Source organism: Pseudorca crassidens, chromosome X, assembly GCF_039906515.1.
Source record: "Pseudorca crassidens isolate mPseCra1 chromosome X, mPseCra1.hap1, whole genome shotgun sequence".
Taxonomy (NCBI): domain Eukaryota; kingdom Metazoa; phylum Chordata; class Mammalia; order Artiodactyla; family Delphinidae; genus Pseudorca; species Pseudorca crassidens.
In genome coordinates, this window is record NC_090317.1 from 51272397 (window position 1) to 51344485 (window position 72089).

A 72089-nucleotide genomic window follows, 5' to 3' on the forward strand; every position below is an offset into this window, starting at 1 on the left:
GCTGGTTTATTGACTAAGTGAACCTTCATGGAGTAAGATTAAAAGACAAGTTCATCTTTCTTGCACTAGTTCTTTCAAACACATTGAATCCAGTATCTCTTACTTGCTTTTTGATGGCAAATTGTAAAGGCACACAATATTTCAGCTTACATTCAGATATTAATAGTCTGTTTTTCAAAGTTTAAAGAAAGTGGAGTACAGTATAAGATCAAAATTTTTATCTTATATATAATTTAGAGTTTACTCACACCAATCCCTCTCACTTGATGCTCAGTGTCAAATTTGTAGGATAGAAGGGCATGTTCTGTTATTTTCTTCATTTTCTTCCCACTCTTCACAACTTCTGCTGCTTCAGCACTGAGAGTGGTGAGTGGTAAAGTAGCAATTATCCTTTGATTTAGCTAATGCTGTTTGTAATTCTTCTTTGCCTATTAAGTGCTCTCTATTATATTAGGTGACCAAATGTTTACTCTCTTTTTCTTGGGTTCCTTTTGTGGGTTCTATGGAGATATCTTTGCCAGAGAACTGCATATTGCACAATTCCTTGATGCATAAGGTGGATAGATTTTGTATCCCTGTATATTTGGTAGATTCTGTATCCTTGTATGAATCCCTTATAATATCTACTATAGCACAGGCATGACAGCAGGTACTATAAACATAGATCAAACAAACTATTCTTAATTTCTTGCCTTATATATGAAAAAGGCACATTTTGTGATGAAATGATTTAATTTATATCTCAACATTCCACATTCATTTGGTGAATTTTTAAACATTTTATTTTACACTTGTCAATGATTATAACTTCTTATAAATACATGATAGCCATGGGCCAATGTGAAAACAGAACTCAGAAGCTTCAATCTCAAAATCAATATTTAGGTGTTACTACTTCTGCTAAAATAGTTAAATTTATACACATACGCATGCAGGTTAACTATGAAACTGGTTTAAGAATGTTGAAAATACCAACTCTCATAAGATAAACTAATGAGTCATTAATCAGAAGAAGAAGAGAACAATTTAAATGATATAAAACAAGGGTCAGTAAACTAGCCTGAAGGCCAAATCCAGCCCACTGCTTATTTTTGTTAATAAAGTTTAATTGGAACATAATCAAATCCATGTGTTTGTTTATTGCCTTTGACTGCTTTTGTGCTATGACACCAGAGTTAAGAGATTGTGACAGAGAGATAATAGTCTGCAAAGCATAAAATATTTGCAATCTGGCATTTTACAGAAAAAGTTTACTGAACTCTGATCTAGAAGAATAGATAAATGTTTCACTTCCTAAGATATATGCATTACTGGACAGAAATATTTAGACATTAGAATGTAATATAAGGTTAGTGCTGCCAGCAATCCCATGACTGACAGCAGAGAGAAGCTCCTGAGTTATCAGAAAGTATTCTTGCTCTAACGTTTCAAAAGTCAGTAAGTCCTGGTTTACATGGAAGTATCATTACACTAATACTGAGGGTGAAGTCATTGATGGTATTAATATCAATGCTAAAAGTATACCTAAAACAATTACGTTTCCAGTATTACAAAGTATACTATTAATTACTTGCATGCCAAGAAATCCCAAATCAATGGGTAGGATAGTCAATGTCATTAACATGACAAATACTGAAGTGTTATGAAAGTTATCAGTAGAATAAATTATAGTGGCACACATGACAACTGTGGGAATTAGCAGAGTAACACAGAACTTCTTATTCTGATTCACAGCTGTATATAAGAATATTTTCCTCTGGGGGTACCTTCAAGATGGCAGAGGAGTAAGACGTGGAGATCACCTTCCTCCCCACAAATACAGCAAAATACATCTACATGTGGAACAACTCCTACAGAACACCTACTGAACACTGGCAGAAGACCTCAGACTTCCCAAAAGGCAAGAAACTCCCCACGTACTTGGGTAGGGCAAAAGAAAACAGGAAATCAGAGACAAAAGAATAGGGATGGAACCTACACCTTGGGGAGGGAGCTGTGAAGGAGGAAAAGTTTCCACACACTAGGAAGCCACTTCACTGGTGGGGACAGGTGGTGGGCAGGGGGGAAGCTTCAGAGCCATAGAGGAGAACACAGCAACAGGGGTGCAGAGGGCAAAGCAGAGAGATTCCCACACAGAGGATCATTGCCGACCAGCACTCACCAGCCTGAGAGGCTTGTCTGCTCACCTGCTGCGACAGGTCGGGGCTGGGAGATGAAGCTCGGACTTTCGAGGTCAGATCCCTGGGAGAGGACTGGGGTTGGCTGCATGAAGACAGCTGGAGGGGGCTAGTGCACCACAGCTAGCCAGGAGGGAGTCCAGGAAAAACTCTGGATCTGCCTAAGAGGCCAGAGACAATTGTTTCTGGGTGAGCAAAGAGAGGGAATTCGAGCACCACGTAAAGGAGCTCTAGAGAAAGGCGCGAGCCGTGGCTATCAGCGCGGACACCAGAGACGGGCATAAACCACTAAGGCTGCTGCTACAGCCACCAAGAAGCCTGTGTGCAAGCATGGGTCACTAACCACACCTACCCTCCTGGGAGCCTTTGCAGCCCAAAACTGCCAGGGTCCCCCTCACCAGGGAGAACACATAGCATGCTTCAGGCTGTTGCAATGTCACACCAGCCTCTGCTGCCACAGGCTCAACCCGCATTCCATACCCCTCCCTCTCCCCAGCCTGAGTTAGCCAGAGCCCCCTAAGCAGCTGCTACTTTAACTCCGTCCTGTCCAATCTGAGCAGAGAACAGATGCCCTCAGGCAACCTACATGCAGAGGCAGCACCAAATCCAAAGCTGAGCCCCAGAAACTGTTCAAACAAAAAAGAGAAAGGGAAATCTCTCCCAGCAGCCTCAGAAGCAGCAGATTAAAGCTCCACAATCAACTTGATGTACCCTGCATCTGTGCAATACCAGAATAGACAACGAATCAACCCAAAATTGAGGCAGTGGACTCTGGGAGCAACTGTAGACTTGGGGTTTGTTTTCTGCATCTAATCTGTTTCTGGGTTTATGTTTATCATAGTTGAGTATTTAGAGCTTATTATCATTGGTAGATTTGTTTATTGACTTGGTGGCTCTCTTCCTTTTTTATATTTTATACATATATATATAAGTATTTTTTTTCCATTTTCTCTTTGTGTTAGTATGTGTATGCTTCTTTCTATAATTTTGTCTGTCTAGCTTTGCTTTTGCCGTTTGTCCTAGGGTTCTGACTGTCCTTTTTTGTTTTTGTTTTTTTTTAGTATAGTTTTTAGCACTTGTTATCATTGGTGAATTTGGTTTTTGGTTTGGTTGCTCTCTTTTTTTTTAAATTACTTTGCTATTCTTTTATTTTTACTAAATCTTTTCTATTTTAATAACTTTATTTAATTAATTAATTTATTTATCTTTCTTCCTTTCTTTCTTTTTTTCTCCCTTTTCCTCTGAGCCATGTGGCTGACAGAGTCTTGGGGGTTCTGGCTGGGTGTCAGGCCTGAGCCTCTGAGGTGGGAGAGCTGAGTTCAGAACATTGGTCCACCAGAGACCTCCCAGCCCCATGTAACATCAAATGGCGAAAGCTCTCCCAGAGCTCTCCATCTCAATGCTAAGACCCATCTCCACTACATGACCAGCAAGCTACAGTGCTGGACACTCTATGCCAAACAACTAGCAAGACAAGGACACAACCTCACCCATTAGCAGAGAGGCTGCCTAAAATCATAATAAGGTCACAGACACCACAAAACACAGCACCGGATGTGGTTCTGCCCACCAGAAAGACAAGATCCAGGCTCATCCACCAGAACACAAGCACCAGTTCCCTCCACCAGGAAGCCTACACAACGCACTAAACTAAACTTACTCACTGGAGGCAGACACCAGAAACAATGGGAACTATGTATCTGCAGCCTGCAGAAAAGAGACCTCAAACACAGTAAGTTAAGCAAAATGAGTAGACAGAGAAACACACAACAGATGAAGGAGCAAGGTAAAAACCCACCAGACCAAACAAATGAAGAGGAAATAGACAGTCTGCCTGAAAAATAATTCAGAGTAATGATAGTAAAGATGTTCCAAAATCTTGGAAATAGAATGGATAAAATACAAGAAATGTTTAACAAGGACTTAGAAGAACTAAAGAGCAAACGAACAGTGATGAACAACAAAATATATGAAATTAAAAATTCTCTAGAAGGAATCAGTAGCAGGATAACTGAGGCAGAAGAAAGGATAAGTGACCTGGAAGACAAAATAGTGGAAATAACTATCGCAGAGCAGTAAAAAAAAAAAAAGAATGGGGCTCCCCTGGTGGTACAGTGGTTGGGAGTCCGCCTGCCGATGCAGGGGACACGGGTTCGTGCCCCGGTCCGGGAAGATTCCACATGCCAAAGAGCGGCTGGGCCCGTGAGCCATGGCCGCTGAGCCTGTGTGTCCGGAGCCTGTGCCCCACAATGGGAGAGGCCACAGCAGTGAGAGGCCAACGTACCACAAAAACAAACAAACAAACAAACAAAGAACGAAAAGAATTTAGGGCAATCTCAGAGACCACTGGGACAACATTAAATGCACCAACATTCAAATTATAGGGGTCCCAGAAGAAGAAGAGAAAAAAAATAGACTGAGAAAATATTTGAATAGATTACAGTTGAAAACTTCTCTAATATGGGTAAGGAAATAGTGAAACAAGTCCAAGAAGTGCAGAGAGTCCCATACAGGATAAATGAAAGGAGAAACATGCCAAGACACATATTAATCTAACTATTCAAAATTAAATATAAAGAAAAAATATTAAATGCAGCAAGGGAAAAACAATAACATACAAGGGAATCCCCATAAAGTTAACAGCTGATCTTTCAGCAGAAAGTCTGCAAGCCAGAAGGGAGTGGCAAGACATATTTAAAGTGATGAAAGGGAGGAAACTATAACCAAGTTTACTCTAGCCAGCAAGGATCTCATTCAGATTTGATGGAGAAATTAAAACCCTGACAGACAAGCAAAAGCTAAGAGAATTCAGTACCACCAGACAAGATTTTCAACAAATGTTAAAGGAACTTTTCTAGGCAGGAAACACAAGAAGAGGAAAATACCTACAATAACAAACCCAAAATAATTAAGAAAATGGGAATAGGAACATACATATTGATAACTATCTTAAATGTAAATGGATTAAATGCTTCAACCAAAAGACATAGACTGGCTGAATGGATACACAAACAAGACCCATATATATGCTGTATACAAGAGACTCACTTCAGACCTAAGGACACATACAGACTGAAAGTGAGGGGATGGAAAAAGATATTCCATGCAAATGGAAATCAAAAGAAAGCTGGAGTAGCAATTCTCATATCAGACAAAATAGAATTTAAAATAAATACTATTATAAGAGACAAAGAGGGACACTACATAATGATCAAGGGATCAATCCAAGAAGAAGATATAACAATTGTGAATATTTTTGCACCCGACATAGGAGCACCTCAATATATAAGGCAAATGCTAACAGCCATAAAAGGGGAAAACGACAGTAACACAAAAATAGTAGGGGACTTTAAAACCCCACTTTCTCCAATGGATAGATCAAACAAAATGAAAATAAATAAGGAAACACAAGCTTTAAATGACACATTAAACAAGATGGACTTAATTGATATTTATAGGACATTCCATACAAAAACAAGCGAATACACTTTCTTCTCAAGTGCTCATGAAACATTCTCCAGGATAGATCATATCTTGAGTCACAAATCAAGCCTTGGTAAATTTAAGAAAATTGAAATCATATCAAGTATCTTTTCTGACCACAACTCTATAAGACTAGATATCAATTACAGGAAAGAAACTGTAAAAAATGCAAAGACATGGAGGCTAAACATACACTCCTAAATAACAAAGAGATCACTGAAGAAATCAAAGAGGACATAAAAAAATACCTAGAAACAAATAACAATGAAACCACAACACAAAAGCTATGGGATGCAGCAAAAGCAGTTCTAAGAGGGAAGTTTAAAGCAATGCAATCCTACCTTCAAGGAACAAGAAACATCTCAAATAAACAAACAAACCTTATACCTAAAGCAATCAGAGAAAGAAGAACAAAAACCCCCAAAGTTAGCAGAAGGAAAGAAATCATAAAGATCAGATCAGAAATAAATTAAAGAGGAATGAAAGAAATGATATCAAAGATCAATAAAACTAAAAGGTGGTTCTTTGAGAAGATAAACAAAATTGATATTCCATTAGCCAGCCTCATCTAAAAAAAAGTGAGAAGACTCAAATCAATAGAATTAGAAATGAAAAAGGAGAAGTAACAACTGACAATGCTGAAATACAAAGGATCATGAGAGATTACTACAAGCAACTCTATGCCAATAAAATGGACAACATGGAAGAAATGGACAAATTCTTAGGAAAGCACTACCTTCCAAGACGGAACCAGGAAGAAATAGAAAATATGAACAGACCAATCACAAGCACTGAAATTGAAACTGTGATTAAAAATCTTCCAACAAACAAAAGCCCAGGGCCAGATGGCTTCACAGGTGAATTCTATGAAACATTTAGAGATGAGCAAGCACCTGTCCTTCTCAAACCCTTCCAAAATATAGCAGAGCAACGAACACTCCCAAACGCATTCTATGAGACCGCCATCACCCTGATACCAAAACCAGACAATTACATCACAAAGAAAGAAAACTACAGGCCAATATCACTAATGAACATAGATGCAAAAATCCTCAACAAAATACTAGCAAACAGTATCCAACAGCACATTAAAATGATCACACACTATGATCAAGTGGGGTTTATCCCAGAGCTATTTTCCTCCAACTTGCATATAGTTCAGTTATATAGGCACCTTCCCTGGGCTTACAGCTATGTTTTAAGATTAAAATTAGATAAGTTAATAAAGGTGATATTTGATGCCAGTTGAATTTAAGATTCAGGTGATGATTTTGTTGGATTTATCAGAGCCTGAAACATTTAAAATTCTTTCTACCTTGCCTAATTATGTACTACAGGAGGAAGTTCTAGGCACCCCACTCTTGTTTGTTTGGAAGGATCAAAAAACTGAGCCAGACTTGTTTCACATTAAACCTCAAGCCAGGTGCATATCACCTGCTTTTGGTGTTTTTCCTTTTCTTCAAAAACACACAAAACTGTGGATTGATTATGCTCTCTGCTTGTGATTGCAATTGCAAGGAGGATATTGGGTACAATTTGATCCAATTGGGACAACAATATAAAGGACTATAAATCTGTTTCAATGTGAAACAAACATGCTCAGAAATCTGTTTCCTTTTAATAAATATTTCCTTCCATGTTATTTTTTTTCATGGATTTGGAGGTTATATGCTAATAAAATCTAAGGCAGAGTGGGATCTAATTCTTACAGACAAAGGCTACTTGCCCAGGACAATTTGTTTCATCATGGAAAACCTATAGTTTTGAAACAGAGCTCTAAATATATATAGGGAAGTTATGAAAATGATTTGAGGACTGAGATATTCTTGTTTATGCTTCTATGTGCTAATTAATTCTCTTCTTTAACAAAAGTTTTAAGTCTGTTTAATCTGATTAAATTAATAGGTAATGATGCACACATACACACACACACACACACACACACTTTTCAGAATAAGAACAAAATACACTATGAAAGCTACATACATTTAGAAGTTTAGATCATTGATTCATTCAGCAATTATTTCATGAGCCCATATCAGTCCAGCCTAAGTCTACCTCTCATTAGCTGTGTGTACTGAGCTAAGTAATCTTGTCTCTCTAATTCTTGGTTTCCTCATCCATTAATTGGGGAAAAATAGTAATTAATCAAACAAATTTTATAGGAACTCCAATGAGATAACATGGCACATAGTAGGAACTATCAGTTTAGTGGGTAAGGAATGTATCTAAATACATAATTATAATGTAAAATAGCTATCATTTCTTGATGGTATTGATACGATATTTGTATACAGGTCCTAACATCTTGGTATACAGGTCCTGACAACTTCATAGATAGTCTTAGTGATCATTTGGATAGCTCTCACAAGAACCTTGCTTCACAATTGCTTTATATCTTAAATTATATTCCACTTCAGCCTTTCATACTCATGGCCCCACTTCAGACCTCTTAACACTCAAAATCATTCTGCTTTTAAAATATTAAATTTTAATATTCAAACATATGATAGCAAATTCATCTTTTTCTAGGTCTTTCATCTTGCTTCTGTTACACACCTTTTTTTTATTTACCTCATTGACACTTCCTTGGACACTGGAGCTCTCCTCCAGTGAATATATTATCTCATTCTTTTCTTTGAAGATTGAACTTTGGAAACATGCAGACTTGTACCAGGAGCAGGGTAAGCTGTGTTAAGGTGGTGGAAGTGGTCTATCCTGGGTGCACACAATAATAAAGTTCACTGAAAGTGTGTTTGCTTTTTGTTATCACCATGCACCCAGCAATTCCAAGCAATATCAGTGATAAAATAATCTTTGAACAAATTTGTGTTGATGTAATTTCCAAACTATGGTGGCAGTTGCTACTGAGTTTTGATAACAAATATGTAAGTGCTGCTTCAAAAAATAAATCCCTCTACAGGAAGATCTCCAGTGTCAAAATCTAAATAACACCAAGAAAACAGGGATAAAACCTGAGGAAGCTTTGGGCCATTGGTATTTTAAATTGAAATAGAGTTTCATTTGAAGATTTCCTGAGTTCCCTTTTTTCTCAGGGACAAAAATATCCCAACATCCTTTGAGAGACTTGCCTTTAAGCAGGACCTGTTGATCTCCAAACTCTCTGTCATATAGAGTAGGTGTCATATGAACTCCAGTGTTTTTAGTTTTATTTGACATACTGCCTCAGATACTCCACTGGAAAATAGTTTAATGAGTGTACAAAGGAAGACTAATAAGACAGCTCAACTCCATCATTCACTATTTGTGTGGTGCTCACTACTCATTACTTTTTCTTCCTTTCCATCTATTCACTCTTATATCCACATCAATCGCTTTTCTGCTTCAATAGCTCCACTGAATCTGACTTTTCCACAGTCATCAATGAATGGTCTCTTAGTTGATAAATTATTAGAGTCTATTATCAGAGGTCGATGGCAATTACTATTTACAATTTTCCTTTATTTCTTAAGTGTAGGATGATTCTCTTTCCAATGTCCTGATCTTTTACAATGTCACAAATGTTTTGAGATGAATAGGGAATGGTTGGGGATTGATAAGAATATGTGGACTTTGAGTTGCTTCTAGAGCCATGTTTCTGGTTTGGTAAAGACTCAAATTGAATAAGACAAAAAAAGTTGTTTTTAATTTCTGAAAGAATTAGATTTCAGCCTGAATGATATTCAGGGGTTGATCTCTGCATTCACACACATTATTTTCAGTTTACTTGTTTATGTCAGAGAGAAGATTTCCAGCTAAGATGGAAATCAAAAGATTCCTATGTTCTAGATTTAGAGCTGCATATCTTTGGAATACCTTAATAAATCTTTCCACAAACGTGTCAGTATGTTTTCTTTCCCTCTTATTACCTAGCTACATTTTAGCTTAGGAGAGAAGGTAACAAAAAAATTCCTATCAGGCTCTGAATATCAGCTTACAATTTGTCCAACTTCTGATCATAAAGCTCTCTTAAAAAAACATTTCAAGTATTTAAATGAAAGTTATACCTATCAAATGAGTCAAAACCAAAAGCAAAACTTAACCATGGATGCAAGAAGCATCCCCGAAGAGGACACAAAATGTGCAGCCCTCCCAAGTTCCAGAAACACCCCCAAAGATAGGTAAAAGAAAGAGAATTAGGCCATTCTACTTGAAAGCTGGCAGTGATTGGTAGGATATTAATTGAAATGGGACACCATACATATTTCTGTGTAGCTACATTTTGGGGGCTACCAGTATAACAATTGGCCACCTGCACACACAATCACTGATAAACTGTGCACGTTGACAGGTGGAAACCTAAGTCCTCAAAACACAAAACAAGAAATAATCAGGAAAGAAAGAGCTGTCCTGGAAGAGACAATAACCAAATAAGCATGTCCCCAAAACAAATTTTAACCAGAGTCACTGTCCAAAGAACTTATTTTATGAAATGTTTTTCATTTGGTAAACTGAATTTGGAAAGAAAAACATTCTTAATACCTTTGCTCAATTGGACTCCACAGGCAGAGATCCAAGAGACTGATGTGATACAAATTGTCCAGTTTGGCAGAGTGGGAGGAGAGGGTAAGTGTGAAAAATAGCTAAATCCTCATATTTTATAATTAGAAATTAATAGCTAAGTCCTACATCTGAAACATAAAGTGGTAGCAATAAAAATGTGTTATTTAAATAAATTATATGAAATAGTCAAAGTATGAAAAATAGGTGCTCTGAGTAGTAGGAAATGGAGTTGTGAATGAAGAAACTTGTTTTTCTTAATATGCTCGGTGAATCTCTTGAATTTTAAAACTATGTGCTTGTAGGTTTTTTGATGATGGCCATTCTGACTGGTGTGAGATGATATCTCATTGTAGTTTTGATTTGTATTTCTCTAATGATTAATGATGCTGAGCATTCTTTCATGTGTTTGTTGGCAATCTGTATATCTTCTTTGGAGAAATGTCTATTTAGGTCTTCTGTCCATTTTTGGATTGGGTTGTTTGTTTTTTTGATATTGAGGTGCATGAGCTGCTTGTACAAACAATAAATGCTGGAGAGGATGTGGAGAAAAGGGAACCCTCTTGCACTGTTGGTGGGAATGTAAATTGTTACAGCCACTATGGAGAACTACCGTACAACCCAGCAATCCTGCTACTGGGCATATACGCTGAGAAAACCATAATTCAAAAAGAGTCACGTACCACAATGTTCATTGCAGCTCTATTTACAATAGCCAGGACATGGAAGCAACTTAAGTGTCCATCAACAGATGAATGGATAAAGAAGATGTGGAACATATATACAATGGAATATTACTCAGCCATAAAAAGAAACGAAATTGAGTTATTTGTAGTGAGGTGGATGGACCTAGCGTCTGTCATACAGAGTGAATGAAGTAAGTCAGGAAGAGAAAAACAAACACCGTATGCTAACACATATATAGGGAATCTAAAATAAAACAATGGTCATGAAGAACCTAGGGGAAAGACGGGAATAAAGACGCAGACCTACTAGAGAATGGACTTGAGGACATGGGGAGGGGGAAGGGTAAGCTGGGACAAAGTGAGAGAGTGGCATGGACATATATACACTACAAAACGTAAAATAGATAGCTAGTGGGAAGCAGAGGCATAGCACAGGGAGATCAGCTCTGTGGTTTGTAACCACCTAGAGGGGTGGGATAGGGAGGGATGGGAGGGAGGGAGACGCAAGAGGGAAGATATATGGGGACATGTGTATATGTATAACTGATTCACTTTGTTATAAAGCAGAAACTAACACACCATTGTAAGCAATTATGCTCCAATAAAGATGTTAAAAAATTAAATAAAAAATACAAAAACAAAACTATGTGCACCTATAACTTTTATTGAAGCAAACCCCAATCATTTAAACTATAAATGAAATAGTTTAAATTGCAAACTGATATACACTTATAATAATAACTAAATATAGAAAGCACTTTCATCACTTAGAAATTATCCAGGCATCTTTTTATGCATATATGCAGTTTAAAAACACTTAGACACCTAAATAGAAATAGTTTTAAATTTTCATTATTATGAAGCTAATTTTTTCGAAAATGATTTTATCTATTTTTATTAAAAACAACAATATCAGAAACCACATAAAATGAAGTGAAACTGAATAATTCAACTAATGTCATGTTATCATATCATATACTACTTCTTAAGATGACATCTAAATTCAAGGTAAATTATGAATTAATAAAATTATGTAATTGTTATTTTTCTTTTTAATTATTTATTTTAATTTTAGGAACGACAGACAATCAACTCTGAAAGGGTAAAAATTATCTAAAACGCAGTATATTTTTTCGCAGTTGTATTCCTAAACTCTTTTTTGATTGATTGAGGCTCTTGAAAATAAGAGTCTAATGTTAGGAAACTTTCTTCTTTGCCCTGAAGCAAGCACGGACATTCTTGGCTCTACAAGGACTTTCAACTGCATTTGATATAAAAATAATCCATTTTAGAGATCAGTAAATAACACTGAAATTCTTTGAATGACAGTGCTGGAAGAGGAACAAGATGCAGGGCCACTCTATTTTATTAAAGATCCTTTAGTCTTCCTTTTCCATAAGATCTCCATTGATAAGCTCTTGTGAATGAGATTTTAAATATCCAACATTTTTAGGATAAGTTCTGCCTGACATCTCTGTGTTGCCTCTCAAACTGGCATAATTTTTCTATCACTCTCAGTGTGGTCTTAGCTACAGTAATCATGATCTTAAAAAAGTGACATGTAGAGCTGTTCAGAGTTGCTTCTGCTTATTTAGAAAGAAAGTTCTTATGTTAGGTGACACCTTGACTTATAGTGAATTTCTTTTCCCTTGTATACATTTTTTCCCCATGCATTACTGAATTCTTAAAAGGGAATTGGGGGAAGAGATAATGGAGTATATCTGTTGATGGGACAGCATCTAGTTTTTTGAGCATGATGAAAATATTCTGCTATTAGATAGTAGTGATTGTTGCACAATATTGTGAACATACTATAAACCACTCAACTGTACACTTTAAAAGGATTATAAATGAAACCAACTAGTCATGGAAGAACAGTTACTACATGATTACACTAGTACAAAGTATCTAAAACAGTCAAACTGCTAGAAGCAGAGAGTATAATGGTAGTTGGCGGGGCTGGGGGAGGGGGAAATGAAGGGTTGCTATAGAACAGTTATAAAACCTCAGTTATGCAAGATGAATAAGTTCTAGAGGTCTGCTGCACAACATCATGCCTATAGTTAACATACTGTATTATACATTTAAAATGTGTTAAGGAAGTAGATCTCATGTTAAAAATTCTTACCACGATAAAATAAGTAATGTTATGGTATGAAATATATATATATTAATTCAGGAAAAATGTTTGAGAATTTTAGCCTAATATAATAACTTTACAGTATGTTTTGCAGGTGCATTAGTCTAGTTACTTAAATTTAGAAAGATAATGGGAAGTTCAAAAACTTCTCTTAAGAATTTCATCAGATATATCTGCATATATATATGATGAAAACACACACATATATATATATGTTTGAAATTTTGGATATTATTCATATACACTAGTGGTCAAGAAGAAATTGATGACTTTCATTCGATAAAACAATGTATATTTTTCTTTCTTTTGGGGGATTAACTTTTTACCAAATTTATTAGTACTATTCATACATATTTTTTGCCATATTTATTAGTACTACATATAGATAAATTACCCCAACTTTTAGGAAAGCTCATTGTCCCCATCCCCTGTCAAGCCATCTCAAATGAGAAATGTTTTGACATACATCAAAGGCAAAATGAAACACAAAATGATATACTGTAATACTGTGCAGAGGGTTTTGCATGAGGAGCAAGAGTCAGAATTTTGCATTATGGGTTACCTCATCTCTCTTCAATTTCACTCTAGTAGATATTTTCCCAGTTTAATACCAGGGAATAAAACAAGGGATGAAAACAGAGCCAAAGAGAGCCACCTCCAATATCTAAAGGCTTTACATGATCCTCTGATAGGGTTTCTGCTGACAAAATAAGTTGAGTCCTTGGGCATCAAGTTTAGCTCACTGGGATAATGGACAGCATGCAATTGGGTCTGAAGCTCATGGATCATTGGCCTGGAGTATCATCTATGGTTATATTATTTGAAAACCTTCTGAAGTGAGCAGAAGATATTTAAGCAGCTGCTCAGAATTTGCATATCTTAAATGCATTTAATATGGTTAACATTACTGGCTACATAAAAATAGATTCCTTCTCTCTCACCATAGATCCCATAGGACAGTAACACAGTGTTTTCTTACTGAGTTTGAAAATTTTTCTTTTCAGAAAAACACGATGAATTTTACTACATTTGTAACAACATTAAAATATATAATGAATTTTAAGTTGTATATGTGTATGTGTGTGTCTATATCTGTGTGTCTGTATTAAGAGTTGGGAGATTCCTATTCTTCCAATACTCAAACATGATCTCTTGTGGAGAAATCAGAATAAGAAGTAGCACTTCACTTTTATCTTTGGTACAGGCAACTTTTCTAAAGTTTGGAGCTTAATTTTACTTTAATTTTGTCAAGTATATTAGATATTCTTGATGGTATTTTATCTCAATAGCAAATCATTACCAAACAAAAGAGGTAAGACACAAATATGCATTACCAGTTAAGCAATCTAAATATATTTTTATCCAAGTGATTTCAATTTTAAATCACTTCCAAAAAGAGGGAGAGACTAATACAAAAGTGTTGAGGCTAGAAATAGCTATAGATAGAGGTCCCAGAGGAAACTGAACACAAGACCAGAAAGATGAGAAGGAGAAAACTGTCAGGAAGTTTTAGTGCACAAATGGATTGATGCAGAACAGGGAAAGCTTTGGACAACTAAAGAAATTAGACTCAAAGGCAGTAATGAAGGGAATATCAAACACGGAAGACAATTTTTTTTTTTTTACTGGAGTTCTTCTTGGCTTACAGATTTACCTGTGTTTAATTATTGAATATTCTAAGCATACTTTCTAGAGAATGTGAAGAATGACATTTAGAATATTAGTAGCAGTTTTCAAAATCAGTATACTCACTTGTTTTACGAGGGTTGTTTTGTTCTAGTCCTGATTTTAACATCCTTCATAAGTATGAGCTGCACTTTTACAGAGGTTTTTGCCTGTGAAAATATACAGTAATTTCTATATTTGATAGCAGACATTTTTCTTTCCATTTCATTACCACATCATCCATAACCTGCAATATGTTTTATTTTTGTTGGCATAGTTCTTTTCACTGCCAATCACTTTATATTCATAAACAACAGGAAACAAGTAAATATGTAAATTTGCTATGAAATATAGGAAAAAATGTTAGAATGTAACAAAGTAGAAGAAACATATTATGATTGCATTTGAAGAGTATAACTCTATGAAAGGAAAGCCATGGCTAAGGCAGCAGGACAATTAACCTAATTGCAATCATAATAGCAAGATTTTTTTTCTAAATTATTTTTTTACTGATGAAAAATGAAGAATATATAATTCCATTGATTTCATCACATTATGCATTATATTAGGACAGTTGCCTATTTAAGTATTCATAGTTTTTAAAAATGTACTTTGAAAGACATCTAAACCCTTCCAAAATCTAATTCTATCCATTTCTAGAGTAAATATGAAGCTTAAGCTTAATTTTCTGATGTTTAAAATATTTCATTAGATTTCAAGAATACATGCATAATGAATTTTACAAGTGCCATTGATTATAAACCAACAACAATCTTAATGCAGCACCTTATGTATAATACTATTTTTATTGCTAAATATTAAAAAACATTCTACACATATTTTCACCAATTTATATAATAATGAAGTCATTTATGGAAATCAAAAGAAAAATATAAACAAATAGTAAAGTAATGCTTTAAAATTTTTTCACTGAAGTTCTTTCTTGTGGGTAAGAAAATAATAGAACTCCTGTATTTCCAAGAGCCCCGTACTGCCTTTCTAGTGAAATTACATGATTTCATGGATATACACTTCATGATGAGCAAAAGGAGAGACCGAGGCTTTTATTAAGAATGTACCATTAGCAGCCTGATTTATGTCAATGGGTCCAAAAATAAAACATTGGGGAAAAGGGAAAGAACAAAGGAAAGAGAGGAATGAATACAGATGAATAGAATATCACAGGGCAAGGCAGAATCATGCAAGTGAAACATTGATCACATTACTCCTCATCAAAGACTTTTTAAAGTTGTTGCTTTTCTAAAAATGAACAAAACCCAATTTTTTTCCACTTAATTTGAATGCTTATCCTCCAAAAAAATAGTATTAGACAGCCTTAAGTTTCAAGTAAAAACAAGACATTTAATCCTTTGAAAATTGCAATTTTTATATTTTAATTCAGGACTAAACAATATAAGATCAATAAATAGATTACATGGAAATTTCTGCTCCTTAGGAGGTAACAGAATATTTTTTTAATGTACATCTAGCTATGTATTTGGGAAAACACCACTCAGATGTGAATGTACCAGTCGATTCTTCCATAAACTCTGAAGCTGTTCTTGAATAGATGACATAATTATCTTCATATTCTAATATCTAGAAAGACTATAACTCTTAAAAGGCATGTAGTTTTTTTCAGAATGATAGTTACACTAAGAACATGACTACTTCCATTTTGTATTTAGAAAATAAACCTAGAAAGATAAACAAATGTTTTAGAAAGATTCCTGCAGTTTATAGTATACAGTGTTGAGATTTCAAATTAAGTAGTTATTAGAGACCAATAGAAAACTTCTTAAAACATTATGCACACAAAATTCTATAGTAATATATTTGTGTGTATGTTTGTGTGTGTGTGTAAAATCATAGAGGTGAATCACACTATGTACTCCATAATATTGGATTTTACTACTTTAGCACTTACTCGTTATGATTATTTTAGGGACTTTCTATAACATATGCAACTTATTAGAGAAAGAGTGAATAATTCAAGGAAACTAAATATCTCTCTCTGCCTCAAATTTTACCATGCAGATGTCAGTTTAATAAATTTTATTATAAATATACATACTGAATATACTGGATACACATATTCCACTAATAAAATAATCATGAAGTTAATTACTGAATGTGTAAAAACACAAAGATTTATTTTTTTATGACTAAGTGTATTCTTCCTCTAATATTTTCTTACTTGCTTAAACCTGTAACCTAGGAGTAGTATTGCTGAACCATAGGGTATGTGTGTGTTCAGCTTTACTAACGCCAAAATACTGTATAAAATAGTTGACCAATTTACACTCCCACTAGCAGTGTTCGAGAATTCCCTTTTATCCACATTCTTTCCAAAGCTTTGTATTGTAAAATTTCTTTATTATTGTGAAATTAAATTATATAAAACATTATATCATTATAGTCTTATTTTGCTTCCTTTTCTGAGATTGAGTTTCTTATGTTCATTGGCAATTCATATTTTTCTTCTATAAAATGCTTGTTTATGCCCTTTTTATGTTAAATCAAGTGTCTTTTGATTGATTTTTCAGCAGGATTTTTAATTTGTTTTCTCTGTATTCTGGATACTAATACTACTTTTTTACACAGTTATAAATATCTTCTCTTTATATGCTGGTCATCTTTTCATATTTTTAGATTGTCTTTTGACTGTCAAAATATCTTAATTATGTAGCATCCAAATTTATTTCTCATTTCTTTTATAGTTAGTACTTTTTATTTGCTTAAGAAATTCTTCCCTATCCTGATAGCTTAAAAATATTCCTTTATATTTTATTTTAAGGGGCTTAAAATTTTGTTTCTTTTTAAACTTAGATCTTTAATGTTTCTGGAATTGATATTGTGAATTAGAGATGCATACCTTTTCCATATAGATAGCCAATAATCTTAGCATAATCTTTCGACTAGTTCCTTCTTTACCCACTATTATTTAATGTAACTTCTGTAATATATGAATCCATAAATTTGTTGTTTCTTTTCGTTCTCCATATCCTTTTTGATTTTTAAGTGTGTCTATCCTTACACAAGTAATATTCTGATTTAATTGGTATAGGTTTATAATAAGCCTTGACATTTGGTAGGATACATATCTCTATATAATTATTCTATTTCAGTAGTTTCACAGCAACTTTTGGCCCTTTGCACTTCCATGTACTTTGCATGATCAACTTATGAAATTCTAGAAAATTACTGCAGTGATTTTATTGAGGTATAATTGTTATACAGAAATGTATATAATTAATGAATAGAATTTGATGAGTTTGTACATTTGTAAACATTCATATTACCATCACCGGTAAGAAGGATAATAAACATATCCTTCATCCTCAAAAGTAGAAGGGTTCCAATTTCTCCACAACATTGCCAACACTTGCCATCTTTAGTGTTTTTTGGGGTTTTTTTAATAAAAATCATCCTAGCAAGTGGGACGTGACATCTTATTGTGGTTTTGATTTGCATTTCTCCAATAATTAGTGATGTTGAGCAACTTATTCATATAACTGTAGGCCACTTGTATGTCTTCTTTGGAGAAATGTTTATTCAGGTCCTTTGCTCATGTGTTAATTGGGTTATTTTTTATTTTTCTGTTAAGAAGTTCCTTACATATTTTGGAAATTAACCCCTTATCAGGTATGTTGTTTACAAATATTTTTTTCCCATTCTGTAGGTTACCGTTTCACTTTGTTCATTTCCTTTTCTGTGAGGAAGCTTTTTAGTTTGCTGTAATCCCACTTATATATTTTTGCTTTTGTTGCTTGTTCTTATGATGTTGTATCCAAGAAATCACTGCCAAGGTCAATGTCAAAAAGCTTTTCCCCTATATTTTCTTATAGGAGTTTACAGTTTCAGATACTGTGTTCAAATCTTTAATATATTTAAAATTATTTTGTATATAATAGAATATAACAATTCAATTTCATTCTTTTGCATGTAAATATCCACTTTTTCGAACACTATTTGTTGATGAGACTATTCTTTCTCCATTGTGTATTCTTGGCACCTTTGCAAAAGACCAAGTGTTCATGGGTTTATTTTCATGCCAGTAATATATTGTTTTGGTAACTGTAGCTTTGTAATACATTTTGAAACCAGAAAGTGTGATGCCTCCAGCTTTGTTCTTCTTGCTTAAAATTGCTTTGGTTATTTGGTGTCTTTTGGAGTCCATATTAATTTTAGAATTATTTATTATATTTCTTTAAAAATGTCTTTGGAATTTTGATAGGGATTGTACTGAATCTGTAGATCACTTTGAGTAGTATGAACATTTTCACAATATTAAGTCTTCCAATCCATGAGCACAGGATATCTTTCCATTTATTTGTGTCTTTTAATTTCTTTCATCAATGTTTTATAGTTTTCAATGTATAAGATTTTTACCTCTTGGATCAGGCTTATTCTTCAGAATTTTATTCTTTTTGATGCTACTGTAAATGAGAGTGTTTTCTTAAATTTCTTTCTGGATAGTTTGTTGCTGGTGTATAGAAATGCAACTGATTTGGGCATGTTGATTTTGTATCCTGCAACTCTACTGGATTTGTTTATTCTAACATGTTTTTCTCTGGAGTCTTTAGGGTTTTCTAGATGTAAGATCATGTCATCCGCAAACAGAGATTATTTTAATTATTCCTTTCTTATTTGGCTGCCTTTCATTTCTTTTTCTTGCCCCATTACTTTAGCTAGGAATTTCAATACTATGTTGAATAGAAGTGGTGGGGTAGGCATCCTTGCCTTGCTCCAGATTATAGAGAAAAGCCTTTAAGTGTTTAAATATTGAGTAATATATTAGCTGAAGGTTTATTTTAGATTTTATTTTATTTATTTATTTATTTTTTTGTGGTACACGGGCCTCTCACTGTTGTGGCCTCTCCCATTGCAGAGCACAGGCTCCGGACGCACAGGCCTAGCGGCCATGGCTCACAGGCTCAGCTGCTCCGCGGCATGTGGGATCTTCCCGGACCAGGGCATGAACCCGTGTCCCCTGCATCAGCAGGCTGACTCTCAACCACTGTGCCACCAGGGAAGCCCTAGATTTTATTTTTTACAGCAGTTTTAGGTTTATAACAAAATTGAGAGGCAGGTACAGAGATTTCCCATATACTACCCTGCTTCCACATGTGCAAAGCCTCCCATATTTCACATCACCCACCAAAATGGTACATTATTTAGAAGGAGAAACTATTGACATGTCATAATCACTCATAGTTTCCCTTAAAGTTCACTCTTGTGTTATACATTCTATAAGTTTGACAAATATATAGTGACATTTATCCATCATAACATAATACAGAGTATTTTCACTGCCCTAAAAATCCTCTCTTCTCTCCCCATTCATCTCTCCCCTCACATATACCCCTGGCAGCCTTTGATCATTTTATTTTCTCCATAGTTTACCTTTTCCAGAATGTCACATGGTTAGAAATATACAATATGTAGCCTTTTCAGATTGACTTTTTTCACTTAGTAATACACATTTAAAATCCCTCCTCATTTTTCATAGCTTGAGAGTTCATTTATTCTTAGTGCTGAATAATATGCCGTTGTCTGGTTATACCACAGTTTATCCATTCACCTATTGAAATACTTACTGGTTGCCTCCAAGTTTTGACAATTATGAATAAAGCTGGCATTCAAGAAGAGTTGCTGATTTTTTGGTCTGTTCAGCTTTTTATTTATTGTTAGAATGAAGTGGTGACTTTCAAGCTCCTCTTGTGTGGAACCAGAAACCAAAGTTCTCACTGTGCACTTTTCCTATATGGCCTTTATTGTGTTTTGGTAAGCTCCTTGTATGATTAATCTGTTGAGAGTTTTTATCATGGATGTGTTTTAAATTTTGTCAAATGCTTTCTCTGCATCTATTGACATGATCATGCCATATTTTTCCTTCATTCCATTAATGCAGTGTATCACATTGATTGATTTATGTATATTGAACCAGCCTTGCATCTTAGGGATAAATTTCACTTGGTCATGGTGTTTGATCCTCTTAATTGGTTGTTGAATTCTGCTTGCTTATATTTTATTAAGAAATTTTGCATCCATATTTATAGATATACTATTTTGTAGTTTTATTTTCTTGTGGTGTCTTTGTATTTAGAATCAGGGTGATGATGGTCTCAATGAATGAGTTTGGATGTATTCCTTTTTCTTCTGTTTTTTGGAAGAATTTAAAATTAGAATACTCTAAATGTTTTGTACAATTCACTTGTAAAGCCTTCTGTTCCTGGGCTGTACTTGGAAGGTTTTTGATTAATGATTAAATATCCTTGCTATTCATCTGTTCAGACTTTCTATTTCTTCTTGATTCAGTCTTGGTAGGTTTATATTTCTAGAAAATTAATTTCTACTAAGTTTTGAATTTGTTGCTGTATAATTGTTCATAATAGTTTCTTATGGCCTTTTTAATTTCTGTGGCAGCAGTTTTAATGTCTTCTCTTTCATTACTGATTTTATTTATTTATTTATTTGTTTATTTATTTATTCTCTTTTCTCTTGGTTTGTCTAGCTAAAGGTTTGTCAATTTTGTCTGTCTTTTTAAAAAAACTTTAGTTGTCAATATTTTTCTATCATTTTATATTCATTTTTAATTTTTTACACAATTTTAAAGATTATACTCCATTTATAGTTATTATGAAATACTAGCTATATTCTCCATATTGTACAATACATACATGTAGCCTATCTTACACCCAACTGTTTGTACATCCCACTCTCCCACCCCTATATTGCCCCTCCCTCCTTACCTCTCCTCACTGGTAACCACTAGTTTGTTCTCTATATCTGAGAGTCTGCTTCTTTGTTGTTATATTCACTAGTTTGTTGTATTTTTTAGAGTCCACATACAAGTTATATCACACAGTATTTGTCTTTCTCTCTCTGACTTATTTCACTTAATAGATCAATTCATGTTGCTGCAAATGGCAAAATTTCCTTCTTTTTTATGGCTGAATAGTATTCTATTATATATATCCATTCATTTGTTGATGGACACTTAGGTTGCTTCCATATCTTGACAACTGTAAATAATGCTGATATGAACATTGTGGGGCATGTATCTTTTCGGATTAGTGTCCTTGTTATTTTGGACATATACCCAGGAGTGGAATTGCTGGGTCATACTGTAGTTTTATTTTTAGTTTTTTAAGAATCCTCCATATTATTTTCCACAGTGGCTGCACCAATTTACATTCCCACCAACATTGTACAAGTGTTTCCTGTTCTCCACATCTGTGCCAACATTTGTTATTTGTGTTCTTTTTGATGATAGCCATTCTGACTAGTGTGAGGTGATATCTCATTGTGGTTTTGATTTGCATTTCTCTGATGATTAGTGATGTTGAACATCTTTTTATGTGCCTATTGACCATCTGAATTTCCTTTTGGAAAAATGACTATTCAGTTCTTCTGCCCATTTTCAAATTCTTTATTTCATTTCTATTCTTTATTTCATTTCTTCCTGTTCTTATATTAATTATTTGTATCTATTGCAGGATTTTTCATTGTATTTACCAAGATGTTTCCTTTGAAATACTCATTGTTATAATAGTCTATTTTAATCTGGTAAGAACTTAACTTCAATAACATGTGAAAACTCTGTAATTTACTCCCCCTCACACACTTTATATTATTAATTTCTGAATTTATTTTTATATTGTCTATTGTCAAGTATTTTGTGATAATAGTTATTCTTAATACTTTTTACTTTTTTTTTTTTTTTTTTTGCGATACATGGGCCTCTCACTGTTGTGGCCTCTCTCATTGTGGAGCACAGGCTCTGGACATGCAGGCTCAGCAGCGATGGCTCATGGGCCCAGCTGCTCCACAGCATGTGGAATCTTCCCGGACCGGGGCATGAACCCATGTCCCCTGCATTGGCAGGTGGACTCTCAATCACTGTGCCACCAGGGAAACCTGACTTTTAACTTTTATATTAGGGTTAAAATGATTTATGTGCTACCATTAGAGTATTACAATATTCTGTGTTTGTATATTTACAGGAATACTTTGTTTTACTGTGTCTCACTTTATTGAGATTTGCAGATACTGCATTTTTAATGAATAAAGGCTTTTGGCAACCTTGTGTTGTCAAATGATGGTTGGCATTTTTAGCAATAAGCTTTAAAAAATCAATATGTATACATTGTTTTATAGACATAATGCTATTGCATACTTAATAGACTACAGTATTGTGTAAGCAGAAATTTTATATGCATTGGGGAACCAAAAGTTTCTGTGACTTGCTTTCTTGTGATATTTGCTTTATTACAGTGGTCTGAAACCAAACCTGTAATATCTCTGAGGTATGACTGTACCTTTCTTAGTGAGACTTGTTTTTCATATGCTTTCATGTTGCTGCTTAATATTTATTCATTTCAACTCAAATAACTCCCTTTAGCACTTCTTTTAAAGAAGATCAAGTGATGACAAACTCCCAGAATTTTTGTTTATTTTGGAAAGTCTTCAGGTCTCCCTTTCATAGGAAGGACAATTTTTTTCTGAAATAGTTTCTCAGTTGGCAAGTTTTGGTTTTCACTATTGTGAATACATCACTTCACTCTCTCCTAGCCTACATGGTTTTAGCTGAGAAATCTGCTCAGAATCTTATTGTAATTACCTTGTATGCAACTAGTTATTTTTCTCTTGCAGCATTCAAACGTCTCTTTTCCTTTGATTTTGACAATTTAATTGTAATACATCTTAGTTTAACTCTCTTCTGTTTCAACATATTTGTGGTCCTTTGGACTTCATGAATCTGGATGCCCATTTCCCTCCCCAAATTTGGGATTATTCAACTATCATTTCTTTAAATATGGTTTCTGCCTCTCTCTCTCTCTTTTCCCCTTCTAGGACTCCCATAATGTATATATTGCTCCTTTTGATGTTGTCCCATAAGTCCCACAGACTTTCTTTACTCATCTTCATTCATTTTCTCTTTGTTCCTCTGACTGGAAATTTCAAATGACCTTTCTTTGAGTTCACTAATTCTTTCTTCTGCTTGGCTGATGATGCTGAAGCTCTTTATTGAAAAAAAAATAATTTAATTGGATTCTTGTTTTAAAAAAATACATGTTATTTACTTTACTACCTGGTTTTTGGAAGGAGTTAGACAAAAGAAAATAATCATGAGGGAAATAAGAGAGCAAATTTTGACTACTCATGAAGATGACTTCACCTTCTATTTTACAAATAGAAATGAATCATCTCAAACTCCTATTATAGACACAAACAACCTACCTTCATGCCCTCAATTCTTGCCGCCCATATATATGAATCGGACTTCATCCTCTTGTTGAAAATGAATCCTTTTATGTTCTGGTTCCAAATAATTTTCATCTGAAAGGAATTCTTTAATTATTTTCCTATTTATTTTATCTCTGTCTTCTCCTTCTGGTGACATTTCCCCCCTTGTACACAAAAATTCTCAAGTCTAATTGCCTAAGGGGGGAAAAATCCTCTTCATTTACTGTGTCCCTTTTTTTTTTTAACAGCTTTATTGGCGTATAATTGCTTTACAATGGTGTGTTAGTTTCTGTGTTATAACAAAGTGAATCAGTTATACATATATATGTATGTATATATATATATATATATATATATATATATATATATATATATATATATATCTCCCCGCATCTCTTCCCTCTTCCATCTCCCTCCCTCCCACCCTCCCTATCCCACCCCTCTAGGTGGTCACAAAGCACCGAGCTGATTGCTCTGTGCTATGTGGCTGCTTCCCACTAGCAATATAATTTACGTTTGGTAGTGTATACTTGTCCATGCCACTCTCTCACTTTGCTCCAACTTACCCTTCCCCCTCCCCATATCCTCAAGTCCATTCTCTAGTAGGTCTCTGTCTTTATTCCCACCTTGCCTGTAGGTTCTTCATGACCATTTTATTTTTTTTTGATTCCATATATATGTGTTAGCATATGGTATTTGTTTTTCTCTTTCTGACTTACTTCACTCTATGACAGACTCTAGGTCCATCCACCTCACTACAAATAACTCAATTGTGTTTCTTTTTATGGCTGAGTAATATTCCATTGTATACATGTGCCACATCTTCTTTATCCATTCATCTATTGATGGACACTTAGGTTGCTTCCATGTCCTGGCTATTGTAAATAGAACTGCAATGACCATTGTGGTACATGACTCTTTTTGAACTACGGTTTTCTCAGGGTATATGCCCAGGGGTGGGGTTGCTGGGTAGTATGGTAGTTCTATTTTTATTTTTTTGAGGAACCTCTGTATTGTCCACCATAGTGGCTGTATCAAATTACATTCCCACCAACAGAGCAAGAGAGTTCCCTTTTCTCCACACCCTATCCAGCCTTTATTGTTTCTAGATTTTTGGATGATGTCCATTCTGACTGGTGTGAGATGATATCTCATTGTAGTTTTGATTTGCATTTCTCTAATGATTAACGAGTTTGAGCATTCTTTCATCTGTTTGTTGGTAATCTGTATATCTTCTTTGGAGAAATGTCTATTTAGGTCTTCTGCCCATTTTTGAATTGGGTTGTTTGTTTTTTTGATATTGAGCTTCATGACCTGCTTATAAATTTTGGAGATTAATCCTTTGTCAGTTGCTTCATTTGCAAATATTTTCTCCCATTCTGAGGGTTGTCTTTTGGTCTTGTTTATGGTTTCCTTTGCTGTGCAAAAACTTTTAAGTTTCATAAGGTCCCATTTGTTTATTTTTGTTTTTATTTCCATTTCTCTAGGATGTGAGTCAAAAATGATCTTGCTGTGATTTATGTCATAGAGTGTTCTGCCTATGCTTTCCTCTAAGAGTTTGATAGTGTCTGGCCTTACATTTAGGTCTTTAATCCCTTTTGAGTTTATTTTTGTGTATGGTGTTAGGGAGTGAACTAATTTTATACTTTTACATGTACCTGTCCAGTTTTCCCAGCACCACTTATTGAAGAGGCTGTCCTTTCTCCACTGTACATTCCTGACTCCTTTATTAAAGATAAGGTGACCATATGTGCGTGGGTTTATCTCTGGGCTTTCTATCCTGTTCCATTGATTTATATTTCGGTTTTTGTGCCAGTACCATACTTTCTTGATTACTGTAGCTTTGTAGTATAGTCTGAAGTCAGGGAGACTGATTCCTCCAGCTTCATGTTACGTTCTCAAGATTTCTTTGGCTATTCAGGATCTTTTGTATTTTCATACAAATTGTGAAATTTTTTGCTCTAGTTCTGTGAAAAATGCCAGTGGTAGTTTGATAGGGATTGCATTGAATCTGTAGATTGCTTTGGGTAGTAGAGTCATTTTCACAAAGTTGATTCTTCCAATCCAAGAACAAGGTATATCTCTCCATCTATTTGGATCATCTTTAATTTCTTTCATCAGTGTCTTATAATTTTCTGTATAGAGGTTTTTGTCTCCTTAGGTAGGTTTATTCCTAGATATTTTATTCTTTTTGTTGCAGTGGTCAATGGGAGTGTTTTCTTGATTTCCCTTTCAGATTTTTCATCATTAGTATATAGGAATGCCAGAGATTTCTGTGCATTAATTTTGTATCCTGCAACTTTACCAAATTCATTGATTAGCTCTAGCAGTTTTCTGGTAGCATCTTTAGGATTCTCTGTGTATAGTATTATGCCATCTGAAAAGAGTGACAGCTTTACTTCTACATTTCCAATTTGGATTCCTTTTATTTCTTTTTCTTCTCTGATTGCTGTGGCTAAAGCTTCCAAATCTATGTTGAATAAGAGTGGTGAGAGTGGGCAACCTTGTCTTGCTCCTGATCTTAGTGGAAATGTTTTCAGTTTCTCACCATTGAGGACATGTTGGCTGTGGGTTTGGCATATATTGCCTTTATTATGTTGAGAATGGCCACATTATGCCTACTTTCTATAGGATATTTATCATAAATGGGTGCTGAATTTTGTTGAAAGCTTTTTCTGACTCTATTGAGTTGATCATATGGTTTTCCTACTTCAGTTTGTTATTATGGTGTATCACATTGATTAATATGCATATACTGAAGAATCCTTGCATTCCTGGGATAAACCCCACTTGATCATAGTGTACGATGCTTTTAATGTGCTGTTGGATTCTGTTTGCTTGTATTTTGTTGAGTATTTTTGCATCTATGTTAATTTATGATATTGGCCTGTAGTTTTCTTTCTTTGTGACATCTTTGTCTGGTTTTGGTATCAGGGTGATGGTGGCCTCGTAAAACTAGTTTGGGTGTGTTCCTCCCTCTGCTATATTTTGGAAGAGTTTAAGAAGGATCGGTGTTAGCTCTTCTCTAAATGTTTGATACAATTCACCTGTGAAGCCATCTGGTCCTGGGCTTTTGTTTGTTGGAAGATTTTTAATCACAGTTTCAATTTCAGTGCTTGTGTTTGGCCTGTTCATATTTTCTATTTCTTCCTGTTTCATTCTTGGCAGGTTGTGAATTTCTAAGAATTTGTCCATTTCTTCCAGGTTGTCCATTTTATTGGCATAGAGTGGCTTGTAATCTCTCATGATCTTTTGTATTTCTGCAGTGTCAGTTGTTACTTCTCCTTTTTCATTTCTAATTCTATTGTTTTGAGTCTTCTCCCTTTTTTTCTTGATGAGTCTGGCTAATGGTTTATCAATTTTGTTTATTTTCTCAAAGAACCAGCTTTTAGTTTTATTGATCTTTGCTATAGTTTACTTCATTTCTTTTTCATTTGTTTCTGATCTCATTTTATGCTTTCTTTCCTTCTGCTAACTTTGGGGTGTTTCTGTTCTTCTTTCTCTAATTGCTTTAGGTGTAATTTTAGGTTGTTTATTTCAGATGTTTCTTGTTTCTTGAGATAGGATTGTACTACCATTAAATTCCCTCATAGAACTGCTTTTGGTGCATCCCATCGGTTTTGGATCATCATGTTTTCATTGTCATTTTTTTCTACATATTTTTTGATTTCCTCTTTGATTTCTTCAGTGATCTCTTGGGTATTAAGTAGTGTATTGTTTAGCCTCCATGTGTTGGTATTTTTTACAAACATTTTCCCATAATTGATATCTAGTCTCATAGCACTGCGGTCAGAAAAGATACTTGATAAGATCAATTTTCTTAAATTTAATCAGGCTTGATTTGTGACCCAAGATATGATCTATCCTGGAGATTTTCCAGGAGCACTTGAGAATAACGTGTATTCTGTTGTTTTTAGATGGAATGTCCTATAAATATCAATTAAGTCCATCTTGTTTAATGTATCATTTAAAGCTTGCATTTTATTATTCATTTTCATTTGGATGATCTGTCCATTCGTGAAAGTGGGGTATTAAAGTCCCCTACTACTATTGTGTTACTGTCAATTTCCCCTTTTATGGCTTTTAGTGTTTGCCTTATGTATTGAGGTGCTCCTATGTTGGGTGCATAAGTATTTACAATTGTTGTATCTTCTTGGATTGATCCCTTGATCATTATGTAGTGCCCTACTTTGTCTTTTGTCATAGTCTTTGTTTTAAAGTCTATTTTGTCTGATATGATAATTGCTACTCCAGCTTTCTTTTGATTTCTATTTTCATGGAATATCTTTTTCCATCCCCTCACTTTCAGTCTGTGTGTGTCCCTAGGTCTGAAGTGTGTCTCCTGTAAATAGCATATATACGGATCTTGTTTTTGTATCCATTCAGCCAGTCTGTGTCTTTTGTTGGGAGCATTTAATCCATTTACATTTAAGGTAATTATCGATATGTATGTTCCTATTCCCATTTTCTTAATTGTTTTGAGTTTTTTATTGTAGTTCTTTTCCTTCTCTCTTGTTTCCTGCCTATAGAAGTTCCTTTAGCATTTTTTGTAAAGTTGGTTTGGTTGTACTGAATTCTGTTAGTTTTTATTTGCCTGTAAAGTTTTAATTTCTCTGTCAAATCTGAATGAAATCTTTGCTGGGTAGAGTAATCTTGGTTGCAGGTTTTTCCCTTTCATCACTTTAAATATGTCCCCTGCTCCCTTCTCACTTGCAGAGTTTCTGCTGAAATACCAGCTGTTAACCTTATGGGGATTCCACTGTATGTTATTTGTTGTTTTTCCCTTGCTGCTTTTAATATTTTTTCTTTGTATTTAATTTTTGATAGTTTGTTTAATATGTGTCTTGGCATGTTTCTCCTTGGATTTATCTTGTATGGGACTCTCTGTGCTTCCTTGACTTGATTAACTATTTCCTTTCCCATATTTAGGAAGTTTTCATGTATAATCTCTTCAAATATGTCCTCAGTCCCTTTCATTTTCTCTTCTTCTTCTGGGATCCCTAAAATTCAAATGTTGGTTCATTTAATGTTGTCCCAGAGGTCTCTGAGACTGCCCTGAATTCTTTTCATTTTTTTTTCTTTATTCTGCTCTGCAGTAGTTATTTCTACTGTTTTATCTTCCAGGTCACTTATCCGTTCTTCTGCCTCAGTTATTCTGCTGTTGATCCCTGCTAGAGAGTTTTTAATTTCATTTATTTTGCTGTTCATTACTGTTTGTTTGCTGTTTGGTTCTTCTAGGCCCTTGTGAAATGTTTCTTGCATTTTCTCCATTCTATTTCCAAATTTTGGATCATCTTTACTATCATTATTCTGAATTCTTTTTCAGGTAGACTGCTTATTTCCTCTTCATTTGTTAGTTCTGGTGGGTTTTTACCTTGCTCCTTATCTTCTGTGTGTTTCTGTGTCTTCTCATTTTGCCTAACTTAGTGTGTTTGGGCTCTACTTTTCCCAGGGTGCTCTTACATAGTTCCCATTGTTTTTGGTGTAGGTCCCCAGTGGCTAAGTTGGTTCAGTGGGTTGTGTAGGCTTCCTGCTGGAGGGGAAAAGTGCCTGTGTTCTGGTTGATGAGGCTGGATCTTGTCTTTCTTGTAGGCAGTCCACGTCTGGTGGTGTGTTTTAAGGTGTCTGTAGCCTTATTATGATTTTAAGCAGCCTCTCTGCCAATTGGTGGTGTTGTGTTCCTGTCTTGCTAGTTGTTTGGCTTAGGGTGGCCAGCATTGGAGCTTGTTGGTCTGAGCGGAGCTGGGTCTTGGTGTTGAGATGGAGATCTCTGCAGACTTTCCCCGTTTGATGTTACATGGAGCTGGGAGGTCTCTGGTGGACCAATATCCTGAACTTGGCTTTCCCACCTCAGAGACACAGCCCTGATGCCTGGCTGGAGCATGAAGAGACTGTCATCTGCACAGCTTAGAATAAAAGGGAGAAAATGAAATAAAGAAACAAAGAAGAAGATAAAATAAAATAAAATAAGGGCTTCCCTGGTGGTGCAGTGGTTGAGAATCTGCCTGCTAATGCAGGGGACACGGGTTCAAGCCCTGGTCTGGGAGAATCCCACATGCTGCAGAGCAACTAGGCCCGTGAGCCACAACTCCTGAGCCTGCGTGTCTGGAGCCTGTGCTCCACAACAAGAGAGGCTGCGGTAGTGAGAGGCCCACGCACCACGATGAAGAGTGGTCCCCGCTTGCCACAACTAGAAGAAGCTCTCACACAGAAATGAAGACCAAACACAGCAAAAATATATAAATAAATTAACTCCTACCCCCATCTTCTAAAAATAAATAATAAATAAAATAATTTTTAAAATAAAAAATAGGAAATAATTATTTTTTTAAAAAAATAAAGTAATAAAAAAGAAAGAAAGAGGAGAGCAACCAAAGCAGAAAACAAATGTACCAATGATAACAAGAGCCAAAAACCATACAAAAAAAAAAAAAGAAAGAAAAAGAATAAAAAAGAAAAACGGGCAAACAGAACCCTAAGACAAATGGTAAAAGCAAAGCTGTACAGACAAAAATCACACAGAAGTATACACATACACACTCACAAATAGAGAAAAAGGGGGGAAAATATATTTATATTGTTGCTTCCAAAATTCACCTCCTCATTTTGGGATGATATGTTGTCTATTCAGGTATTCCACAGATGCAGGGTACATCACGTTGATTGTAGAGATTTAATCTGCTGCTCCTGAGGCTGCTGGGAGAGATTTCCCTTTCTCTTCTTTGTTAGCAGAGCTCCTGGGGTTACGCTTTGGATTTGGTCCCGCTGCTGTGTGTATGTCGCCTGAGGACGTCTGTTCTTCGCTCAGAGAGGATGGGGTTAAAGGAGCAGCTGATTTGTGGGCTCTGGATCAGTCAGGCTGGGGAGAGGGTAGGTTATGGAGTTCTGCATGAGTCTGTGGTGGCAGAGGCTGGCGTGATGTTGCACCAGTCTGAGACGCACCATGTGTTCTCCTGGGGAAGTTGTGTCTGGATCACGGGACCCTGGCACTGGCGGGCTGCACAGGCTCCCAGGACGGGAGGTATGGATAGTGATCTGTGCTTGCACACAGGCTTCTTCATGGATGCAGCAGCAGCCTTAGCGTCTCAAGCCTGTCTCTGCGGTCCATGCTGATAGCCATGGTTCGCGCCCATCTCTGGAGCTCCTTTAAGCAGCACTCTTAATCTCCTCTCCTCACACACCAGGAAACAAAGAGGCAAGAAAAAGTCTCTTGCCTCTTCGGTAGCTCCTGACTTTTTCCCGGACTCCCTCCTGGTTAGCTGTGGTGCACTAACCCCCTTCAGGCTGTTTTCACGCAGTCAACCCCAGTCCTCTCCCTGGATCTGACCTCCAAAGCCTGAGCCTCAGCTCCCAGGCCCCACTCGTCCCAGCGGGTGAGCAGACAATCGCCTCAGGCTGGTGAGTGCTGGTTGGTGCCGACCCTCTGTTTGGGAATCTCTCCACTTTGTCCTCCACAACCCTGTTGCTGTGCTCTCCTTCGTGGCTCTGAAGTTTCCCCCTCTGTCACCCGCAGTCTCTGCCCGTGAAGGGGTTTCCTAGTGTGTGGAAACCTTTCCTCCTTCACAGCTCCCTCCCACTGGTGCTGGTCCCATCCATATTCTTTTGTCTCTGTTTTTTCCTTTTTCTTTTGTGCTACCCATGTACGTGTGGAGTTTCTTGCCTTTTGGGAAGTCTGAGGTCTTCTGCCAGTGTTCAGTAGGTGTTCTGTAGGAGTTGTTCCTCATGTAGATGTATTTCTGATGTATTTGTGGGGAGGATGGCAATCTCCATGTCTTACTCTTCCACCGTCTTGAAGCTCCTCCTCTACTTGCATTCTTAAGCTCCAGTATTTTTGTTTTTTGTTTTGTTTTGTTTTTCTTCTTGTAATGCTTTCTATTTCTTTGTTGAACTTCTTATTTTGTTAATATATTGCTTACTGATTTTGTTTAGCTGTCAATCTATGTTCTCTTGTAGCTCATTGGGCTTCATTAAGACAATTATTATGAATTTTTGTCACCCAATTCTTAGATCTCTATTTCTTTAAAGTCAACTTCTGGAACTTTATTAGTTTCTTTTCATGTTGTCATGTTTCCCCAATTCTTCATTATTTTCATAACCTTGTATCATTTGCTTGTACATTTGAGGAAGATATCACCTCTTCCATTCTCTAGAAATTGTCTTCAGTAAAGAAATAACTTCACCAGTCAGCCCAACCTGGGGTTCTGTGCAAGCCAGCTGGTAGCATCTGCATGTTGGTAGAACCCAATGCCAGTGGTCTTCTGTCAGTCATTTCTGGCTGGCTGTGCTCTGCATTCTGGTAGGGCTGGATGGATGATATCTGCAGTCAGTTGGGGCATCTGGAAGTCTCCACAGCTTGGTAGGGCCAACTGGCTGGGCTTCATGATCTGGTAGGGTCATAGGCTCTGCTGCTGGTTGGGACTGCTAGCAAGGTTAACTGGTTGAGCAAGACTGTTGACTAAGCTTTCTGGTCAGACAGGGCTACTGGCTAGACTCACTAGTCAGTGGGACCACTGATGAGGTTCCCTGCTTGGGAAGGGCCTGTCACTTGCCTCATGTTAGGTGGTGATTTTGACTGATCTCTGGAGTAGGACAGAACTCCTGACTATGTTCCTTGGTTAGGTAAGCCTACTGACTGAAATCCCTGGTCAGATGGGGCTCCTGAGTAAGCTCTCTGGTCAGATGGGTCCATTAGTTGGGCTCCTTGGTGAGGAAGGGATACTGATTGGACTCCCCAGTATTGTGGGACTAATTGGAGGAGTTCTGCAGCCAGGTTGGCTGTTTGGGACGGCTCCTCAGTTGGGTAAAGTCATTGCTAAGGTCTTGATCGGAGTGGCAGCTCCTGGGGACATAGAGCGATGGGCCTAATATCAAGATATGTGCATCAGTTACTGAGATCTCCCTTTTACTTTGTTCCAGGTGGTCTAACCATACCAATTCCCCCCATATTCTTTGTGAGGGAAATCAGAAAGAGGCCTCTCAGGCAGCACCCTGGAACAGTGGAGAATCTGAATATTCACCTGAGTGTCTCTTTCCTCCACTGGAGAAATCACAGGCCAAGGGGACTGCACTCAACAGGGTACTGAGACAACCTGGGAGACTGGCATATGAATAAACTGAAACCATTCCTATTATTCTTTCCAATGCACTTTTTCTTGTTTTCTTTTTTTGTGTGTGTGGTTTACTCTCTCAAAGACATTCTCATCTGTGGATAGTTGCTAATTCAGTGGTTCTGGGAGGGAAACAGGACTGGGGACCCTGTACTGTGCCATCTTTCTGATATCACTACTTTTGGGCAGTAATTTTAATTGAAATTGCATTGACACTTCAAATCAAGTTGGGGAGATTCAGTATCTATAGTATTGAATCTTCCTTTCAATGAAAATGGCATTTGCCTTTATTTATTTAGGTAGTATTAGTGTCTTCCAAAAACTTATTAATTACATATATAGATGTGTGTGTGTGTGTGTGTGTGTGTATGAATCAGTCATAGCAAAACTTTTGTTACATTTTTTAAATGATTCATAATTTAAAATTAGATTCTATAGCTCTTGCTAGTTTGTGCAACTAAATCTTGTATATTAATATTTATCTTCTAGTCTTTCATACTGATACATTTTTTAATTATTTATTTTATTTTCAAATCCTTCTACATTTAGTGTATTTTCCTAGTCTTACCACACTGACTAGCACTTTTAGAGCTATGTTGAATAACTGTAGTATAGTAGATATCATGTTTTTTAACTGATTTTAAAAAGGATATTTCACCATTTCATTACTAAGAATACTGTTTACTAAATTCTGTTAAATAATCTGTTATGATAAGAAGTGTTTTCTATACTTTCTTTTCTGACAGTGTTAACATTAATGGTGTTACATTAAATATCTTTTCTGCTTTTACTGAGATGGTTTATTGATTTTTTTGATTTATTAGAAGAATGAAATGCATTTACACACTTTTATCAATATATAATTGACGTATGATAAAATTTAACATTTTGAAGTATATAATTCTGTGGGCTTTAGAAACCCCATACCCAAATTCTTCAATACTGTCAGGCTCAAGCCCTAGATACCACAAATTTACTTTCAATCTGTATTGATTTTCCTATTGTTGGCATTGCATATAAATTAAATCATAAAATATGTGGCCTTTTGGGACTGACTTCTGTCATGTGATATTTCTTCTTTCATTCTTTTCTATTATAGCCATCCTAGTGAGTATAAAGTGTTATATCATTGTGTTTTTTATTTGCATCTCCCTAAAGACTAATGATACTGAGCATCTTTTCATTTGCTTATGGCCCATTTGTATATCTTTTTTTAGAGATGTATTGTATGGTTTAACCTTGAAAATATTCAATGTGAACTTCAGAAAAATGTGTATTCTGATTTTGGTAAGTAGAGTATTTCACAGGAATCATATTTTCTCCCCTCTGAGTATTTGTTATTTTGTTGTAGTTGTTATTCTCTGTTTAGTGATTTTTTTCTGAACTAATTCTGTAATGTCTGTATTCTTTCTCATATGTGACCACTGTAATCTTTCCTTAGCTTAATTGTCAACAAATATTTGGACAGAAATTTCTTAACTTCCTAGGAACAATAAGTCCCCAATCTTTGCCAAGAATCTCTGTGCATGTTGGGACAAAACTTCACACTCATATAAACTTATAAATAAGTTTATAGCTACTCTCGAAAATAGTCAAAGGTCTAGAGAAACCAAGTGAATTCCCAATTAACAAAAAGCCACATTCAGAGCAGTAGGAAATTTCATGGGGTATTTATTTACCCTTGCTCCAACTCCTCCTTTCCATGATACAGCATGGTCAGGAGGAAGCAATGGCCTAATTCCCAATGGCCTCCCTTGAACCACTGGGTAATGAGAAAATCTTATTTGTAATGTTTACCTGTCTGGGGAATACCTGAGGAACTGTTTTATTTTCGTTTCTGCCTCACTCAGGGCTCAGATAGGAAAAGCAGCACAGCTCAGTTCTTAAGTTATAAAAAGCTGCTGTAAATAGTAAGGGATTACCCATAAAAGTTGAGGGGGGATATAGAGCTTCAGATGCCTGTGACAAGAAATTACATGTAGAGGAATATGATAGAACATTTAAGCCACTGAGAAATAGCTAAGGTCATACTCTTCAGTTAATTAAGACATTCAAAAGCAGGCATGTATAAGAAAAAGAGAACATACACACAGAAAAGACAGACAAGATACGTGAACATAAAAGACCTGAGAATACCTTAAGCTTTCACCATGGGCTGATCCCAAGTCTCATAATATTTCTTGATAATTAATGAAGGCATTTCACGGCAAGGAGCCAGTCTGCAAAGACAGGAAGAGGTGGCTGTTTTCTCAAATGCCCAATTTTCAACAAAACATCACAAGACATTCAAAGATAAAGGAAAATATGGTAAATTAAAAGGAAGAATATAAAATGACAGAAAGCATTCACGAGGAAACAAAGGCATCAGACATACTACACAAAGACTTAAAAACATGTATCTTAGATATATTCAAAGAGCTGAAGAAAAACATAGACAAAGAACTAAAGTAAAATAAATAGAGAAATTATACATGAACAAAATTAGAATGTTTACAAAGAGATAGGAATGATAAAAAGAATCAAACATAAATTGTGGAGATATAAATTAAATAACTGAATTAAAAAAAATCATTAGAAGGGTTCAAAAAGTCAGTGTTTTCTGACTTGAGCAGGCAGAAACAGATTAAGTTAACTTAAAGATGTGACATTTGAAATTTTCAAGTCTGAGGAAAAGAAAGAAAAAAATGAAGAAAAGTAAGCAGAACCTAAGTACTTACAGGCCACAATCAAGTGGATTGATATATACTCTATGGAAGTCCCGAGAATAAAAAGGAAAGGAAAGGTGCAGAGATTATTTGCAGAAATAATTGGCCAAAAATTTTTTAAAAATCTGAGTAAAAGACATACAAATCCAAGTTGCTCCAAAAACTTCACATAAGAAGCACCCAAAGAGACCCACAACCAGACACATTACTATCAAACTGTCAAACTCTAACACCAGACAGAATCCTGAAAATAGCAAGAGACTTATCATGTACAAGGGATCTCTAGTAAGATTATTAAAGTATTCTTCAGCAGAAACCTTGTAAGCCAGAAGCATTGGGATCATATATTAAAATGCTGAAAGAAAAAAAGAAAACTGTCAATCAAAAATTCTGTATCTGGCAAAAATATACTTCAAAAATGAGAGAGAAATTAAATCATTCTCAGAAAAACACAAGCTGAGGGTGTACATTACCACTAGACTTATTCTACTAGAAATGTTAATCAGAATAGTTCAAGCTGAAATGAAAGGACACAAGACAGTAACTCATAGCCATTGAAAATATAAATATCCTCAGTAAAGGTAAATGTATAGACAAGTATGAAAATGTGATTATTGGTTAGCCAACTACATTTTAAAATTTTTCTACAGGATTTAAAAAACATGTAGAGAAAAATAATTATAAATCTAGCTACTGTGTACAAAATACATAAATATGTTATAAAGTGGGGGTGATGAGCTATAAAGGAGTAGAACTTTGTATGCTATTGAAGTTAAGTTAGTATCAATTTAAAACAGATTATTATATTTTAGGATATTATATGAAATTCACATGGTAATCACAAAAATAATATCTATAGAGTATACTCAGAAAGAAATGAGAAGGGAATTAAAAGGTGTCACTACAAAAAATGGCTGAAAAATTAAGAAAGCAGTGATGGAGTAAATGAGGGGAAAATGCTGTAAGAGCTACAGAAAATAACAAAACGGCAAAAGTAAGTCCTTCCCTTTCAGTACTTATTTTAAATGTAAATGGATTAAATTCCCATATCAAAATGTAAAAATAAGTAGAATGGATATAAAACAGGATCCACTATGGGCTACCAGAACCCAATTTAGATCTACAAACACATATAGGTTGAAAGTGAAAGTATGGAAAAAGGAGATTCCATGCAAATATTAGCAAAAAGAGATCTGGAGTGATTATACTAATATCAGAAAAATTATACTTTGTCAAAAATTAATACAAGGGACAAAGAACTTTATATATTGATACAAGAGTCAACTCTCCAACAATATATAGCAATTATAAACATATAGTCAGCCCTTCGTATCTGCAGGTTTTGCATCTGTGGATTCAACTAACCATATATAGAAAATATTTTAAAAATAAAAATTTCAGAAAGTTGTAAAAAATAAAACTTGAATTGACAGCATGCCAGACTATTTACATAACATTTACATTTTATTAGATATTATAAGTAATCTAGAGATGATTTAAAGTATATGGGAGAATGTGTGTAAGTTATGTGCAAATACTACACCATTTTGTATGAGAGACTTGAGCATCCACAGATTTCGGTATCCATAGGGGATCCTAGAACCAATCCCACATGAATAGGAGGGAAGACTGTATATACATGAAAGATCAGAGCTCCATCAAAAAGTAGTGCTAAGAGGAAATTTTATAGCTATAAATTTCAACTATTAAAAAGAAGGAAGATATCAAATCAACACCCTAACTTTACATCTTAAGAACTCGGACAAAGGAGACCATCTTTTAAAGGATTCAGACAGCCGTGGGAGACAGGCTTGCAGGAAATGCTTCATTACCTATAGTGCACTGGCACTGACTAACAGGACTTGAACTGGCTGTCACTAGGAAGTATGGTCCAGTTGCCAACAGCCAACACAGTGGAAGGGTGACATATTTCACTATGAGTATGCTAAGGACACCTCTAAACTTCCTCCATGTCAGGCAGATGAAGTTACTACTTTATTTCACCACCTTGCAGGTAACTGAAATTGTATTATCCCTGCAGCTCACTCAGTTCTATCTCTCTGCATTTAGATAGCTCCAGTGACTCTCAGAACTCCCCCGTCTGTTCTTTTTGTTCTACTCTAGAGGTGAGCCTGGCAGAGCCAGCAAACTGCGTCTTCTTTCCATAATTCACTTAACTGAACAATTCAGCTCTATTTGAAGACCTTCTGCCTTGGTCTCTGGAGCCCCCATGCTTAGGATTGTAATGAGGAACGGGCCTGAAGCAGTCCCATACCTTGGAGTTTATTTGAATATGGTTAACTCTCTCATTTTAGGGCTCTGTAAAAGATATAGTGAAATTTCTCTTGAAATGAATTACTGTAGGAGAAAAATTGCATACATATATATTTTAAAATAAAATACCTCTATATAGGCCTACTTGAACAATTATGTAAATGAAATTTGTTTTTTTTAAAGTAATAACAAACTGGAACTTTTTTCTAGAAAAGGCAAAGCAACAACAAAAAGAGGCGCAGGGTGGACCTGATGCCCACCCTCCAGACACGTGTCCCAGAAAGGGGTATATTGGTTCCTTTGGAGCCAAACAGCCTCTCACTACTTCTCCCCCAGATTGCTTGGTAGTTTGTCAGTGGGTGATACTTGTTGCTGTCCCCTTGCATCATCCAGCCCTGCAGAGCCCTACAAATCCCAGTCATGTGTGAATCCATCTCCATCTAATTTGGCTGGACTGGAGTCCAGTTTGGTAATGACTGCTGAGATCTCTACCTCCTGAAAAATAGTGTCCAGCCCAGTGACCAGATGTCACATGACAAGATCATTAGGGGAGGAGATGACTCTTTTAACACTCTCTTCATTGAGATGGATGCTGGCAAACATGGGATCAGGGTAGTGTTTCTAGAGCTGGAACTCATGGCCATCATGAAGTTCACACTGGCACCTACCACCAGCTCTTCCATCCTGAGCGGCTCATCATGGGCAAAGAAGATTCTAACAATAACTATGCCCATGGGTACTACACCATTGACAAAGAGATCACTGACCTTGTCTTGGACCAAATTTGAAAGTGGCTGAACAGTACATAAGTCTTCAGGGCTTCTTGGTTTTCCACAACTTTGGTGGGAGAACTGGTTTTTGGTTCACCTTCCTCCTGATGGAATGGTCTCTCTGTTGATGATGGCATGATGTCCAAGGTGGAGTTCTCCATTTATCCACCACCTAGATTTCCACAGCTATAGTTGAACCCTACAATTCCATTCTCACCACCCTGGAACACTGTGATTGTGCCTTGATGATAGACAATGAGGTCATCTATGACACCAGTTGTAGAAATCTTGATATTGAGCACTCAACTAAACTAACTAGTTGAGTTAGCACTCAACTAACCTTAACCATCCTATACATAATCTTATTAGCCCGATTGTGTCCTCCATCACTGGTTCCCTTAGATTTGATGGAGCACTGAATGTTGATCTGACAGAATTACAGACCATCCTGGTTCCCTATCTCCACATGCACTTAACTCTAGCTACATTTGCCCCCATCATCTCTGCTGAGAAAGCCTACCAAAAACATCTTACTATAACAGAGACCACCAATGCATGGCTTGAGCCAGCCAACCAGATGGTGAAATGTAACCTTCACCATGGCATATACATGGCTTACTGCCTGTTGTACTGTGGTGATGTGGTTTCCAAAGATGTCAATGCTTCCATTGCCACTATCAAGACCAAGTACACCATCCAATTTGTGGATTAGTGCCCCACTGGCTTCAATGTTGACCCTAATTACCAGCATCCCATTGCAGTATCTAGTGGAAACCTGGCCAAAGTACCACGAGCTGTGAGCAACACAATAGCCATTACTGAGGCCTGGATTTGCCTAGACAACAAGTTTGACCTGATGTATGCCAAGTGTGTCTTTGTTCACTGGTATATTGGTGAGGGTATGGAGGAAAGAGAGTTTTCTGAGGCCTAGGAGGACATGGTTGCACTTGAGAAAGATTATGAGAAGGTTGGAGTGGATAGTGCTGAGGGATAGGATGAGGGTGAAAAGTATTAACCTTCTGTTGCAAATTTACACTACATTTTCTTGAGACTGTCTTATTTATGTTGCTCTGTGAAGCTGTCTATTGTGGCCCTAACTTGTCAACAAAAGTGATGTTTCCATTAACAAAAGGAATAAGAACAATCTAAACCCAAGACTTAAAGAAGGAAAAAAATAATAAAGGTTGGAGTGGATATAAATAAAGTAGCAAGTAGAAAAATAAGAGAGAAAATCAATGAAACCGAGATTGGTTCTTCAAAATGATCAACAAAATTTACACATCTTTACTTAAATTGACTAAGAAAAAGAAGCCACAAGTAGCCAAAAATCAGAAATGAAAGTGGAAATATGACTACTGATTTTGCAAAAATATATAGGATTATAAGAGTTGTGAACAATTGTTAAGTCAACAAATTAAATAACTTGAATGGACAACTTCCTAGAAAAACATAAGATTGAATCATAAAGAGATAAAAAAAATCCTGAATATACTTATACTTAGTGAAAAGACTGAATTGTCAAAGAGAAAGATAGGCATGTGTTAAAGTTGGCAAGACACATTTTACTCAGGCTACTGTAGGATGGAAGAGAGATGTTAGTATTAACTGAATTCAACTCCACTGAAACAAAAACTGAGGCTTTTTAAATGCTGAGATGTACCAAAGGAAAACTACTGAAGGACATGGAAGGGGGTTTGAGTTGAAGAGGGGGATATTGGTCAATATGATTAGGCCCTCTGTGTTTGCTAATTGGCGCTTATTGAAGTGAGGCTCCTACCCTGTACAGAGACTGCGAGATAGGAACCCTATTTTTCTTAATGATTCCATTTCAAAAGGATGGCTCCTATATCCTTGAAGAAAGCATTTCTGGATTATAGTAGATTTACATCTTAAAGGGAAAGAGAAAGAATTTACAATTGCAAGTTTTCTAAAGTAAATGCTTTAATAAAGGGGAAGTCAGGGGCCTATAGTCATGTTCCAGTTGGAAAAACAGTAAATTATTTTTGCAGCATTGAGCTCTCTCAGGCAGACTTTTTAAGGGACCTAGAGTCAAGCTAGGGACATGAGCTTGGGCTGATATAAGCCATTTTACAATTTGGTCAAGTCTTTCAGTGTGTGAGGGGTAGAATGAGGGTTGGATGGAGCTGTTTCTGCCAAGAGTTTTGCAGTACTCATAGGCAAAGTGTTAGGCTTAGTAAAGAAAAGGTCTCAGAGGAACCTGACTAAAATTTGGTCAAGGAGAGAGTCTTTTTTTCTGAATAAGTATTCAAAAATTTCTCAACAACAACAAAAATCCAGGAACAGAAAGCTTCACTATTGAATTCTACTAAACATTTAAAGAAGAATTAACAACCATATTTCCTATAGTCATCCAAAAAATCAAAGGAGAAAAAAGAACACTTCCTAACTCATTCTATTAAGTCAGAATTACCCTGATACCAAATCCAGACAAATAAATGAAAGAAAAGAAAATAACAGATCAATATCCCTTATAAATATTCATGCAAAAACCCTGAACAAAATACAAGCCAAATTCCAAAGCATGTTAAAAAGATTATATACCATAATCAAATGGGATTTAGTTCCAGAAGGCAAGAATGTTTCAACGTATGAAAATCAAAGTAATACACCACATTCACAGAATGAAAGAAAACAACCACATGATCATCTCAATTGAAGCAGAAGAAATATTTTTACAAAATTCAACACTCTTTCATGATAAAAACACTCAACAAACTAAGAATAGAAAGTAACTATATCAACATAATAAAAAGTCATATGTAAAAAACCCACAGCAGGCTTCCCTGGTGGTACAGTGGTTGGGAATCTGCCTGCCAATGCAGGGAACATGGGTTCGAGCCCTGACCCAGGAAGATCCCACATGCCGTAGAGTAACTAAGCCTGTGCACCCCAACTGTTGAGCCTGCAAGCCACAACTACTGAAGCCTCCTCACCTAGAGCCCGTGCTCCGCAACAAGAGAAGCTACCACAGTGAGAAGCCTGTGCAGTGCAATGAAGAGTAGCCCTCACTTGCTGCAACTAGAGAAAGCCCGAACGCAGTAACAAAGACTCAACAGAGCCAAAAATTAATTAATTATGCAAAAATAAGATTAAAAACCCACAGCTAACATCATACTCAATGGCAAAAGACTGAAAGCTTTCCCTCTAAAAACAAGACAAGGATGATGTTTTTACCTTTTCTATTCAACATAACAGAATTTGTAGCAAGAACAATTGGGCAAGAAAAAGAAATAAAACTCCCCCAAATTGAAATGGAAGGAATAAAAGTATTTCCATTCAGAGATGACGTGAATTTATATGTACAAAACACTAGTGATTCCATAAATTAAATGGTTAGACATAATGGAGGAACTAAGTAAAACTGCAAGAACTTTAACACAAAAAGATCAGTTGCATTTCTATATACTAAAAATGAACAATTCAAAATGAAATGAAGAAAACAATTCCATTTAATATCATCAAAAATAATAATATATTTGGGAATAAACTTAACCAAAGAGGTGAAACTTGTACAATGAAAACTAAAAAAAATATTGCTGAAAGAAATTAAAGAAGACACAAATAGAAAGACATTCCATGTTCCTGAATGGAAGTTTTAATACCTACAGATATTAATCTATAGGAATCAACAGACTCAATTCCAATCAAAACACCAATGATATGTTTTACACAAATAGAAAAAATCAACCTAAAATTCATATGGAACCTCAAGGGACTCTGAACTGCCTAAACAAGTTTGAAAATGAAGAATAAAGTTGGACATCTCACACTTCCTGATATCAAAATTTACTACAAAGCCACAGTAACCAACATAGTGTTTTACTTGCATAAATATACACTTATAAACCAATGGAGTAGAATAGAAAGCCCAGAAATAAACACAGATACAGGGTCAAATGATTTTTGACAATGGTGCCATGAACACTCAACAGGTAAACGGCGTGTTTTTAAGAAATTGTGTTGGGAAAAATGGATATCCACAAGCAAAAGAATGATGTCAGACCCTTACCTTACACCATATAACAAGATTGACTCAAATGGATCAAAGACATAAACATATGACCAAAACTATAACACTCAGAAGAAAACATTGGGGAAGAGCTTCTTGACATTGATTTGGCAATGATTTATTGGATATGACACAAAAAGTACAGGCATCAAAGAAAAATAGATCAAAATTTAAAACTTTTGTGCTTTAGGAAACACTAATAACAGAATAAAAGGGCAGCCCATGGAATGAGAAAAATATTTGCAAATCATATATCTGCTAAAGGATTAATAACCAGAATATAGAAAATAACTTTTAAAACTCAACTCAGCTCAGTGCTTTGTGACCACCTAGAGGAGTGGGATAGGGAGGGTGGGAGGGAGGGAGACTCAAGAGGGAAGAGATATGGGGACATATGTATATGTATAACTGATTCACTTTGTTATAAAGCAGAAACTAACACACCATTGTAAAGCAATTATACTCCAATAAAGATGTTTAAAAAAAGACCAAAACAAAAAAAAAACCTCAACAACAAAAATCAAACAACCTTATTAAAAAGTGAACAAAGAATTTGAATAGACATTCCAAAGAAGATATACAAATAATAAGCTCATGAAAAGATTCCCAACATCACTAATCATCAGAAGAAATCAGGGAAATAGAAATCAAAAAGTCAGCGAGGTACCAGTTTATTCCAGTTAGAACGGCTATTATATGAAAAAACAAACAAAAAACCCAGAACATCACAGGCATTGGTGAGAATGTGGAGAAATTAGAATCTTTGAGCATTGTTAGTTGTAATATAAAATGGCACAGTTGCTGTGGAAAATATTAATGGCAGTTCCTCAAATAATTAAGCATAGAATTACCACATGACCCAATCCTTTCACTTCTGGTTATACACACCCAAAAATTGAAAGCAGGGACTTGAAGAGATAGGTGTACATGCATATTCATAGCAGCATTATTTGCAATAGCACAAAACTTGAAACCACCCAAATGTCCATTGATGGATGAATAGATAAATAAAATGTGATACATACATACAATGGAATATTATTCAGCTTTAAAATAGAAATAAATTTTGACATATGCTGCAACATGGATGAAACTTGAAGGCACTATGCTAAGTGAAATAAGACAGACACAAAACAATATTTTATGATTCCATTTATATGAGGTACCTAGAATAGTCAAATCATAGAGACAGAGACTAGAGTGGTGGTTGTCAATGTCTGGAGAGAGGAGAATTGAGAGTTATTTTCCAAAAGGTACAGAGTTTCAATTTGGGAAGATGAAAATGTTCTGGAGTTGGATGGTGGTAATTTTTGCACAAAAATGCGAATATATTAATGCCACTGCCCCGAACATATAAGATGATTAAAATGGTAAATTTTATGTTATGTATGTTTTAACACACACACTCACACACACACACACACACACACACACACACACACCAGAATTGGAAAAGAAATACACACATATTTCTCCATATCAAAAGTGTACCAGATCCATATTCCAGGTAAAAGAAGGTATTTTTTTTAAATGGCTGCTCCAATTAACAGTCTTGCAGCAATTATTGGAAATACGCTTCTTATATCCTCAACAACTGTAATATAATTTGAAACAGAAAAATGCTAAACACTTTTCACAACTTGAAGAGTAAAAATATTATATTTTCTGTGATTTTCATGTTTTTGAGTTACACTTTTCAATGTGTATTTTCAGAATGATACAGGCACATTTGTGGGTCATTTGAATTTTTTCTTTTACTAATTTTCTAGTAATACAATTTAACCACTTATTTGGGGATGAATTCATACTTCTGTTTAATTTTTAAAATATATCATAAATATTATCTCTTTGACATGTTATTAATTTTCCCCTTGCTATTTTTTTCATTTAATTTCTCTATGGTTTGCCTTTTCCATCATAGTTTTGCCTATAGTATAATGATCCAAATATTCTTCCTTTACCCTAATATTATAGACCTGTGTTCCTCATTCTTCATCTAGGTGTTTTATGAGTTCAATTTAGTTTTTAAATTCACATCACTAAACATTCCAGAAATTAATTTGGTGAATGCAAGCATAATTAAACATTAAAACAATTAAACAATAATGCATAGGAACTGATCAATCAGAACTGCCCCTGACTGCTGTTTCAGCTGAATGTAAATCCTAGGTGTATAGGGTGAAATAGGAAATTAATTGTATGTTTTTCTTAATGGTTAAGCCAGCTAACCTAACGCTTTGTGTTGAAAACATTCTTTCTCCATTAGTTTTGAGTGCCAGGTTTCATATATTTAAATTAGCAGACATATGTTGGTCTGCTTCTGTATTTTCCAATCCATTTCATGTTATTATATTTTAATGTTGGATAGGGATACCCTTCTTATATATCTTCTGTCTTCTCTTTTTCCGATTTTATTTTTGGTCCTGAGTGATTCTTACAGATTGACTTCAGAGTCATTTTCTTGAGTTCTAAAATCTTATCAAGGCTCTTATTGGACTTATTCTAAATTTATAGATTTATTTTCAGAGAATTTGTCATCTTCGCAATATCAGGTCTTTGCAACTATAAATGTGGTATACCTCTCCAATTATTAAACTCTTTTTTGACGTTCCTCAGTAAAAATATATTGCTGTTATTATGCACAAGATATGTACATTCTTTCTTAAAATATTCATGAAAAAATTCACATTGTATTATTATGAATTGCATCACTTATAATTAAAATGTGCAATTTGTTATTGCTGAAAAGTAGTTTTAACTAATTTGTTCATTCACTAATTTATTTTTTGTTCTCCCCATTTAATTTAACAAGAGATATGATATATTATATATATATATATATAACAAGAGAGGTATTAATTTATATATCTGAATCAATCTATCTAAATTCATTTTACATACAATATTAATTACTTGATATCTTTGATGTGACCTATTTAGTTGCTCTTTTCCAGCAGTAGAATTTTTTCTCATTTAAATTCTAATATTCTTACAGGATATGCCTAATGACGGATCTCTTTATTATTTAGACCCAGAATATGATAACTTGTGATAATCTACAGTCTAGGACATTTTTTTAGCTCATACAAATTTTCTTTTATTATAACTTCAATATTATTTCTGATCCATTCTTCCCAATTCTGCATATGTTGGATTTACATTCTTCCAGAATATCTATCTTCTTCTCTTTGGATATTTGTGCTTTCATGTTCAATCGAATTTAGAGAATGTTCATGTTTATTCTCTACATTAATATTTCTTTTCTTGACAGTTTATTTCTGCTCTTTTCTTCTTCTAATGTTGCTTTTATTTTTGCTTTGTAATTTTATTTTCCTGATCATCTTTCTTCATGTCATTACCATCATTCTCTCACTTATTACTTGGCTAGCTCACTATTTATCAAAATCTATTGCTTTATCTTTTATTTTACCATTATATCCTACAGTGTATATTCCTATACTTTCTTGAAATTCATAATGAATGCAAACTAAATGTTTTATAACTCTCAGAAAATATGTCATGAATTATATTTATATCAAAATGTTTCAATAGTATGCTCTCCCTCTCTAATATGCTATAGTCTCCTGTTTTAAAATTTTGCTCCTCGATTTATGTACATGCCTTATATAGATTATTTTCTGTTTAATTTATCTTGAGTGAGCAAAATTCACTTTTCAAATCTTAAGTTGGAGGCATAGAGTATATTTAAATGAAATATTGCATTGTTTTCACTCTTTTATTTAGCATAAATGGGCTCTAGTGAGAAAAAGTCTCACAGTCTTTTCTCCTACTCAAGTAATTATGAATAATAGAATTGTTCAGAAACAATATCAAGGCTTTTGTAGTTCTTATCCTATCAAAAAACATAAATGAACAGATAAAACAGTCGGAGTGCATCTTTACTATAATTGTTAAAGATTAAGTTATTGACTACTGTCAAAATCACATCTCCAGGGATAAAGTGTAACCTACTTTTCCTCTTTCCCTAGGTAAACTAAAGTGAAAGGTGATAACTAAAGATGAATGATAACTAAACTAAAGGTGAATGATGATAGCCTGGGACACCTTATAAATTTGGATCTTGTAATGGGAGAGTGTCTTCCCTCCTACTACCAAGAAAATGTCTCTATCTCTGAGATAGTTATGCAGTTGGAATGTGTTTATGGGCATGCACTATTTTTCCCCCATGTGATCCTATCACTAATTCCACTCTATGATTCTAGTCTCTAGATTTTCTTAAACTTTGGTAGACAATAAATTATTTCAATTATTATCATAACATTGGTCAATGTTCCTTATTTCTAGAGCTACTGTTGCACTGTGTCTTTTCCTTTTTATATGTATTTTTAGATTTGACAATGATAGTCTGCTCCAATTATCATCCACATGTTCATATTTTCCTATTTTCAAAAAAATTGGTATAATTTCCAGAAAAGTTGCAATAATACAAAAAACTGTCATGAGCACTTTATCCAGATTCATGATCTTTTTTTTTTTTTTGCGGTACACGGACCTCTCACTGTTGCTGCCTCTCCCGTTGTGGAGCACAGGCTCCTGACGTGCAGGCTCAGCGGCCATGGCTCACGACGGGCCCAGCCGCTCCGCGGTATCCTCCCGGACCAGGGCACGAACCTGTGTCCCCTGCATCGGCAGGCGGACTCCCAACCACTGCGCCACCAGGGAAGCCCATTCATGATCTTTTAAAATATTTTGTCCCATTTTCTTTACCATTATTATTCCCCTCTCCTCCTTCTCTCTCTCTTTTAGAATCATTTGAGAGTAAGTTGTAATCACCATGCTTCTTTAGCTTTAAGTAAATCATAAGTATCTTAAGCGAAAAGATATAGTCACAGTAAAATTATAAATATCAAGGAATTTAATTTTTATATAATAATATTATCTATTCACATCCCATATTCAAATGTCATCAATTTTTGCAATAATGTCCTTTACATCTGTTTTTCTTTCATTCTGAGATCCAATCTAAAATCGTACCTCATGTTTAATTGTGATGTCCGCTTTGTACTCTACAATCTGGAATAGTTATTTAGCCTTTTTTAGTGTTTCTTGACCTCAAAATTAAATACACAGGGTAGTCATTTTGTAGAATATTCCTCAATTTGGTGTTGTCTGATGTTTTTTCATTGTAGGATTCATATTATTCATTTTAGGGCAAGAATGGCCCAGAAATGATGTGTTCTCTTTAGTGCATTTTATCAAGATGCATGTATTATGGATGCTGGTGATGTTAACTTTGATCACCTAGCTAAGTGGTCCTGTCAGATTTCTCCACTGTAAAGATACTATGTTTCTCTTTGTAAGTAATAAGTAATATTTGGGGGATACTTAGAGACTATGTAAATATCTTTTCCACATGAATGTTTCTACCCACTATTTTTAACATTCTTTTATAATTTTCTAACTCCGTCATTCCTTCTACATTTATTAGTTAGCATTCAAATGTAAAGAAGAGCTTTCTGTCCTCCCCATATAGTTATTTAACTATTTATTCATTTATATCAGTATAAACTCATGGATTCTATAATATTCAAATGATTATTATCCATTATTATAATAATTTAATTTGATCTTAAGTTGCCTCAATTTTGGCCAGTGGGAATTCATTAAAACTACCTCTTGTGTCCCTTAGACATGTCCTCATCATCTGTTTGAGTATTTCCTATCTTTCTGGCACAAAAAGCTATTCCATGATCATCTTGTATTCTTCCTGATCCAGACTTGGAATTGCCCATTCCTCCAACGATTTCTGGAGTCTTTTAGTGGAGAATGGTATACGTAAGTGAAAATCTGATTGTTGGTTTTGTTCATTCCTACTGGGGAGTCATTGATTCTAAGTACCCTCAGTAAAAGTTTATACTGACATGTCCAAAACCAACCTGATATTACACAATTAAAATTACACAATTAAATTACACAATTAAAATTTGCATTGGGCTTCCCTGGTGGCGCAGTGGTTGAGAGTCCGCCTGCCGATGCAGGGGACGCGGGTTCGTGCCCGGGTTCGGGAGGATCCCACATGCCGCGGAGTGGCTGGGCCCGTGAGCCATGGCCGCTGAGCCTGCGCGTCCGGAGCCTGTGCTCCGCAACGGGAGAGGCCACAACAGTGAGAGGCCCACGTACCGCAAAAAAAAAAAAAAAAAAAAAAAATTTGCATTCTAGTTTTCACTCTTTCAATATTTGTTATTCTCATCTCTAAAAGTGAGAAAAAGTGACTTCAACTATACAGCCCTTGATGTAAGCAATGATGTTAGTAATGGGGAGTGCCTTAGGCACATAAATGATAAAAAGGTAGAAAAAAATATGCCTGTTTCTCTTTAGTTTTATGTTTTTTGATGCTCTACAGAAGTATGAAGCCAGCTCAACTATTCCATGTGTTTAGCTTATATATTTTTCATCAGTTATATTTTCTAAAAACTTGAAATTGTATTTATAATCTGAAAACATTTCCAGTGTATGTCTAGATGTAGATCTCATTTTTTTAATATCGAGACTGTCAATCTGCACATACATGATTGTTTTCAACTTAAGGGAAAAAACTCTTCCGTTTAACTTTGAATATTTATTGTCAATTGTTATGATTTGTTGTTAAGAAATACCTATAATTGTTAAACTGAATATCCACTTTCTGATCTCCATATAAATTGCTCACTGTTTTCATTTTCATTTCTTTGCAGTTTAAGAACGTTAATCTTACCTTTATGGGTTTCTGTTGCTGTTTCATGGAGAACATGTTTTCTAACATATCACTGGTAATGCCAATCAGATTTATTTTTATTCAGTCTCCTTCTGTGTATGAAATAATTTTTGGAGGATATATTTTCTGAGCCTTCAGGAGTAGGTTTTATTTCCCTAGATCTACAATACATTTCAGAGAGTTTCTGTAAGACTTTTTTATTCTGGTTAAACATGCTGAGATGGTAAGAGAGATGTAAACATATTTGCTATGAGACAGAATGTGGTTTGGATAGGCCCCAGTAAGTCTTATAATTTCAATAGAAATAGAAAAATCATCATTTTTATATGATATAATTGTTTGCATTGAGAAGGAATATTTGTTTACATGTTTTCATGGCACATACATTTTTTTCCTGCATGCAGTGCTTAAATACTTGGCTGTTCAGTTAAAAATATAGACAGCTTACTCTCTGACACAGACTACATCATTTTTACCCCAAACAACAGATAGAGAAGATTGATGTATCTAGATCACATTCTAATTTTTACTATGTCAAAATTATTTATCTACTACAACTACTTAAACATTCTATAATACTCTAAACCTATAAACTACCTGGAAAAACTTAATTCCCAGCATACACTCCAGATGTTCCATTGGCCAGTACCTGCACACCAACACACAATTCTTTTTGTTTATTTATTTAACTGCACTTTTTTTGTGCAGTATACTTCTGTATCCACCCAGATACAGAAGCTTCAACTCCTTTTTGGAGGTAGAGGAGGGATGCTTATAGTCCTTGAACGTAAATGAAAAGTAGTCCAAGGGCAAGTAATACTCTGGCACTTTCACAAAAATAATATCCATGCCAATGAGGGCTGGCTGGTCAGTTTTTTGGATAATAACACCCTTAATATCTATCTGACTGGCACAATTGCTCTATGTCTTGCACATTGTAGAACTTATATCACCTCTGTTTCTCTTTTTATGACTGGACATTCCCTTCCAATTCTGACAATAGGCAGTACATTAGCCTTATTTTGGAGGAGAGTTATTATTTTTAATCTATAATTGTGTCCATAAAAATTATAAGGTAGTTGAGCAAGGCCTTGCAAGAAACCATTATTAAAACTCAGAAAATCATGATTGGTTATTGAATAAAATATCACATCTCCTTTTTCCCCCTTCTTTTTACAACAATTATAGCATTTTTTCTTTAAATCTTCACTAGTAGCTTTATTGGAAATCTTAATGTTTTCATTTTTTTGAAATGTACCATAAGAGTCTAAGTCATTTTTCTATTTTCTGAAACCTGTCACACATTTGCTATATTTTTTCAAGTTAAATTGATGTAAATATATCCTAATGTTTTGAAGGAAAATGGATTCAGGAGATGAGTCTTAAAAAGTGGGGTGTCTATAGAAAGTTCCTTACTTTGACTTAAAAGTTTACTTCCCTGATATGTTTCTTTCCTAAGAACATAAATATTCTCATCAGTTAATCATATCTTTATTGAACCCTTAAGATATGCTAAGAATCATTCCAGGCACTATTATGGAATAGAAGATTAGTACAGAATACTTATCAGTTAGGGGCCCTATGATCTTATTGATACTGTTTTAATTTTTTCACTTCATCTGAAGTATGTGATTTTATAGACTATATTAGCTTAACTGAATTTATGAGAAAGTAAGCTAATGTGCTTCTCTTATGTATTTGTCATCAATCATTATTCATTAATGTAATAGTTCTTTACATGAATGCCATTATGGTAGCACTTCAAAAGCCAATGTGGTAGGAATCCAAAGAAGAATAATGCCTTTCTCTGACTTGGCTAGGAGGCTCACATACTAGTGGAGGAGATAGAAACAAATACCGATTATGAATCTAAAAAAGAGTAGATATATGTATATGTATAACTGATTTACTTTGCTGTACAGCAGAATCTAACACAACATTGTAAAGCAACTGTACTTCAATAAAAAATTAATTTAAAAAAGAAAACCAGATATCTCAAGTTAAGGAAAAAAAACACCAATGATGGTTATATCCATTATTAACATGAACAAAACCTTATGGGAATAAAAAAGAAGTGGTTAATTTCATCTTATATACATACTCCTTGTATTTCTTTTCACGGAGAATACCCAGTGAACAAGTGCCTGTCATATGGTAAGTGCTCAATAAATGTTTGTTGAATAAATTAATAAGATTAAAGGAGTATTCAAAGAAAGCTTTATAGAAGAAGTGATATTTGGGTGAGTCTTATGAGATAGAGGGTATATTTCCAGGAGAAAAGGGAGAGGAAACACTTTCCAGGCAGAAAGAAAAACATGAGCAAAATGACACAGAGACAAAGATGAATGACTTGTGTGAGGAGCAGCAATTAGCCAATTTTTGTAAAATAATGTCATGCATATTAAAGGTTTATTCTAGAAAAGTTCTTTAGGTCAAGAATATGAATGGCAATGGATGCAAAACAAAGAAAATTGGATTTTATTCCACAGGTAATCAGAAATCACTGATGACTTCTAAGCAACAGAATGAGAACCTGAGTTATTTGTAATAATGGAGAGGAAAAAAATAGAAAAGTCAGTCTCAGACTTTTGTAATTTTTTTTAAAGTATTGTAAAATAAAAAATTAAAAAGTCATCTCCATACATTGTAAGAAAAATTTCACCAAACTAAAGTGTGTTGTTTTCACACAGGTGATTTTCTCATAAAATTGGCATCTTATATATGCTGCCTAATAACCAGATGATCTCTTTGTTGCTGTACTTTTTCACCTCATGAAATCTTGTCATGTATCAATTCTGTATCAGATTCTTTCTTTTACAGGAGGTTTTGGGAATATGGACAGACATTGTATTTTAACAACTGTAGTACAGGTTAGCCACTACCAACTTAGTAGAATCAAGACTTCTCTTTCACAATTGCATGAATTTTAGGTTTAAATACTACTTCTTTATGAGTGTTCTAGGACTTCTGGATAAGAATGCTTGTCATTGGCCTACCATTAAAGAAAGCAACCAATATCCATTACCTGATGCCTAATATATTTGCTGCAAACCTAATGGCTAGTGTAGGCAATTATAAGTTGTCTTTTCTCATTTAGGTGATCTTGAGACATTTTATTAACAGTAGCAAGTTGGATATTTTCCATGAGAATAGGAATTGTCTCTAACAAATGGTTTCTGAAAGTTTTCAAATAATTAGTCAATGAGGTTAAAAAAAAAACCTATAAACTAATTATATAGAATGTGAGACTGATGCTATTGGCCTAGCCATGCTTCTTCCTCCACTGTTGCCATTGTAGTTTTAAAACATTCAGATTGAAAATTTTACATTACCTGACGATATGCATGTAGTTTTAAGATGGGCTTTGTGACAGCTGCTTTACAATTTTTTTTCAAAAGAACATATTACAAAAGAGCATGCCCTTGTAACCTTTCCATGTATACTTTTCAACTGCCCATTATGTCTGTTGTAGTCCACAATGTTGTTGTATGTCTCTTCAGTATAATAATTGGAAGGTCATGCAGAATTCTAATGATCATGCAGAATTAAGAATGTAGACTCAAAAGATAAACTGTGTAGATGACAAAACGAATGTTATTTTGTTGACTTTAAGACTCATTTCACTTAGTTTGTGAATTATATTAACTTTTATAATCTCTCAAAACATTTAATGTACTTATTTTCAGGCCAAAAAAAAATCACTGGTCAGAGCCAAGGTAATTGTACTAATATTTAAAGTGCGCAAGGTACTGTATTTCAGTCACTGATGTGATCATTTATAAGTAACCTATTACAATTTGTTAGCGCAGAAATGACCTTTTTCTTGTAAGCAAAGGGCACATTTTACAGCTTTCTGCACATGTCTACTCTACTTAGAAAGTTTTAGAGAAAAGTAAGATGTGGTGACATTTAGTTTTATTCTGGTTCACTGCCATTAACTTCCTGCTGCTTCAGATAGTTGTATATCCTTTATCAAGAAAGAAGAAAAATGAAAATCCTTCTCTGTATGCCAGTGAAACTTGTGAAAGTACGAAGATAATAACAAAAGAATTGAAGAGTTTAATAACTTCTGTTAGTGATCCAGTGAAACTCTTAAAGATCCGTAAGAAATATACAAACAATCAAGGGAGGGATGCTTGAGAAGGTTTCCATCAAACAGGTCTTTACTAAAGCATAATCACTCTAACAGCTGGAATTGCCTTTGAGCAGCAATCACTTACAAGCTCCATTTCTACATACTTAAATTCACATGAACAGTAGAAAGATCACAGAATAGAAGATGATTCTGATTTTGAGCTTCTTCCTAATGTTGTGATTTCATACAGAATGCAATTTCATTCCCGATTATGCCGGGCCGTTTAGTACACTCACTGCCTTGCTTTGCACCCTGGGGATCAATTCAGCTATGAAATTAACAAAGTAAGGAAGTTTTCTATGAACATATATATTCAACCATGCATTTGCTATACTTTTCTCTGCAGTGTGTTCAATGGATTTGGACATAAAACCTAAGGCGTTTCACAGGTTGTTTGGTATGTATGGGAAATCACAGTTCAGAATGAGGTTTTCATTTCAGTTAATTTAATGTTTGGAGTCTGTCAGATATACTGAGAGATGGATAGTATTACTATGTGTGCACCAAAAGAATCAAATCTTCCTCTCCTCCTCCCCTATGGTTAGCTTTCCTTGAATGTGTTCATCAAACTGATAAATGATTTCCAACAGAAAACAGAAATTCTCCAAACTTTGTAGAACAAAAAGAAGAGAAAAAGTGAAATTAAAGTTCAAATTTCATATAGAAACTTTTAGTACAAACTGGAACCTACCTCAGTTTTATTTTTCTTTTTTTTTAAATACATCTTTATTGGAGTATAATTGCTTCACAATGCTGTCTTAGTTTCTGTTGTACAACAAAGTGAATCAGCCATATGCATACATATATTTCCATAACCCCTCCCTCTTGAGCCTCCCTCCCACCCTCCCTATCCCACCCCTCTAGGTGTTCACAAAGCACCAAGCTGATCTCCCTGTGCTATGCTGTTGCTTCCCACTAGCTATTTTACATTTGGTGGGGTACTCTCACTTCGCCCCAGCTTCCCCTTCCCCAGCCCCGTGTCCTCAAGTCCGTTCTCTATGTCTGCGTCTTTATTCCTGCCCTGCCACTAGGTTCATCAGTACCATTTTTTTTTTAGATTCCTTACACGGAACTAGCGTCTGTCATACAGAGTGAAGTAAGTCTGAAAGGGAAAAACAAATACCATATGCTACCTCAGTCTTGATAATTATTATTTTGATATTATAATTTTCTTTTCACTGTTGGTTATGATTATACCTCATATTTCAAATAAAAATTATTCCAAACCCCTGTACTAATTACAAATAGCAAAATAAAAAGAAGTTGAACCCAAATGTGGTGATAAAAATCAACTCTCATCTATATTACTGTTAACATAATGTTCTACCTTTCCCAGTTATCAAAGCATGGGAAGTGGATTGTAGAATAGAAATCACATTTTGAGGAAACATCTCATTTTATTAGATTAATTTAGAGGAAAAAATTTATCTAAGAAATATCTTTGTGTTCAAAAAGGATTATTCTTTAATTATGATTTGGGTGCTTTATTAAAATAGCTTTTGCCAAATTTCTTGGGCTTTAATTCACCAAATTAATTTTTCATTTCCACCAAGGGATAAAGTTAAACTTTTATTCCTTTATCCAGAAAACATCTGCTTTTTCATTTGGCTTTCCTTTGCTTGACATAATTTTATCTATCTATTCTCATTTTAAAAATGAGATAGGTGGGTTTCATTCAAATATGTATGCAAATTATGAATTTTTATCTAAAATTTATTACAGAATTATTGCATTTTAAATGAAGAAACAGTAATTTGATTATAAAGTTATTCAAATTTATAAATGCAAATGTGTATGGAGGGAAAATAATAATTTCAAGCTATTGCAAATTGTAACATTTTCCCTCTAGCACATTTGATTAGTAATTACTGCATTTAAATCACTTCATAAGCTTGTTCTTTTAGAAATAAAATTAGAAACTGTGAGAGTCCAATATCAAACATTAAATCCTATTAAACAAGTCTCATCAGTTCATGTTACATTGAGAGTGTATAACACTTTCAGATCAGAAAATAACACTTATTGTCTGTTTCAGTGAGCTAAATGCAGCCGTATGTCAGAAAATAGTCTTACATGTATATAATCATAGTGGTCCTTTTTAAGAAATATAATCTATAATCTAGATATGTGGTAATTACATGTACTCTGCACCAGGAAGCTGGCTAAGACAGATTTAAATCAAACTCAGAATTTAAAAAAATACTATGATCAAGGAAACTATGATATTTTCTGATTCAGGATATAAATTACAGTTCTCTAAAAATTTATTCTTTTGCTTCAGTTTTTTCTCATAAAAAAAAGTGAGTAGAAGGAAAGACATTCAAAGATAACTGTCAGCGGCCTACCTGTCAAGAAAAAGATAAGGAATGGTTTAGGAGCTGTAGTTAAGAATGTGAGTAATGGGTTCTTTATGCTTGTAAAAATAGGTTAATTCATTTTTACCACTCTGTGAGAACTAAATTTATCAAAGCAAATGTTCTAAATTCAAATTCCAGTGCTTTGCTTTGGAAATCAGTAAACATTTCAGAGCAATGGTGATTGATATATTTTAGTTATTCACCTTCAACATTTTCCTTGCACATGCATTTGTGTGCCTTTTGTTTCTCCTTATTCAACAACAATGCATTGCCCACAGCAAAAATTCAAGAAATATGTGGGGATTGATTGATTCATTATTGTGAAATAAAGCAGTTAAATCTCACCCAATGAATACATTGAAAGATTTCTCTCATTTGAAGAAAGGAAGCTACACAACTAAAAGAAGGATGAGAACATTTTCATACTAATATTTAGTTGCTATTATCAAAATATACAAGAAGACTATGCTTCTTTAATATTTTCTTAAAATGCAAGATCATGAGGGGAGTCTCTTTACGCAGAAGAAAGTAAAAACTCTGAAATATGCGGTTTGTTTTGCAAGCTTCCTTTATTCTCCAACCTATCATCTGAATACTTCATTGTCTGTGTGTAAACTCTGGTCTTATCAAATCAATCAAGGTGAAATCAGGACAAAGAAACCTGAGACCTTAAAGCAGATGGGCTTTAATGCAGGTGATTTTTGTTTGTTTGTTTGCACAGATTATGGATGAGCTGAAAAGCCAAAGAGGGGACAGTGAGGCAACCAAAGTATTAGCAGTAGAAAGAAGTTCCTATTAATGGTGGGCTGAAGAGATGTGATACTTTCATTGGGTGAAAGCTAAGCTAAGGCAAGACTGACAGTGGCTGGAGCCATGGAGGAAAAACTGCTGTTTGTTCTATCCTCCAGTCTCTAAACTTTACTTCCCTTAGACTGAAGCCGACTCACTGGGGTGTCTGGGAAACAGTCTATAATGGTCAAGCTTCCTTCTATATAGAACAAAGCAGGGGAAGGACAAGCAGGTTGAAGATAAGCATGGCAGAATATGGAATATATAGGACATGCTACTCTTCCTGCACCCAAGAAGTCAAAGACACATGGTAGTAGCTCCACAAATGCATGACAATTGTGGATTTATTGAATACAAGGTACATATTACATTAAAGAGTGAGGGAGCTTGGCTGCAGTTTTTCTGAGAATAAACATTAAGAAAGATTGCTAGACACGGCAGTTCTAATTCAGCTTTTATTTCATGTTTTAGTTCATGTTATTCTAGTCAGACAGACATATGGGTGGATGGGTATATATTATATTATACTATATACATATATATCATAGATGCACACACACATACAAACACAATAAATATTAAAACTTTGAGAAAGAAGATTGCTAGACAAAGCAATTCTAATTCAGCTTTTATTCCATGTTTTTCTAGTCTGACAGGCATATAGGTGGAGCAATATAGATATAGATATATTTAACATACATATTTGTATGATATAGATACTACACACACACACATACACACACTTATTTGTATACACTACCACTTCAGTTGGACAAGGATATCTTGCACCATTTATTCAATGATGGATTTATACATTAATTGTTACTTGAAAGACCAAGATTTTAGCTCAAAAAAAGAGATATTAGGTTTATCTTCCCTGTCTTTGATCTCAGTTTTGAAAACATGTTCATATCAAGAATCATCTATCATTTTATCCTCAATGTCATACTTTGCACACAGGTGCTGAAAAAAGTTTCTTAACTAGATAACCCATTGAAGGAAATCATGTGCAAACTTCACTACCTCTTAATATACCTGCAATAAGAACATACACAATTCAAACATGTAAATTATGCATGAAAGAATGAAAATGCCTGATGTTTCAAGTTATTCCCAAAATGACTGGAAACTCTTTATCAGCTTGGGAAGGGCAGAAAAGTTATTATCTTTGTCAGAGAGATCAAAGTCTTGGAATCATTTTCTGCACATTCTTGTTTGTTATACAATTAGTTGGTAAATGTGAAACTTTTTTTTTGTGAACTGTCTCTCATACCATCCCTTCCTTTTATCCTCCCACCATTCTTTGGCATAGTTCTAAGTACTCAGTAACATGTAATAATTTTTATAAATTCCTGACAGGGTAACAGGAATAGTTATGAGCAAATTTATTTCTTTATTCATGGAGAATCCCATATAAGTTCTCCAGGATAATTGGCACCTTCACAGTCCTGCCTGAGGCCAGCTGGAAAGAATGTTATGATAATTAAGGGTTGTCACACAGGAATTTGGAAATAAGGAAACATTTTGAGTGAATGGAAAAAATGATCCAGAAAATTTATCTTTTATTTTACTGAAGTATGGTTGATTTATAATATTATATTGGTTTCATGTACACAACATAGTGATTCAATATTTGTATAGATTATACTCCATTTAAAGTTATTATAAAATCATGGTTATATTATCCTGTGCTGTACAATACATCTTTATAGCTTATTTACTTTATACAAAGTAATTTGTACCTCTAAATCCCCTACCCCTATATTGTCCCTCCACCCTTCTCCCCACTGGTAAGAGTCTGTTTCTGTTTTTGATTTTTTTAAATTGGAGTAGAGTTGCTTAACAATGTTGTGTTAGTTTCTGCTGTACAATGAAGTGGATCAGTTATATGCATACATATATCCCCTCCCTCTTGGACCTCCCTCTCACCACCCCCCATTCCATCCATCTAGGTCACCAAGCTGAGCTCCCTGCGTTATGCAGCAAGTTCCTACTAGCTATCTGTTTTACACATGGCAGTGCAAGTACATCAATCCCAGTCTCGCAATTCATCCCACCCCCCTCCCCCCACCTCATGTCCACACGTCGGTTCCCTATGTCTGCATCTCTATTCCTGTCCTGCAAATAGGTTCATCTGTACCATTTTTCTAGATTCCACATACATTCATTAATATACACTATTTGTTTTTCTCTTTCTGACTTACTTCAATTCACTCTGTATGACAGACTCTAGGTCCATGCACGTCTCTACAAATGACCCAATTTCATTCCTTTTTATGGCTGAGTAATATTCCATTGTATATATGTACCACATCTTCTTTATCCATTCATCTGTTGATGGACATTTAGGTTGCTTCCATGTCCTGGCTATTGTAAATAATGCAGCAATGACCATTGGGGTGCATGTGTCTTTTTGAATTATGGTTTTCTCAGGATATGTGCCCAGTAGTGGGGTTTCTGGGTCTTAGATTCCACCTATAAGTGATATCATGCAGTATTTATCTTTCTCTGGCTGACTTATTTCACTTGGCATAATACCCTCCAAGTCCTTACAAGCTGTGGCAAATAGTAAAATTTTATTCATTTTTATGTCTGACTAGTATTCCATTTTATATATATATATATATATATATATATATATATATATATACCACATCTTCTTTATCCATTCATTTGTTGATGGACATTTTGGTTGCTTCTAAATCTTGGCTATTGTAAATAATGCTTCTATGATCATTGTGGTGCCTATATCTTTTGGAATTAGTGATTTCATTTTCTTCAGATATATCCAGCAGTGGAATTGCTGGATCATATGGTAGTTCTATTCTTAATTTCTTGAGGAACCTCCATACTGTTTTCCACAGTGGCTTCACCAATTTACATTCCCATCAACAATGTACTAAGGGACTCTTTTCTCATTTTTCATCTGTTATTAAATTCTAATTTCATACCATTGAGGTTGGTAAAAATGCTTAATATAATTTCTATCCTCTTAATTTGCTGACATGTGTTTTGTGGTCTATCATGTGATCTATCCTAGAGAACATTCCATGTGCACTTGAAAAGAATGTCTATTCTGTTTTTGGATAGAATGTCCTGTAGTTATCTACTAAGTCTCACCTGTCTAAATGTGCCATTTAAAACCATTGTTTCTTTATTGATTTTCTGTCTTTTGATCTATCCATTGATGTAAGTCGGGTGTTAAAGTCCCCTACTTTTATTGTATTATTGTCAATTTCTCCCTTTATGTCTGTTAATATTTGCTTTATATATTTAGGTGCTCCTATATTGGGTGTATATATGTTAACAGTTGTTATATCCTATTCTTTTATTGGTCCATTTATCACTATATAATGCCCTTCTTTGTCTTGTTACAGACTTTGTTTTGAAGTCTATTGTGTCTGATATGTGTATTGCTGCCTCCAATTTCTTGTCATTTCTATTTATATGAAATATATTTTTCCATCCCCTCACTTTCAGTCTGTGTGCGCTTGTAACTCTGAAGTGAGTCTCCAATAGGCTGCATATAGATGGGTCCTGCCTTTTTTTTTTTTTTAACCAGTCAGCCACCCTATGTCTTTTGCTTAGAACATCCATTGACATTTAAAGTGATTATTGATAGGTATGTACTTATTGCCATTTTGTTACTTGCTTTTTGGTTGTTTTTGTAGTTCTTCTTTCACATTTTCTTTTTCTGTTAGTTCCTTCCCTTGTGGTTTGATGATTTTCTTTACTGGTGTGCTTGTGTTCCTTTCTTTCTACTTTTTGTGTATCTACTGCAGGTTTTTGGTTACCATGGGGTTCATATATGTTGACCTATATCTACTTGTTTTAAACTGGTAGTCATTTAAGTTCAAAAACATTCTAAAAGAACTACAAATTTTCTATCCTCCCCCACATTTTGTGCTTTTGATGTTATATTTTACTTCTTCGGGTTTATCCCTTCACTATTATTGTAACTGTAGTTGATTTTACATTTTTTTTGTCTTTTAATCTTTGTACTAGATTTTTTAAGTGGTTCATCCTCAGCCCTTGCTATATATTTTCCTTTACTAGTAGGATTTTTCTCTTTTCCTATAGATATTTACTTCTTGTTATAGCCTTTTCTTTTCCAGTTAGTTAAAAACTTTTACCATTTAATTTAATTTAATTTTACTGTTGATGAACTCTTAGTTTTTGCTCATCTGAGAAGTTATTTTTCTCTCCTTCAATTCATAATGGTAATCTTTCTGGGGAGAGTATCCTAGGTTGCAGGTTTTTTCCTTTAGCACTTTAAATATATCATTCTACTCCTTCCTGGCCTGCCAAATTTCTGCAGAAAGATCAGATAATAGCCTTATTGAGGTTCCCTTTTATATGACTCTTCATTTTTCTCTTGCTGACTTTAGAATTCTCTGTCTTTAACTTTTGCCATTTTAATCATTATATGTCTTGATGTGAGTCTTTTTAGGTTTACCTTGTTTGGGATCCTCTGTGTTTCCTATCCCTGGATATCTATTTCCTTTTTCAGTTTCAGGAGATTTTTAGCCACAATTTTATCAAATGTATTTTCAACCTTTTTCTTTCTCTCTTCTCCTTCTGGGACCCCTATAATGCAAATGTAGGTAAGCTTGATGTTGACCCAGAATTTCCTTAAACTGTTCTCATTTTTTTAATTGTTTTTGTTTCTGCCATTCTGAAGTTGATTTCCATTATTCTAGCTTCCATATCACCAATGTGCTTTTTTGTATAACCTAGTCTGCTGTTAATTCCTTCTAGTGTGTTTTTCATTTCAGCTATTTTATTATTCAGTTCTGACTCGTTATTTTTTATATTTTCCAGTTCCTTGTTAAAATTCTTAGTGTGTTGATCTACTCTTTCCCTAATTCAGTTAGCATTCTAATGACTAATGCTTTGAACTCTTTATCTAGTAAATTATTTGAGTTTCATTAGTTGTTTATTCATAGATTTTTTCTTGTTCTTTCAATTGAAACAAATCCCTCTGTCTTCTTATTTTGCTTAAATTTCTGTCTCTGTGAAATTAGGTAAAATACCTTTGTATTTCAGTCTTAAAGGGGTATCCTTGTGTGGGAGCATCCCTATAGAGTCTGCATGTGCCCAATGGCTTTGTTGGGAGAGCTGGATCTGATGTGAGCACGACTCACATCTCCCCTGGGGTGTGCTGTCAGTTATCACCTCGGTAGGAGGTAAGGCTTGAGTTAGAGGGGCGAGGGCCAGAGCTAGGTGTGAGATGGAGATTCTCCTCTGCTCAGTGGCCAACCCTACACTATTGGGAGTGGTGACAGGTCCCAAGTTGCTAGAGCAGAAGACCTGAGGGCCAGGTCCAAGCTGGTTCTGTTCCCTCTTAGTGTGTACTCTCCCCCTTTTCAGCACCAGTAACCTTGTGCCAGAAGGGAACAATGCTGAAGCAAGAGGACCTGGAGCAGGTACTTGGCATGGGTCAGAGTATGGGCTGTGGCAGTCCCAACCCCAGTCAGAGCTCTGGGCTGCTCCTGATCCACTGCCTCCTTAGGTACCAGTAATGGCTTCCCCCACCCCTTTCAGATGCTGGTCTGGGTCTGAGGCATCTCTGTCTCTCACAACTAAGCATTTCCCTGGGCCACAGCAGCCCTTGCCCTAGCGTGGAGCTGCATTGCAGAGCAAGCCAGGCCAGAGCAGGTGCTTGACTCAGACTGATGCATGTGCTTGGTGTTTGTGGGAAACTGGTTAGTTTCAGGCAGTTTCAGTCTGTTTCTTCTACCTTATTTCAGGAGTTAGCAAGTATGTGCATACTCTTCACCAGAGTCTAGATTTCTTTCAACCTTTCTGTTAGTGTCACTGGTTTTCAAACCAGCTAAGGGGACTTGTCTTCCTGGTGTCAGATCTTAGGACTGGGGGTGGGGGGTGCAACCACATACACCCCAGAGAGGATCTCTGCCCATGTAATCCCCTCCTCTTCTGTGTCCTCTCCCAAGGATACATGTTCTGACCTGATTGCTTCTCTTCCCTTCCTACCTGATTCCATATGAATTATTCTTACAGCCTTAGTTGTACAACAGTGTTTCTACAACTCTCCAGTTAGTTTTCAGTGAAAATTTCTCCACATGTAGTTGTAGTTATTATGTGTTTTGGGGTGGAGGGCAGGGAGAGCTCTGTGTCCTCCTACTCTGCCATCTTGGACTTAAACCAGAAAACTTATCTTTTTATAATTTTTTAAAATTTCACAGAGTGTAGAAGAATAAGGGTTGATGAGGAATAATTTAAGGTGAACCTAACTTATAGATCAGATGTAAACATAGCTTAAGAAATTTTTAAAAATCAAGTTAACTAAAGGTTAAAATTTAATTTATTGTGTTTATCAATATACTCTCGCAGTTCTATTAATTTGGCTGATTTCTAATTTCCTTGGACAATATTATTAAGTAGTTTTTCTCCCAGAAAATATTTTGTTGTTTTTACATTCACATCCTAATTTTTATCCCTTAACCTCTCTTTAAGGGGTTATGTGTTCTTATACCATTCTGAGTTTTCTCCTCTGGGAAAAAATATCATCAAATAAGCTAATTCTCAATAAGATGTTGTATCAATTTTCCTGAGATAAAACACCTTTGATTAAGGTAAACAGAATCAAGAGAAAATTTTATAAACATTAACTAAACATTGATTAATTTGATGATTATTTTCTTAGCTTCAGAGTGTTTTGATGATCAATTTCCCATAGGATAATGACAAGCCAAGGAATGCCAAGGATTGCTGACAACCACCAGAAGCAAGGAAGAAGCAAGGTAAGATTCTTTCTAGAGTTTTCAGAAGTGATTATGGCTTTGCCACCACCTTGATTCATACTTTTAACTTCATGATAATAAATCTCTGTTGTTTTCATCTGCCCAGATTGGGGCAATTTGTTACAACATTAGGAAGCTAACTCAGTAGGCAATAAACTTTTTGAAACTATTGTCAGTTCCAGAACCCATGCCAGAACTGACTCAGGAAGAATAAGCACATAAAAGTGGAGAGTTCAAGTATTATTTTTGACAGAACTTGGAAGAAATCAACCCCAGAGAAAGAAGGGCTCATCTTCAGTTAGGAAATATCTAATTCAGGTAATACATGTGGATACGATCATGAAAGGAACTGAAATGGACTAAAAAAGAAAAAGCTCGAGAAGGTGTGGGAAAGTCTCAGGGAACTATCCTTTTAGGGAAGAATGGAATACCTTGGAAGGAGGACCCATTTGTTGGTGGATTGGTAGTGAAGACATTAAAGTAAACAAGCAGTGAAAATTAAAGGGCTTAAAAACAAAGTTGAATCACAAAATCGTAAGACATATCAGCTCTTTCTCCTCGACAAGATGAAAATGGCCTAATGAAAATAAACTGCATTTTACCACACCTCTTGGTATGGTGAACTAAGGAAACAAGAAGTCACACAGACACCTCACAACCAACTCTGATTGCTGATCTTTAAGAACTGAGACATTAGCAGAATAAACCGAAAAGAGTAGACCTAAAACCATAGAAAACTATCATTAGAAGAAAATAGAATATGAGAATTAAAATTTACATGCTGAAAACTCTTCTCAAAACATACACACATAGAGCAGAGGAAACTTACCATATTATCCCAACCTGAAGTAAATGTCCTGAAACAAGCATCTAAATTCATGAAAGATTATTCAAATAATAAATTCAAAAACTTAGAAAGTAAATGGAAAAAAAACTGAGAAAATATGAAATGATTGAAACAAAAAGTCACCCCAGAAATGAAAACTAAAATAATAGGCTCACAAGGGAGAATAAATTCAACTGAAAATGTTTCAAAAGTAAATAAATGAATGAAAACAGCCTGGAAAAAAGAAAAAAAATCAAAGATAATTTATTCTTGTAGAGACATGCAAAGATCTAACATACATACCTTTAATTGGAGTCTATGAAAAAGAATTTTAAAATAAATGAAAAAGAACAAGTGCTTAAAAAAGAAGGGTAAGGCAAGGATTTTATATGGAGCAAAGCAAACCTTTAAGTATCTAAAATCTAAGTAGAGAGCCTGATGTCCATTCTATGTAGGATAGTACACAGCCCTGAGATTGAAGAAGGTATTTTTTAACCTTTTATTGTATATTGGAATATAGTTGACCAACAATGTTGTGATAGTTTCAGGTGTACAGCAAATTGACTCAGTTATACATACATATGTATTGATTCTTTTTCAATTTTTTTTCCCATTTAGGTTGTTGCATAATATTGAACAGAGTTCCCTGTGCTATACAGTAGGTCCTTATTGGGTTTTTTTTTAATTGAAAAGCAAACTATTTTTGAGTGAAAAATTAATAAAAGTGATATTATGCAACGTCCCTTTAAAAACTATACTAGAGCAGAAATATGTAAACAGTGGTCTCAGATAGGCTTTAAGATGGTCTGTGGAGTCCCAGAAATTTTATGAGAAATTATATATATATACATATTATTATTTTTATACATAATATATATATATACATATATGTTTATATAACATATAAACATATAATAATTGGAGGGAGGTATCTATTTCCTTCATAACATTTTAAAAGGGGTCAGTGACCTAAAAGGTATTTAAAAATAACTGTTCAAAGTGATATAAAGTATGAAATTATATCTACATTATTTCTGTTAATATGGATAAAATAGGATATAAACTTCTCATAAAGTGTTTATATGTTCACAGAAGAAAGATTCTCAATGACTTCTCTTTTTTCTTTCATTTTGTGGAGGGGTAAGATGTATTCATGCTCCATTTAGCTCTATGGCTGCCTCTGTAAGTTGATCAATAGTCTTTAATAATGACCATGACTATAGATCTTCCTCAACCATTACCCAATCTCCACTTTCTTTCAAAATCAGCATTGACTATAAGCAAATCTTGCTATACGACTATAGCAAATTTTGCTGAGGACGTAAATTACAAGCAAACAGCTCATTACCAGTGCAACCTTAGCCCCTTTTATTTCTCTTTCCTAATCAGATATTTTTTCCTGAGATGCACCAAAGCAGAATCTCTGCTTACCTTCCTAGGATAAATGCAGGAACCTTTGTAATTTCTTAACACACTTTCAGATTTTGCATAAACAGGGACTCATCATACAGAATGCAATTAGGAAAAAGAACAACAACAACAAATCCCACTAGATTTGTTTAATACTAGGAAGAAACACATATATTCCTGACCTTACTCCACATCAGGTACAAAAATGTAATTGAATATTTTTGAACATTGCATACTAAAAGTGGAGAAAGTTACTGCATCAAATGCAAATGTGTGGTTGAATAAGAAATTGCACTTGCAAGTTTATTTTAAAATCATAATAATTTATATTTATATATGTTTATCTTACATTTTGCTTTTCCATAGCTACTTTTTGATATTAGTTAGTTATCTACATAATTCTGAAAAATAGCTATTGTTGATCATGTCTTGCAACTGAGATCCAAAAAAGTAAAAAGGCCAAAAAGTTGAATATTTGGGGATAAAAATTTGTGTTAAATAAAATTCAATATTTTTTTAGATTTCCAATCCCACATTCAAACCATCAGACTATATTTTATCAAAAAATGGAAATAATTTTAATAGTGAATCAACACAATGAGTAATTAAATTTGGAAATGCATGTCTTATTTTCTAATTATACTAAATATGCAAAAATGGGTATATTGATGGTATGAAGCCTAAAATCATAATTCTCTGAACCCAAATTCTGAGGAAAATCTGGCAACATAAAATGTAAAATCAGTCAGCAAAAATCTATTTAAGCATTGAAGTTCACTTCTGACTATGAGAGTCATAACGTGAATCATCAGGGATATGGTAAAATTTTAAATATATTAATTATTGGATATTACTTTAGAATTACTTTATGTATTTCAGATTTAGATTCAAATAACATTTATTGAGTACTCAGTAAGCTAGCATTACATGTTTTATCTCATTTAATCCTATCATTGAGGGAGGTATATTTTATTATATTTAAGAAAACTAAGGCTCTAAAAAATAGACTAATTGATTTCAGATTTTGCAAATAAAATAAAGTATTTAAATACAGATATCCTTAATTCAAATCCAATAGTCTTTCTATAATAATAATTCATGTTACTATTAACTGCTAAGTATTTTTGAGCACATACCATTGTCAGTCATTTATTTAGTGCTTTTTTTTACTATGAAAAACATCAGGAGGTAAGTACTAATGTTAGTTTCATTTATGATGCATTATAAACATGTAGAGTTAATATAGATAACGTTACATATGGATATATAATTTATCAATTTGCTATCTTACATTTGTAAGTGCACTTTGACACATTATCTCTTTTGATTTTCTTTTGACAACACTATTGTTATTACCCATATTTCTTAGATGAGGCCATTGAAGCTTAAAGAAGATAAATTAATTGTACAAGTATATACCATTAGTAAGTTTTTGAGTTATATTTTGAAGTAAAGCCATCTAATTCTTGGTCCAATCAGCTTTAGTTCAATTTGTTGAATTTATATATATATATAAATTGACACAAGTAGTGACACAAGTAGTGGATAGACTTTCCACTACAAAAAAAAAAAAAGCAACAACAACAAAAAAAAGCACAAAAAAAAGAAGTACAAACTTCCAGTTAAAAAATAAATGAGTCATGGGGATGAAATGTACAGCATGAGGAATATCATCAATTATATTGTAATATATTTGCATGGTGACAGAAAAAAAAAGCACAAGTTAAGTTTGATATCAAACTTATCTAGAAAATGCAATTTGAAAGGAAATATATTAAAGTAAACATGTATCACCCATAATCCTAACCCCAAGAGATAATCATCAGTAGCATTTTGATGCATTTCCTCCCGATGTCTACATAATTTTTTTTCAGTTGATGTGTAATTGACCTGAATCGCTATATTAGTTCTAGGTGCCCAATATTGTAATTTGATATTTCTATAGATTACAAAATGATCACTATAATACGACTACTGATGCTACTGAAGATTATCTCTGGGGGTTGGGATTATGGGCGATTGTTAATTTCCTCTTTATGTTTTTATGTATTTCTAGTTGTCTTCAATGAACATGTATGTTTTCTCAAACCGTGTTTGAAAATTATTGGCCAATTTATTATGTACAAATACATGCAGTGCACTTTGGATTTAAGAAACTAATCCTTCATCTAAACTAATCCTTTAATTATTTTAATGTCATACAAACCCTTAATAAAAAGGGATATTCATTTGAAATGGGATTGTGAAATAAAAAGTTAACAGTCTAAGAGCAAAATCTATTTTTAAAATGTTTTGTAGCACTGTTAAGTACAATGCATAATTTTACTATCTGTCACCATGCAAATATATTACAATATAATTGATGATATTTCTCATGCTGTACATTTCATCCCCATGACTCATTTATTTTTTAACTGGAAGTTTGCACTTCTTAATATCCCTCACCTTTTTCACTCATCCCCCAACATCTCTCCCCTATGGTAACCACTTGTTTGTTCTCTATATCTATGAGACTGTTCTGTTTTGTTATATTTGTTCCTTTGTTTTGTGTTTTAGATTCCACATGTATGTGAAATCATATCATATTTTTTTCTCTGTCTGACTTATTTCACTTAGTATAATACTCTTAAAGTTCATCCAGTATAATACTCTCAAAGTCCATCCATGTTGTCACAAATGGCAAGATTTCATTCATTTTTATTGCTGAGTAATATTCTATCATATATTTATAATATTTTTTCATATATATAATATTCTATCATATATATATATACACCATATCTTTATCCATTTATATATTGTAAATAATTCTGCAATGAACATAGGAGTGCATATATATTTTTGTTTTGTTTGCTTGTTGTTAACATCTTTATTGGAGTATAACTGATTTACAATGGTGTGTTAGTTTCTGCTTTATAACAAAGTGAATCAGTTATATATATACATATGTCCCCAAATCTCTTCCCTCTTGCATCTCCCTCCTTGCCACCCTTCCTATCCCACCCCCCTAGGTGGTCACAAAGCACTGAGCTGATCTCCCTGTTCTATGCAGCTGCTTCCCTCTAGCTATCTATTTTACGTTTGGTAGTGTACATATGTCCATGCCACTCTCTCACTTTGTCCCAGCTTACCCTTCACCCTCCCCGTATCCTCAAGTCCATTCTCTAGTAGGTCTGCATCTTTATTCCTGTCTTGCCCCAGGTTCTTCTGACCATTTATTTTTTCTTTTCTTTTCTTTTTTTTAGATTCCATATATATGTGTTAGCATATGTTATTTGTTTTTCTCTTTCTGACTTACTTCACTCTGTATGACAGTCTCTAGGTTCATCCACCTCACTACAAATAACTCAGTTTCATTCTTTTTCATGGCTGAGTAATATTCCATTGTATATATGTGCAACATCTTCTTTATCCATTCATCTGTTGATGGACACTTAGGTTGCTTCTATGTCCTGGCTATTGTAAACAGAGCTGCAATGAACATTGTGGTACATGACTCTTTTTGAATTATGGTTTTCTCAGGGTATATGCCCAGTAGTGGGATTGCTGGGTCGTATGGTAGTTCTATTTTTAGTTTTTTAAGGAACCTCCATACTGTTCTCCATAGTGGATGTATCAATTTACATTGTCACCAACAGTGCAAGAGGGTTCCCTTTTTTCCACACCCTCTCCAGCAAATGACAAAGGATTAATCTCCAAAACATACAAGCAACTCATGCAGCTCAATAACAAAGAAACAAACAACCCAATCCAAAAATGGACAGAAGACCTAAATAGACATTTCTCCAAAGAAGATATACAGACTGCCAACAAACACATGAAAGAATGCTCAACATCATTAATCATTAGAGAAATGCAAATCAAAACTACAATGAGATATCATCTCACACTGGTCAGAATGGCCATCATCAAAAAATCTGCATATATATTTTTGAATTTGTATTTTTGTTTTCTTTGGAAAAATACTCAGAAGTAGAATTACTGGATCATATGACGTTTATTGAATTTTTCACCAAAAGATCACTTCCATCACTCAATTCAATTTTTAACCTTTATAGAATAACTAATACATACTATTTTGTATAGAGACATTATCTCGTCTTTCAAAAAATGTTTAAATGCTACATATTTTAATAAACAATTGAGTGGATTCTACAAAGGGAAAATGTTTTCTGTTGTTGTATTACTGTTATTAATGCCAATTATAATTTATAATATGAAATAATGGAATAAAATTAAAAGTGGCAATAGAATTAACAAAATAAAACCATGAAAAATAACAACAATAGAAAAAACAGTAATAACTTTTGGAATATGACTGAAATAAAAACATATATATATTGTGAAAAAAAAGAATTACTGGATTATATAGTAGTTATACTTTTAATTTTTGAGGAAACTCCATATAGTTTTACTTAGTGGCTCTACCAATTTACCTCCCCAACAACAGTGAACTAGGGTTCCCTTTTCTCCACATCCTCACCAACACTTGTTATTTGTTGTCTTTTTATATTAGCCATTCTGCCAGGTGTGAGGTAATAGCTTATTGTGGTTTTGATTTGCATTTCCTTGATGATTAGTGATGTTAAACATCTTTACATGGACTTGTTGCCTACCTATATGTCTTCTTTGGAAAAATGTTTATTCAGGCACTCTGCCCATTTTTAATTGGGTTTTTGTGTGTGTTTGTGTGTGATATTGAGTTGTATGAGATCTTTGTATATTTTGGCTATTAACTCCTCATTAGATATATGGTTTGCAAATATCTTCTCCCATTCAGTAGGTTGCCCTTTCATTTTTGTTGGTAGTTTCCTTTACTGTACAAAAGTTTTTTAGTTTGATGTAGTCCCATTTGTCTATTTTGCTTTTATTTCCCTCACCTGAGAAAGCATACCCAAAAAGCTATTGCTAAAGCCATGTCAAAGAGTGTACTGCCTATTTTCTCTTCTAGGAGTTTTAGTTTCAACTCTTACAGTTAAGTCTTTAATCCAGTTTGAGTTAAGTCATAGGTTAATTAACCATAAAATTGTGGGTTCATTCCTGGGCTCTCTATGCTATCCCATTGTTCTCTATATCTTCTTTTGTGTCAAGACCATACTGTTTTGATTACTGTAGCTTTGTAGTATAGTTTGAAATCAGGGAACATGATAACTTCAGCTTTGTTTTTCTTTCTCAAGATTGTTTGGCTATTCAAGATCTTTTGTTTTTTTTTCCATATAAACTTTAGAAGTATTTGTTCTAGTTTTGTGAGACATGCCATTGGTATTTTGATAGAAATTGCATTGAATCTGCAGATTGCCTTGGATAGTATAGTAACTTTAACAATATTAATTCTTCCAATCTATGAGCACAGTTTATTTTTCAATTTGTTTATGTCATCTTCAATTTCTTTCATCAGTGTCTTATAGCTTTCTTAGTAGAAGTCTTTAACCTCCTTTGGTTAAATTTATTCCTAGGTATTTTATTATTTTTCATACAATTGTAAATGAGATTGTTTTCTTAATTTCTCTCTCTGATAGTTCATTTTTACTGTATAGAAGCAACAGATTTCTGTATATTAATTTTGTATCTTGCAACTTTACAGAATTCATTGATGAGTGTTAACAGTTTTTTGGTGGTGTATTCAGGATTTTCTATATATAGTATCATATCATCTGCAAACTGACAGTTTTACTTCTTCCTTTTTAATTTGGATGCCTTTTTTTCCTGTCTGATAGCTGTGCTATGACTTCAATACTTAAGAATTTCTGTTTGGTGGTCTTTTGGAGTTTCAATCTCTTTGGTAAATTATTCCTTCTGTTCACTAATTTTATTCCTGAGCTCATTGAACTGCCTTTTTGCGTTTTCTTTTAGCTCATTGAGTTTCTTCATGACAGCTATTTTGAATTCTCTATCAGTAAAATAGCAATTTTCCATAACTTTAAATTTGGTTTCTGGAGAATTGTCATTTTCTTTTTGTGGTACGGTGTTACTGTGGTTCTTCATGGTTCTTGATTACTTGTTCCTTTGCTGGTGCATTTGAAGTAGCAAACACCTTTTTGTTTGATTCTAATGATTCAACAGACTAGAAATTATAGGTCTTTCTTTTGTTTTTCAGTAGGTGGTGCTAGAGCACAAGTTTTTGGTTTCTTTTTAACCCAGTCTGTCTCTAGTTATATTTGAGAATTTGTACTTTCCACACTTCCATTTCCTCTGTCAAATGTGTGACCCTATGCCCTCGTTATAGCTACATGTGCCACTGGGATCAGTGATGCCTTGTTCCTGCCAGTGTCTCTGGCATCACCACCTGGTGCACAGGGGTGGT

At 34.7% G+C, this 72089-nt stretch overlaps 1 pseudogene; it reads left to right on the forward strand.

The window, feature by feature from the left end:
• The first annotated feature begins 38409 nt into the window (after nucleotides 1–38409).
• On the forward strand, nucleotides 38410–39774 carry LOC137216345 (tubulin alpha-1C chain pseudogene; annotated as a pseudogene).
• Nucleotides 39775–72089: the final 32315 nt, after the last annotated feature.